This window comes from Enhydra lutris, unplaced genomic scaffold (assembly GCF_002288905.1).
Source record: "Enhydra lutris kenyoni isolate GAN:26980312 unplaced genomic scaffold, ASM228890v2 scaffoldscaffold8, whole genome shotgun sequence".
NCBI lineage: Eukaryota > Metazoa > Chordata > Mammalia > Carnivora > Mustelidae > Enhydra > Enhydra lutris.
In genome coordinates, this window is record NW_019154092.1 from 33,016,360 (window position 1) to 33,088,448 (window position 72,089).

The 72,089-nt window shown below is 37.2% G+C and overlaps 1 pseudogene; it reads right to left on the reverse strand.

Annotated features, from left to right (window-relative positions):
• Window positions 1-5,672: 5,672 nt before the first annotated feature.
• LOC111142730 lies at window positions 5,673-14,845 on the reverse strand (annotated as a pseudogene).
• Between the last annotated feature and the right edge of the window lie 57,244 nt (window positions 14,846-72,089).

Here is a 72,089-nt window from a genome sequence, read left to right on the forward strand (position 1 = left end):
CTTTTTAATGTAGTCCCAATAGTTTATTATTTTTTAAATTCTATTTCACTTGCCTCAGGAGACCTATCTGGAAAAATTTGCTACAGCCAATATGAAAGCAGTTAACTAACTGCCTGTGTTCTCTTTGTGAATTTTTTTTTAAAGATTTATTTATTTATTTGAGAGAGAGAAGCAGAGAGAGAGAGCACAAGTCGGAGGGGTAGAGGGAGAGAATCCCAAGCAGACTGTGCTGAGTGCAGAGCCCCATGTGGGGCTGGATCTCACCATCTTGAGGTCATGACCTGAGCTGAAACCAGGAGTCTGGCGCTTAACTGACGGTGCCACCCAGATGTCCCTCTTCTAGGCTTTTAATGGTTTCATGTCTAACATTTAGATTTTTAATCCATTTTGAATTTATTTTTATGTGTGGTGTAATAAAGTGGTTCAGTTTCATTCTATTGTCTGTTGCTGTCCAGTTTTCCCAACACCATTTGTTGAAGAGACATTCTTTTTTCCATTGGGTAGTCTTTCCTGCTTTGTCAAAGATTAATTCACCAAATAATTATGGGCTCATTTCTAGATTTTTCTTTTTTTTTTTTTTAGATTTTATTTATTTATTTGACAGAGAGAGATCACAAGTAGGAAGAGAGGCAGGCAGAGAGAGAGAGGAGGAAGCAGGCTCCCTGCCAAGCAGAGAGCTCGATGCGGGACTCGATCCCAGGACCCTGAGATCATGACCCGAGCCAAAGGCAGAGGCTTAACCCACTGAGCCACCCAGGTGCCCTCATTTCTGGATTTTCTATTCTGTTCTGCTGATCTGTGTGTCTATTTTTGTGACAGTACCATACCGTCTTGATCACTACAGCTTTGAAGTCTGGAATTGTGATACCTCCGCTTTATTTTTCTTTGTCAAGAATGCTTTGGCTATTTGGGGCCTTTAATGGTTGCATATAAATTTTAAGATTTTCTGTTCTAGCTCTGTGAAAAATGCTGTTAGTATTTTGATAGGGATTGCATTAAATGTGTGAATTGCTTTGAGTAGTATAGATATTTAAACAGTTATTCCTACAGTCTGTGAACATGGAATATCTTTCCATTTCTTTGCATTGTCTTCCATTTCTTTCATCAGTATCTTACAGTTTTCAAAGTACAGCTCTTTCATCTCTTTGGTTAGGCTTATTCCTAGGTAACTCATTGTTTTTAGTGCAATTGTATATGGAAGAGATTCCTTAATTTCTCTTTCTGCCGGTTCGTTATTGGTGTATAGAAATGCAAAACATTTCTGTATGTTAATTTTGTATCCTGTGACTACTGAATTCTAGCAATTCTAGCAGCTTTTTGCTGGAATCTTAGGTTCTCTGTGTATAGCATCATGTCATCTGCGAATAGCGAAAGTTTTATTTCTTTCTTATCAATTTGGATACCTTTTATTTCTTTTTGTTATCTGGTTTCTGTGGTTGGCACTTACAGTACTATGTTGAATAAAAGTGATGAAAATGGACATCCCTGTCTTCTTTTTACTGACCATAGAGGAAAAACTCTCAATGTTTCCTCATTTAGGATTATATTAGCTGTGGATTTTCATGTATGGCCTATATATGTGCCCTCTAAGCCTACTTTGTTGAGGGTTTTTATCATGAGTGGATATTGTACTTTGTCAAATGCTTTTTCTGCGTCTATTGATAATGATCATATGGTTCTTACCCTTTCTTTTATTAATGTAATGTGACACGCTGATTGATTTGCAAATATTGAACCACCCTTGCAACACAGGAATAGATCCCACTTCATCAAAACTTTAATCTTCAACTCAGTTTACATCCCGTGTCTTCCCCTCCCTCCAGTACAATCTTGAGCTGGGGATCTAGATTCAAAGAGTAGAGGAGATAAATGTATGGTATCGCTCTGATAGCCCTCAGCCTGTTCTGTTGCTGAGGTGGGGGTATGGCTCAATCCTGGATACCTTTTCAAGTATAACCTTGCCTTGGTGAAATTCTTCATGATGAAGAAGCCTGCTCACTCTCTTGGTTCTGCCATTTCTTTCCAACTGTCTTCTCTGTTCATTTAGGTGCAGGGACAGCTCTCAACTCTGTTGCCTAGGCATACATTCACAAAGTAAACAAAATGGCCCCCATTTTGTAGGGCAGGTGCTTTGGAGTCTCACTGGTATCTGGGAGGGAACATGGTGAACCAGGTGAATCTTTTACACTTTGAACATGTCATTCTTCTTTAAGAGCAACCATCTCAGACTGTCTGGATCATGAAGTTGGTTAAGCAGCTGACTCTTGATTTCAGCTCAGCTCATGATCCTGGGGTCAAGGGATCAGCCCACTGTGGGGCTCTACACTCAGTGTTGAATCTGCTTAAGAGATTCTCTCTTCTTCTCTCTCTCTCTGCCACTTCCCCCTGCACTTGCACATGTTCTCTCTTTCTCAAATAAATAAATCTCAAAAAAAAAAAAAAAAAGAACAACCATTTCCATGATTCTCATCCAAACTTGTCCTTTTTCTACTGTATCACTTTTCTCCAACTTTCAGGTCCAGTTTCATCTAGTCTTTGCATATAGGTGTAGGGAGGGAAAAAATATTGCCGTGTAAGTATGCATTCAAATATTTCTATCTTGTGCTTTACAGTTCGTTTTAGCTAGATTGCCCTTTGTCTGCTTGACAGTCTTTTCTTCCCAGCTTTGGGCATTAGTCCTCGATGCACCAGGAAATGCCCAAATCATCATGTTTACTTTTCTTTCTCCATCTTCCTTCCCTGTGAAGTTAGCAAAGTTTAAATTTCTTTTCACTGTTGCCATTGTATGGCTATCACTATGGTGACAGTGATCCAAGACAGAAAGATACCAGTATATGCAGACAAGAGATACAGAGTGATTCAAGACCATAACTGCATAAAATTAGCTAAAGGAGTCTCAGCCATACTTCCCACCATCCCCTTAGACACATGAAGGCATCACTCTGCAGATAGGCAGCCTAATTGGGAGTAAAAATCCTGCTGGGTCTTTGGAGAAACATTCTATTTTTGGACACTTACAACTTCAGCCTGCCCATGGTAGTTCCAAGTAACTGATAAAATCCTGAGTTACCACAATGAAGGTGAGTGTGTTGAAAATGCAATCCTAGCCAAATTGTCTGGCTTTCCATCCATACCACTGCTTCCTGGCTGCCTCTCCTATAGTCCTATGTACCTTTACCATTTGCTTGCGGTCAGACTCGTGATTGGTTTGGCAAATACATTGTTCTTGGCAGATGAAAAAAACAATAATGAACTTTTCAATAGTGACAATAGGCTGACGCTAAAGTGCAATTTTCAGAGCACAACTCTAACAGCTTCAGCCTGGGAAGGGATGACTTCTTTTGCTGTTTGTTAGAAGTAAAAACCAAACAAGGAGCAGGTTTATTTCTCCTAAACTTATTTCCTCGCTGGATCTTTTCACAAGATCATAATCTAATATACATGGCATCGTGTCTACCAAAAAAGGGAGTAAAATGAAGTGAGTTACATGTATATTAGTTACATGTCAGAATTATCCAAGGTAGAAAAACTGTTCTTCCTTAAGTGCATGATCAATTAAAGTAAAAGCATAGGTGTTTGCCTGACTTTCACTATAGTAACAATCTTATAGATGAGCACTGAATATTTTGCATTTTGGGAGACTACTAAGTAATTGAAGCAACTGCAGTGAAAATTGACATAGAACAGAGAAAACACAGTCAAATGTACAATTAATTTTCATGTACACTTGAAAAATATCTGAATGGATGAGCCCATCAAAGAAACATTTGCACAGGGGTTTCAATATCTAGTATACCTTGAAATTTTTATTTTATTAAAAAACATCTATATAAATTCTATGTAAGAGTCATACTTATTTTGAGGTGAGAATTTATAAATGTTAACTCATTTAATCTTTATATCAGCCAAATGATTTTGTTATTATCATTACTATCCCCATTTTACAAAATTGGTAACCAAGGCAATAAAAGGTAAATAATTCCCCACATTCATACAGTGAGAGGAACATGGAAGCTGGACTTGAACTGAGATAGTACAGCTCAGAAATGCAGGCTTTGACTTATACACAAAGCTACGAAGAGACCAGCCTCTCAGCACAGTCTGAGAGAGAAAGGCATTGCTGCCTACCACAGTGTATGGTGAGCTTGTGGGCTCTGAAGCCAGGCAGGCATGAGTTTAAAATCCTGGTTCAGACATACTGGCTGTGTGACCTTGGGCAAGTACCTGCAGTGCTCCTTATCTGTATGCCATTGTTTTTTTCCTGAAAACAAGCTTTATTTAAATAAGGGTTTAAATACATTATGTAATGTTAAAGCTGAAGGAAAAAAATAAGCAAAAACCAGCCTGTTACTCAGCCATCAGAAAGGATGAATACCCAACTTTTGTATCAGCATGGACAGGACTGGAAGAGATTATGCTAAGTGAAATAAGTCAAGCAGAGAAAGTCAATTATCATACGGTTTCACTTACTTGTTGAGCGTAAGGAATAACATGGAGGACATTAGGAGAAGGAAAGGAAAAGTGAATTGGGGGAAATCGGAGGGGAAGACGAACTATGAGGGACTGTGGACTCTGAGAAGCAAACTGAGGGTTTTGGAGGGGAGGGTGGTGGGAGGTTAGGTGAGCCTGGTGGTGGGTATTAGGAGGGCATGTATTGCATGGGGCACTGGGTGTGGTGCATAAACAATGAATCTTGGAACACTGAAAAAATAAAAAAAATAAAAATAAAAAAACAGTCTGTTGGGGTGCCTGGGTGGCTCAATGCGTTAAAGCCTTGCCTTTGGCTCAGGTCATGATCCCAGGGTCTTGGGATCAAGGCCCAAGGCCCGCATCAGGCTCTCTGATCAGCAGGGAGCCTGCCCCCCCGCCGCCCCCCGCCTGCCTTTCTGCCTACTTGTGATCTCTGTCAAATAAATAAATAAAAAATCTTTAAAAAAAAAAATCTGTTACTTCACATGGCATTGGACAGCCATAGCTAGTAAGTTGAAAGCTCTACAGATAGTTACATTCCTGATACAACAGTCTAAAGTTTGTTCCCTTGTCAAAGTTTAACTCTCATAGAAGGTTGGCCTTACATTCTGTTGTTTGGACATTGATTAGCTAGGATATGTCTGGCCAAAAAGACCTTGGTGGCAAGCCAGATGTCCTATCACACCTCCCTAGAAGGAAGATATTGCTCTAAGCTCTGCCTACCTGGTCAGATTGGAGACACCAGGGATCTTTCTTTGACCCTGTAGCAGAACAGCTGCTGTTGCTGTCTTACCCCATCCTGTCCTCTCAGCTTCCCTGTGGGTTGTTCAGGTGGTGACATTCTCTTAGGGCAGGGAACTCTCAAGAATGAGAGCCAAGGAGCTTCTAGCCATACATAGCTCTCTGTGATCTTGGGGCTCTGGGCTTGACCAAAAGAAACATCCCATTACTGCTTGGTTTCAGGCCAGACATTGCCAGGTGCCTACTGCTTAACCTCTGTTTAAGTGAGGGACTTTAAAACTAGACAGCATGAATCTTTTCAGTTTATTGCATGAAGGAGTTACACTAGTCCCAGTTAAAAGGAGACCCCAAATGGTTACATTGTAGAAGCTGTGAGATTTTTAAATTTGTTACAAAGACAGAAGGGAAATTTTACTCATTGCAAGGAAATCCTCACTTAAGCTTCAGTGAATCAAAAGCACTTAAAACCGATGAAACTTCAGCTGGTCATCCTTAGCCAGTCCAGTCTCTATGAGGAACTGGCATATGTTCTTGCACTGTTCACCCTGTATTGGAATTACTTCATATTCTGGATGCTCAATTATAGGACCACTGGCAGGCAAACTTCTTCTTTCTTTCTTTTTTTTTTTTATAAGATTTTATTTATTTATTTGAGCGAGAGTGAGCACGAGCAGGGGAAGGGGCAGAGGGAGAAGGAGAAGCAGAGTCCCTCCTGAGCAGACTCCCTTCTGAACAGAGATCCTGATGCTGGACTCCATCCCAGGACCCTGGGATCATGACCCGAGATGAAGGCAGATTTTTTTTTTAAGATTTTATTTATTTATTTGCTAGACAGAGATTACAAGTAGTCAGAGAGGCAGGCAGGGTGAGAGGAGGAAGCAGGCTCCCCTCTGAGCAGAGAGCCCAATGGAGGGCTCGATCCCAGGACCCTGAGACCATGACCTGAGCCGAAGGCAGAGGCTTTAACTCACTGAGCCACCCAGGCACCCCAGCAAATTTCTCTTAAACATCTTCACTAGTTTCTTTTTATCATAAACATCGATAGAGGTAACCATCGATGGAGAGTAGTAAGGGTCTTCTCGCTGTTTCACTGTTGAATTCTTACATGGCTGTAATCCTCGGTGCCAACGGGCAGCAGATCATCACCCTTACTTGCATTAGCCAAGGGCTGGAAAGAGAGGAGGTTCCGTATAGGAGGACATACTCTACCATTCCTTTTCCTTGGTAGAAACAGCCTGCAGAGGACCAGGGTAGGGGTTGGTGGGGGCCAGTGGGGAACAGGGTGTCGGGAAGTGAGGGGGCGCAAAAGAGAGGCTGCTGAGTCCTTGGTCATGGCTCAGTGACTGGGCTGTATGCCATTTAATTCAGAGGGTTGAGGAGAGGATATAAATACATAATATAGATAAGACAAAGCACTTAGAATGATATTTGGCACAGGAACAGCAATAAAATGGTTTATTAGTTACTATTTCTATTAGATAATAATAAGGAATATGGAATGTGGTGATCATCACCACTAATCCAGTCCAAACAATCATATCTGTTGTCTAGACTACTGCTCTTGACTTCTAGTCTGACTTCCCACCTTCAGCCCTACCTCTGGCCTAAAGCGTATCCTTTTTAAACTGCAAATTTGAATGTGTCTATGTAAGTTTAGATCATTCAGTGATTCTCAAGATTCCTATGTTAAAATACAGAAGCCTTGACAGGGCCTACATGATCTGGTACCTCCCTACATTTCAGCCCATTGCAATCATTCTCTTTCACAAACTTCGGGCTTATGGGTAAGCGAGACTAGTAACTGAACCCCCAAGTTCAACAATCTCAGTACTGTTCATCAATTCCACTGGCAATTGTTTAATGCCTCCTGAAGCTGCAGATGCAAAAGGAGTACAAAGGGGAAAGATCCAAGGATCCTTTCCCATATGTAACAACATGAATAGAAATTTACACAACATCCATTTGTATGACCCCATCTCTCCTTTGCTTCTCAAGCAAACTTCCTGCCCGTGTCTGCTTTATCATATCCTCCTCCTCCAACTGGCCCTCTTCTGGCTTAATTTTGACTTTTGTCTCAACTCCACCTCTAAAACTGTTCCCACTCAAATTATAAATGACATCTGTGGCAGATTCTGATAGTTGTCTTTTTAATACCTATTTCTGTTTTCTTTTTTTTACTAAGAAAGAGAGAATGTTTACAAAAATAATGAGCCAGTTTAATTTTAAAAAACTACATTACCCACCTTCCTTGGTAGATTTGAAGCTGTAATTGACAGTCTACAGAGGATTTCTGGGGGACGATGTGTTTTGCTAATTAAAAAAAAAAAAAAAAAAAAAAGTCCTACACTTTTCTCCTTGTTACTTGTTCCTTCCTCCTTTCTACTTGTAGTGTAGATGTGAGGCTGGAGATGGACCAGCCATGTTGTGATCATAATATGCCCATAAACATGAAAAGCTCTTTGTGTAGAAAAGAAAAAATGAAGACACCTGGGACATTGACGAGGTTGTGAAGTCCCTGAGGACTCCTGAAACTTTCTCTTTCTGGACTTTGTTACATGAACAATAGGTTTCTGCCATATGCAGCCAAACATAGTCTGGACTGATACACAATCCCAATAACCAAGTTCACTAGCCAATGTTTGCTTTTGTATTTCTGCAGCATTTTAAGGTATTTATTGCTGCTGATTTTTCCCCCACTTGAATCCATTTGTACATCTGATTTTTGTGTTACAACTCCTTCCTACTTCTTTCCTTCCACCTTCCTGTGGCTTCTTCTTTAAGTCTCCACTCTGGGTTCCTCTTCTTCTGACCATCTATTGGAGGTTGACACTTCCCATTTTTCTATAAGGTATCTCTTTACTTTTTATTCTCTGCAATTCTGAAATCTGAAAGATGTCACCTACATCAAGACTTTTACTACAAAATGCATGCCCCTAAACTTACAAATCTTTGTCTTTCTGGTTCAGTGCTCTTTTCTCACCTCTAGACTTAAATAGCAAATGACCTGCAGAACATTTATACCTGGGTATTCCATAGTAACTTCAAACTTAGGACTTCTGAGACTGATACTGAAATCTCAAGTTCTTGCCACAATTCTGGAAAGCATTACCTTCCTTTTTGTGCCCTCATGATACCATGTGATTTTTATGGCTGCATTCACCAGATTTACCGTAACATTTTATTATAGCATTTACCAGATTTACAGTTTATGGCACACATAAGAAAATGAAAGTCAGCATGGCTTAAACAAAAGGAAATGTATTATCCCTCATAATAAGTAGCTAAAGGTTGGGAGCTCCAGAGTTCGTTGATTCATCACGTCAGTAAAAGTATCAAGAACCCTGGTCATTTCAGTCTTTTCTTTTTCCCATCTTCATTGTGTCACCAGATGATTGACATGGGTTCAAACATCAAATACAAACATGTACAAGTCAAGAAGAGGACATCCTTTCCCTTTTTAGACCAAAGAGGATGTTTTCATAGAAGATGCCAAGCAGACTCGTCTTCATTATCCAAAATTATAAATTATGTCCTTATTTAAAGAAATCATTAGAAAGGAGGATGGGACCACTATGAGTGGCTCAATGAAACATATGGCTGAATAGAGCATGGTGGTGGTTAGCCAAACATAATTTGGTTTGAAGTTAGGCACTGCATTACTCAGGATTCTCCAGAGAAACAGAACAAATTAGATAGGTAGATAGATAGATAGATAGATATACAACGGGATACACATACACACACATATGTATACATGTGTACATGTACATATTATATATAATATATAAGTATACAGTACATATGATAGGATGCATATAGAAGGAATATATGAAGAGATTTATTGTAAAGAATTGATTCATGTGATTATAGAAGCTGAGAAGTCCCAAAATCTGTAGTTGCCGAAAGGCAGACCCAGGTGATCTAATGATGTAGTTCCAGTCTGAATCCAAAGGCTTGAGAACCAGGAGAGCCAATGGTGAAAGTTCCAGCCTGAAGGCCTGGCATGTTTAAGACCTAAGAAGAGCCTTGAGTCCAAAGGCAGGAAAAGACTGATGCCTCAGTTTAGTGCAGTCAGGCAGAAGGAGTTCCCTCTTACTCAGACTTTTTATTTGCTTCAGGTCTTCAGTGAATCTGGAGAGCCTACCCAAATTAATAAGGGCAATGTGCTTTACAGAGTCCCATGATTCCAATGGTGATCTCATCCAGACACACCCAGATTAACATTTGACCAAATATCTGGGTACTCCATTGCCTATCTAAATGATACATAAAGTTGACCATTAACGATGCTAATGGTATCTGTTCCCCATTCTCTGCTTCTATTGTGTATTTATGTATTTATATGTTCTCCCTGTTGAATTTTGAGTTTCTTATAGCTGATTTTTATTTTTGTCTCTATCACATCTTGCGGTATTCCCAGATATAGTAGATATTCAGCAAATATTGAATGAATTAATTTTGATCTGGAGATCTGAAGAATAATCTGACCTAAAGAAATTGACTTTGGAAACATATATACCTGTTATCTGAAATGGAACATTAACAAACTCAATTCACAAATAAAACAGTGACTTAGAACTCTAGAATTAGTCTTATCATAAAGAATCTTAGAAGTTGATCTTAACACTGTGTGATACTGCTGAAATGTCAGAATACGAAATCTTTCATGGAATAGGGTACATTCTGACTAGTTATTCTGCAATTCTGCTGATGGGAAAAATGTAAAATGAACTTAATTTCAGAGTATCAATCAATATGTATATAGCAAGGACCTATCATTTTCACTATTCTATGCAGAACACCATTTGTCCTTATTCAGTGGTCCCTTTCTTCATTAAACTTATTTGTTGGAGTGACAGGATTGAAACAAAGGTAAAAAGTTGGGTGATGACATCAGTTATTGATACATATTTATCAAAAACTTCTAGGTACAAAACATTGCACTAGGAATTATGGAAGTCCTGATGGGATAAGGAGGTTGGCTTTGGACTCAGGAAGCTTGCTTATCACTAGCCCTTTGCCCTTGGTCAAGTTTTTCAACAATTTCCAAACCTCAGTCTGTCATTTATAAAATAAGGGTAATATAGGTTTTATAATATTTTCAACAAGTGCCATTTATATCTACTTTCCATCTATGTGCCAGAACCTCTTAGATGTGCATTTCTAGCACCATGAAGATAGCTCAGAGGCATCTCAAACTAAATAAAAGTATAAAAATGAGCTTTTGAGCTGGCTCCACAGTTTTATCCTACCAGTGCCTCCTTACCTCCGTACATCTTGCTACTAGATGATAGCCTTGAACTATGTCTCTCTAACACTCTTCGTAGTCAGTCTATAATCAATACTGTATATTCTTGTGTTCAAATATATCTGGTGTCAGTTGACACTTCTCTATCTTCCCCACCAGAAAATCAGAAAGTAGCTTGGCTTTTTAGTCTACATAAGTATTCTGTCATTTTATTGATGGAAATGCCTTTGTTAGCTCCTACCTAGACTTCTGTAAAATATCCCTTGCCAGATAAGACAACCTCTCCCTCCGCACCACCACCTTCTATCTCCAGACTACATAAGTCTGTATTTAATACAATTTTCCTCTGCTTAATCCCTATGGATTTCTATTTCACCAAAGGCAAAATTCAAAGCCCTTGGTGTGTTTTCATTAAGGCAGCCTCTCCTTACCTTCCTGGGCTAGCCTTGAGCATTCTAAGCCCCTGTCTGCTCAGACCTTTCACACCTGCTGTTTCACCACTCTCATGTGACTGACTCCTACTATTGTTAAATTTCCTTTTTTCAGAAGAGCCTTTTCTCACCAATCCTCTCTCTCTCTTACTCTAAATTTATCATTCAGTTTTCCTTGTCTCACTGAACCTTTTATTCTTTCCTAGCGGTACTTACAATGATAAGAGTTTAAATATTTATTTGGTTATTTAACTCTTTCTCCACTAGATCCAGTGTATCAGGGAGACAGACTCTGTCTATTTGTTCACAGCTATATTAGCAATGTTAGGAGAGTGCCTGGCATGGAGTATTAACACATGATAAATATTCATTAAAGAAATACATTAACATAGAGAAATCAGTGGTTTTATTACAGATTGGAAAAACCGGACTCTCCATTCTGATAATTGTGACTTATAGAAGCCAAACAAGCTTTATCTTGATTGTGCATTGGTGAATCCAAGCATACCACATAACTGGGAAGGCACATAAACAAATAAAAAAAAATTATCTGTATTTACATAAAACAAAAGCTACTAGGAAATAGCCAAGGTAGTTTAGCAAAGATCATACTGCACCAGAAAAGTTTAATTTCTACAATTAAAGACCTGAAGTACTGCATTGGAGCCATGAACTCATATTTTAACATGTAACACTTCAAAGTAGAACAACTTATATCTTGGGCAAACTGCTTAAAGAAATGGCTCATCATTCCAGTGGAAAGTGATCATTTTACTATGCATTGATAATTACAATAATAAACACAATTCAGATAACAAGTATTAGCATATGTGTGATATGTTAGAGTTTACATAGCATTTTTATTCCCATTATCTCATTTCCAAGCAGGATATTTTTCTGATTAAATTTCTTTTTCAAAGAATAATGTGTTCTCATTCTGGCACTTCAAAATACACATTCTTGTATAAATGTAAACAAAATACACGCATTTATACACACACACACTCACAAATACATAAAGTATATACCATTTTTCAGTAGCCAGCAGAGTGCTAGGTTGGCATTTTAATCTATATAAATATTGTTTCCTTTTATTGGTAGTTCTTGTCCTCATTAAAAGTTCTTGGGCCCTCTCTTCCAATTTCTCTGATAAACACAAAAATACATTTTTGTTTAATCTCTGGGAAAATGTTAAACAATGCTTGCACTTACATTTTTATCAAACATTTTTATCAAACATTTTTATAATGGCAATATATATATTTTAATTAAATAAGTCAGTTGACTATTCTCACACAAATATTTAAGCACATAAACAGACCATTATTTATATAAAATATAATTAATTGGAAACCAGTAGCTCATATGCCCTACACCATGGGGATACTTATGGACATTAGCCACTTAATGCACATCAACCATAATTCATAACTGCAAACTGAAAGCACAAAATGACAATTTCCTCTAACATTAATCTGAAGAATTTCTTCTCCCAGTGCTTAAACATTACCATAGGCCAATTTGGGATGTTTAAAAGTTTCTATATTGAGTGTGGAGGGGGTGGTGGATCACTCTCCTTCCTTAGTAAAGGGGGTAGAGATATTCTCAGAGGGCATTCTCTGGCTTTTGGATAATGTGATGGTGATAACAGCTCTGAGTTATCCTCCTTTTGGGTGAACTGGAAACCCCAAGGCCAATGGACCGTTGTATTGCAGTCAATCATTTATTTCAAGATGCAAAGTCCTGGGAGAAGCTTGCTTCAAGTTTAATGATTGGGAGTCTGGTGCTTTTTCAGTGTTTGGGGAAAAAGTCGAAATTACAATTCTTCACTCTCTTCTCTCATTTACCATTATATGTAGGTGAGTGGGGGATAGTGAACAATAAATTGCACTACTTAGAGATATAGGCTAAGCTGTTTTTTGGGCAGCTGTGTCAATAAAGTACACATATAACATCAGTTTCCTATTACACACATCATTCAGAGTCATATATTACTCAGTATAATGGGGAAAAAAAGGGAGACCAAAATCTAAAATGAAAAGAGAAATTGAAGTACAACCAGAGCAAGTAGCAGCTGAGCCAACAGCAGCCAGCACAGAGAAGCATTTAGTCAGTTCTCCTAGAAAACAAGTGCTTCTGGCATTAATGACCCTCCATGTCATGTCTCAGAAAGCTGACGAGCAGCTGGGGTACAAGAATATTGGAAGCAAATTTTTCTTGCTATTTTCAGGTAATTGGAAATAAATAGATGACTGCCCCCACACATCGCCCTGCAGATTGTGATTTAGTTCAAGAGTTTTGAAGGTGAATGTTTCTGTCTGTTTGCATTGACTTTGATGTGGATTTTTCAAAGTGGGTGTGATAGGACAGTCATCATGAAGGTATGTCATGGGTGCAAAAATGAGTGTTTCTTGAGGCTCAGATTGGTGATGGTGAGAAGAGTCATTTGTTCATCCTTCCACTTCTCTCTACGCCCAGATCTAATCACACTTCTGCTCAGTTTTTGTCAGAGGCTAACACTGGTTCCAAGATGGCTGTTCAGTCAGCCCTAGAACAACACCCCAAGTATGGTGAACGTTCATTCTGCTTTACTTAATAGATGGATTTCCAAAGAGTTGCAATTCCTTATTTATTTTCTAACTATAAACAGAATCCAATTTTTATTGCCCTTATAAGGCCAGCTAAGAAAAGCATCTTTCTATAGAGAAATACTTATTCTTGATGCACACACAAAATATGCACAGAAGATAGAAATCATTTTGAGGGATTGTAAACTTTAAGCTTATAAAAGAGTGTGCAAAAGATGGTGCTAGTCAGGGTTTATTTTGCCAGATCTGTCACATAAATTTGGAAAGAGTTCACCATCCATTGTTTGTGAAAACTTTGATTTTTATAATTAGATTAAGAAGTGTCCTAATAAATTGAATTCTTATTTTCTAAAGGATTTTCTTATAAAATTTAATTTTTATTACACTTTCAGTTTACAGTGTTTCTTAACACATTGATGTCCCTATATAGTGTGCTTTCTCTTATTTTATATTTGTGTATTTTTAATGTTTCTTCTTATTTGTAACTTTAATATTTCTTTTAAGCAAGTAATATTTATTAACACCCAAACACTAATGACAAGGGATTATAATTTCCATTTCTTCCCACATTTTCCTGTCCACTCTCCAAAATTAGTATTGTCATAGAGTACATGAAGTTTAATGAGTTCATATGAAAATAATGTTAAGGATTTTACAATATGCCATTAGAAAATATTCTTATCTTTGTCTTGGATTTTTAACTTTATCAATAATAATTGAGACCCCATTCCATGAAAGAGAGGGAAAGAAACCATTCTTTTCATTCTCACAGCTCTTTTTTTTTCTTCCTCCATCTAAAACTTCAGTTAAATGTATATGTTTTTTATAAGTATTTGAGTCATTATACTTACAACTTTCAATAATATACCCATAGTACTTAATTATAAGATTTTTAAAAATGTCTATTGACTGTCACTTATAAAAAATTACAAAGGAGTCAACCTACTTACACAAAATCTGACCATTTCACACCTCTATTCCTTCATGAGTTATACTTTTATTTCTACATTGCCATTTATATTATGTAAGATGTATTTTTTCTCTAAGTCAGGGACAGATCTTGGTTTGATAGGTCCCAGAGCTTGAACAATTTGGCTCTCTTTAATTAAAATAATATGAAACTATAATTGGAAAAGTAGGTTAAAGAAAATTATTTCTTTCTATTTTTGTTCTTTCTATTTCTATTATTTCTTTTGACCGAGAATTCACAACAAATTAGAAATGTCAATAAAATAAATAAATAAATAAATAAAGGTTCTCCAAATCTAGGGACATTGCATATTTTACTAACAGTTGGATACACCTTTATAATACATTTGTTCCTTTAATTTTTGGCTGCATACTTTGATCACCTTTTCATGTGACATTTATTTTATAGTATTTACTATAGTATCAACAAAAATATAATTCGGTCTCTTTTCTAGAATGGTCAATTATTTTTTTTATAGCTAGAAAAGTTTCTGGCAGCTTCATAATTTGTTATTGGTAATGGTATGCAAATTTATATTATACTTATGAAATTTAGGAGAATCTTTATCAGGTTATCTTTCATAATAAGCTTACGATTTCAGAGCATTTATATTTTCTTGTACCATGATTAGGCACTCTTAATAAGGTCACTTATTAATCCATGTTTTGTTTGTGTTTTATTTGCTGCGCCCTGGCCATTTGCCACACAATTTCACCTGAAGCCCTTAGAGATCAGGGCAAGTTATGTCACTGTGAACGCTAAGACACAGTCCAGCATCTGAGTTCCCACACAAGCAGGTTTACTGATTTGGCATTGATACATGACAAGATTTCTTTTTTACACAATTCCCACCAAAAATGTTAGAAATTAATATAGAACATTTATAACAGTATATGCTTTCTGAAAAAACATGCATTTTTGAGTCAGTGATGGTGACAAAATGTTTGATGATTGAAAAGATTTTTCAGGAATTAGGCCTAGCTCCTTTTTCAAAGCTTGTTCTCTTTTGCTACTCACAGTCTTCTGGGTGCTTAGGCATTTACATTGATAAAAGACCTTTAACTTTATAACATTGTAACTTGACACTAGTAACACTGAGTGGTAGGAGTTAGACAATTCTACCATAGTCCATGGAAAGGACAGTGAATTACATACTAAACTGCAGCTAAAAAATATTCACAAATCAACTTTCCTTTAACTGGTTCCCAAAACATGCCAGTGGCTTTTCCAACTGAAGGGGAAAGATATTAGAAAGGGAAACTGAGGTAGAGACTAAAGTTCTACCCATTGTAGGCAAAATATCTTTTGTTTGCAAAATTTAAAACCTGTGACCACATGTGAATACAAGACTTGAAAGCCCTGACTCCAAATTGCATGCACCTGGCCTTGGAAAGTTCATGAACAAGTGAAGGGTTCTGCCTGAATCAGTTGCTCCTTTTGTTCAGGCCACTGTTCCCATGTTCATATTACTTTTAAATGGATTCTGTGTTCACCTTCTATCCTTTTACATGTTTTTCTATTTACTTCTCAGTTGGATAAACATTTATTTCTTAGTTATAAAACTTGACTAAATTAAAGATTGAAAATATCAGCTGACTGAACCTGTATGATAGTTCTGGCTGGAAAGAAAGCATAAACAATGTATTTTCTGGAAAGAAAAATAGATAACACTGCCTCTAACTTTGGATGTATCTGAGGAGAGGTTTACAGCCAGTCTACTGTCTTTTCAGATGAGTTGATTTTTAAAAAAATTTGTCTTATATGCCCTTAGATTTCTTTCTTTACCACTGAAGTCTGTATATATCCAGGGGGATACATACCACGTTTCCCTGGGATATGATTTTCCTTTTTAACTTGCATATTTTAGTCTTTACTTTTCTTAAGAAAATTTTCTTGAATTATATCTTTTTTTTTTCATTCATTGGTTGCCCTTCTACCAGGACACCAATTTATGGATTTAGTCCTTTACTTCTCCTGCGTTCATATCTAGTTTTATATTACAAATCCTTTCAACTCTGTTTTTTTTTTTATTTAACTTAATTTTAATCTACCTTTCCAGCTTATTTTCATGTTCTTGGCTGTGTTTTCAATAGTAGTCATTCTCCTGTTTTGTAGCTTCTAATATGTTCTTAATTTTATTTTCCCCATACCTTTCTAAGTTATTAAGTCTATTTATATTGTCTTAATATTTTGTCCTTAAAACCACTTATATCGTCTTCAAGAGTTTGTTTCATAGAGTGTTTGTTTTATTAAAAAATCTTCAATTTTTTTCAAAATTTCAAAATTTTTCACAAATTTATCTGCTCTGTGGAAATGTTTTAATTCTTGTTCTCATCTGTTTTCAATGGATTGAATACCTGTCCTTTGTACAAGTCATGTGAACATAAACAAATCTTGGTGTGAAGTCATTCTTCTTTGGCCAGATGTCTGGTGAGGGAACAGTGAGCCTCTGAGCCAGGTCTGTCTGTATACATGTGTTTAACTGCTTGTATAAGAAAAGATTGGAGACTGATAGAGACAGAGAGAGGCAGAAAGAGAGAGTTGGTTTACCACTTTCTTTCAATAACTAATTGTGGCAGCTGTGAGGGTCCTCATAAAACCCCACTGTAAAGATAGCAACAGTTTTCAAGAATATCATACTGATACACTGTGTCTTTCTTCCTCAGCTATGCCTTAGTGCCGAGTGAGGCCTCAAGAATCTTTGACAATCAGTCTGTGTACTTCCAAACCCCTTATTTCAAAAACAGAGCTGTTTTTCTCACCACTGCATTATACGATTTCTGGAAAGAATGCTGTCTTCTTCAGCTCTTTGGGATGCATGGTTATAGGTATCCTCTAATAGCATCTGCCCCACCCCAGTCCAGGCAGCGCAAGGCTTATGGTAGCCATTTCTCCTACACTGATTGGGATTTACAGGTCACCTTAGATTCGTTACACAGATGCTCATTTTTCCTGTGGTTTTCATTTGTTTTGAGGAGGTAGAAGGGGGAGAGAGCAGATATGTTCTTCTTCTGCCAAAATAAAGCCAGAATTCTAAATGGATTATTTTTGGAAACAGCCAGAAGGCTCTGCTCTGGATCAAAATTCATAGGGAAATCTATGTTTTCCTTCATTCATTTTTATCCAAGAGCATAGAGGTAATCACTTGATGTTTTCATTCATTTTGCAATAACTAATGAGAAAATATTACAGTGTTTTCAGGTTCTTTTCCTTTTAAAAATATTACTGTATGTCTAAAGTAACCTAGAATGTCTATTTCTCTCATACCCTTTTGTTTTTATCTACAGATTCTTATTTCCATCATTAAGATAGCTTCAAAGAAACCAAGAAACGACTTTATTTTGTACATGGAGAAAGGTAAGTTCCATTTTAGTCAAATGTGAAAAAGCATTTTAATAAGTTAAGAAAAGCTCAGAACTGTTATACTGGATTCAAATTCAGTGATGATGGGGTGTCTGGGTGGCTCAGTGGGTTAAACCTCTGCCTTCAGCTCAGGTCATGATCTCAGGGTCCTGGGATCGAGCCCCACATCGGGCTCTCTGCTCAGCGGGGAGCCTGCTTCCCTCTCTCTCTCTACCTGCCTCTCTGCCTTCTTGTGATCTCTCTCTCTCTCACTCTGTTAAATAAATAAATAAAATCTTTTAAAAAAAATCAGTGATGTTTTCTGGACATACATAGTGGAGACTTCATGAAGCATTTGTGAGCAAACTTGGGCACTCACTTTGGAAATAAGTGGTTAGATGTATGGTTTAAGGAATTTAGTTTATATTTATTAAGGAACTACATATGAAAAGTAGCTACAAGAGTGTCTAATTTAGAGTATTTGATCAAGACAGGTTAGTTCCTCTCCCTACTCAGTGAAGCTTGGGCTAGCCTTTGTTCTTGGTGGGGAAAAAAATGAAGAATGCCAGAATTGGGTGATACTGTCCTAGGATATATGATCAGACTTCAGTGTGATTAAAGAATTCTGCAATACTAGCAAGACCAGGGAGTGCAGAAGAACGTTTCTTATTTCTTCTTACTCAGGACTTCAGTAATCTGCTGTGAACCTCTGAGCTCTCACTCCTGTATACCAATTGCCAATTCACAGGCAATGTTAGGGTTGATGCTAAGAAGACCGGACAGCACAGAGCAGAAAGGCACCAAAATGATCCTGTGCCCCTGAGTGGCCCTGTGGACATAGACACTATAAGATGTAGAAATGAGGCCATAGAGCAAGAAGGCATCATTTTAGTGTCCCTGGGGCCTGTAGGAGTTGAAATAAATCAACTGTCAGAACAAAAGGTCTCTCTCTGTTGGCTTGCCTGTGATGCCACAGCAATTTTGATTGTAATTTTATGCCATTCCTAAGTCCGTATTGCAAAGAAAAAATTATCTAACTACCTTCTCCTAGTATATGTGATCTTTCTTTATCTGAGACCCTCCTTTTCTTCCACTACAACCTTGTACCCTTATAGAAGTTATATACGATGTTTAATTATTTTTGTGGATTTGTTTTAGTAAAGGTTGAGGCTGGGGGGAGCAGAACCAGTAGATGGGAGAAGAAAAAATACAAATCCCTCTAACACCAGATGAAACTAAGTGGGTTTAAGGCCAGTATCTGAAAATATCTTCCATGTAGGGGTGTCCATTAAGGAAATGTATGTGACAATGGGCAAATACCTGGACACATATTCTCTACCTATTAAGTATCTGTAATAGCACCAGGTTATGATAAAAAGACAAAAGTTTTAAAAATTTAAAAAAAATTTGAAGTTAAAACTCTTTTCTCCAATGAGTTTTCAAACTATCAGGAGGGTCTAGATTAAGTATACAAAATGATTACAGCAATATTGGGTAACTACTTTTCAGAATCATTTGATTCTCAACCATACAGATAAAAATGAAATCATGATTGATGTGAGCTTGACATGCATGATGCATTTGCCTATTTCTTTTTTTTACAGTTTTAATGACCATTGTCATACAATCACAGAACTAAAGGGTCCAGGAATGTGGACCCAATAACCACAGTAACCCAAGATTATGGAAACATTCTTTGAAGAACAATCAGTCATTTAGATTTCACGGATATCTACTTACATGAGTCTAATGACTTATTTGAAAAGTTTAAACAAATGACCTATTACATAAATAGGTTTTAGTCTTGTCAGTCCAGCCAGTCCAGTGCCTATTATTACCTAAATAATTTCTCAAAGTTCTCATGTGTTCTTCAGATAATTTAACATGTTACAGATATTCTTGCAGTTGATATATTAGGTAGCTGCTTATCAGCCCACAAATGGCATGGATTTAAACTTAAAGTGTGTGAAGAATAGGTCCTCAGTGACACCATTTTAATGTACCCCACCACTTGCTGGGTGGTCTGTGAAATGAGCAAGTGACTTTTTAGTTGAAAAATCTATTCATGACCTAATGAGATGCATACACCAGGTAAAAATGCCCTTTCAGATTACAGAGATTCTGATTCAGTGAGTTAAGTGGGTTAGAGACATAAGCAAAGCAATGCCATCTTGTGCTTTCTGCATTTCATGGGGGTGGAGGAAAGGAAAAGAGGGAGGAATAATGAAAATTGAGTTCTATTTCTAACTAATTATAATACAAACTGAGTTGTATCACCCTTGATTTTATAAATACTTTGAAATAAAGTGTAGTGATTGCATAATAGCCCATCAAATGGGTGGTTGATTAGTTCAGTCAGTTTTACATGCAGTTTAGCTATTATTTTCTACTAGAATGGAAGAAACTGAGCAAAACTGTCACCATCGTGGTGATGGTTGACAGAGGGAACCACGGATCAGTCCTATTTGCAATATGCAAAATCTGAAGAAAGTAATAATTAATTCTTTCATGTGATCCCTGATTCTCACATCAGTATCACATTAGAACCATATTTCCTCAATTCTTACAAGTCTGACCTATAGAGAACTTGATGATCCCACCTGTCCCTCCTCACTTGAGTCATTGTGTCATGTGGGTTCCTTTATCTTTTATCATATAGGCTATTTTGGATGTTACAACATTTTTGTTCTGGGAATTTTCTTTTAAATACAATTTATTATTTTCCTTGAACTTCAGTGTTTCAAGAAAATGGTTTCCTTTCATTCCAACACACACACACACACACACAGAATTCTCTTCCTCAGTCAAAGCCTTTAAGGTTCATGTCGTTAGTGTATGTTGCTTGCTTCTGGTGAACAAGGGACAGAGAAAGTAGTGACTAATATCAGAATCATGAGTGAAGATATGTTTTATTCATAAACTTTGTACCTCCAGTGAAATTAAAAGCAAAGTAAAGGGTCGAAGCTGTGAACCCTTTTTCCTAGAGCCTGTAAACCAATAAAGGCTTTATATTAGCTATCGATATCTATCTCTGAGTTGCCTTAATAACATCTTATTCCCTGTTTTCACCAGCCATCAATAATATTTCTGCCTGCCCGCTCAGGCCCCTATCTCTGCGTGCAATTGCATTATAAGGGTCTATAAGCCCAATTTGCTTCACATTCTTATTTTTGGAAAAGGCTGGCTGGCTTTTGTAATGAGAGCAGCTGCCAAGAAGGCTTGACAGAATTTGTGGCCCATCTGGCTTATAATCTTCACTCAATATCGCAGAGGCCTAAACTCTGAGACCTGCTGATAAGCCCAGGCGTCCAGGCAAGCAATGGCAGCCTTCTCTGTGATTTCTCATTAAGGGCAGGGACATCTCTCTGGGAATCTCTCATATCCTGGATATCACATAATTCCTTTTTTCATTTTCTAATAAGTACAAGAGAGTTTTATTTTTTTTACACTATAGTGTCTTCATGTACCCAGATACGAGTGAACAGTCATTTGGAAAATTTTGACATTTGAGTGTTTGAGTTTCCTAAAATACTTGTTATTCGAAAAAAGAAAAAAAAAAAAAAACCCAGGAAAGAAAATGCCACTAAATAGATCAGAATATATTAAGTAACCATGTATACATTTTAGTGTTTACAGGTGATTCGATTTTCCATTATATATTTATATACATATTCTATCACAGTGCTATGTCAGTGGCACCAGTAGTTTGTGGCAAATGGGAAGAAAATCAATAACACAGCCACTGACTTACCCAGCATTGATTGGCCTGTTTTCTTGGTGATTGAACAAAAGGAGAGAAAGATAAAGAGGAGGCTGTTGAGGGTGGGAGAGTGAATGGGAGTTGCAATGAAAGCATCCTCCTCTGCCTCCTCCCCTAACTTGCTTATTAAAGGTGAATTTTAGAAATAATGTATAATAACATATAATAATAATCCTGTCTATCCTGCATACTTATCCTGATCTCTCATATTGTGTTTATTATCCTTTGTGGTACATTGCTAAGTATGACAGAAGAAGGTGATATACCCTCTGTCCCTAGAAGTTTGCAACTAGTGGGTCTGAATTGGTCGACTTCTGTGCATGGTTGGGGAAATTGTAATGTCCTCCAGTAGGGCTGCAGAAAGGGATTCTGTCATGTTGAGGATCTGCATCTACCGTTGTGGTTTAGTTTGGAAGATTGGCAAGGCTTTATTTACTATGCTATTTATCTTCTCTCCCTTGCAGAAATTGCTTTTCTGTATTTCCTATATTTTACAAGTATTTTTGATAAACTGGAGATGCTAGTGACAATATTCTAAGCAAAAAAGCTCCCATGAGAAGAATCTGAATAATAACTCACCAAAACAAAATCTGGGCAAGGAGTAGGACTGGTTACTTATAGGCCAGAAGACTGGATCATTCCTAGAGTTGACATATCAGTCAATTTTTTCTTATCAATTATTAGCAAACATTGATTAAGCACAAACTCTGTGTCGGGTGTTATAAATGCCCTGAAGGAATGCAGATTTGCATGAGGTAGGAAAACAACCACCTGTTTTGCCAAAATGAAAGAAAAAGGCGAAGGCAAATGGAAGCTTAGAAGCTCTGGTGAAATGGGAAACTACCCTTAACAAAATGCTGATGGGAATACATCAAACAGAACAAAACAAAAACTCTGAAAAGTGTATGCAAGACATTCAAATTGAGAATGGCTATGTGTCCAGTCAACATATTGTGTCCTGAGACCACATGTGGTCCTATGTATGTCAAAGAGGACCTGAGGACACCAAATGCAGAAAGAATGACCTACATCTTAAGTCACAGCCAGAAACAACTTTAAGGAAGGACTAAGGATTCTGTCATCCTAGGACTGGAACCAACTCAACGTGTAGCAGCTCCTTATCTTACTACAAATGGAGCTGGAGAAAACCTGATTGCTGAATGGCAGAGCTCACAGGGGCTTCAATTAGGTATTAGTGGAACCTAAAGCCAGAAATCTTTGCCATTGAGAACCAGTTTCTACATTTCCTAGTTCTATTTTACTCTCCCTTTTAAATTACTTAGTAAAAGTAACTTCTAAAAAATTAATAACTTGTCTTAGCTGAACTAAAAAAGAATGTTACCCAGTGTTATGTTAGGGAGAATCAGTTGAAGCTATTATGGTTGCTGACATCACTCATAGGTTAATCTCTCACCTTTTACACCAGCATCCACATTCTCAAAAGCCTGGTTTAGATATCATTAACTCCTGGTGTTCCAAACCCTCAAGTGCTCCCATTTCTCTGAATAGTAACAGCTTATTTTGTTGGGATCTTTCATTTTCCTGTCCCTTGAAAATAAGCTATTATTTAAAATGGTCTGTCATTTGAAAAATACATTATTAGATTTTTCCCTCCGTGCATCCTCTTTATATTCTCAATTAAGCCATTATCTATAGTTAGTAACTCAGCATTTGTACTTAGTAGGTGTGCTGCAAGCAAATATCAAGCCATTGGTTATTTCACTGATCATATAACAAATCCAGGGTATTTTTAGAGCTTTAAACCCAGTATTTGAAGTGTCCAACCATAAAGAGTCCTGAATCCTCTATTGTGAAGAACAACTTTCTAATAATAACCACCTGCAAAGTTACTAAATGCAATTAGAATGACTCCAACATTTTACTAATTAGGCTATATATATAGTAGGTGTATGGAAACATCCTTGTGTATGTAGCACAATTTGTATCACACTCATATACATTCCACTCTGTTTTCTGATGTGGATGTGAATGATATGGAAACTTTTGAACAAAACAAAGCATGAAGATCCTGAATGAAGGAGTATGTGAGAGAATATCTCCTCCTCTGTGTGTGTATGAGTAAAATCCAGTAGCATTTCACTGCTCAACCTCATGCTCAAGCATTAATTTCACACTTTATTTTCCAGAAATTGAAGACAGTTAATTGACTTTTTACAACTGGTATTGCAACTTTTTTCTACTTCATGCCTCATGGGATGGGAAAACTGTGCTGTTAGTGAGTCTCAATAGCTTGTCCAAGAAGAGGTGACAACTCAGTAAATAGAAGACCCACATTAGATTTTATGCTTTATAATGCCTTGTTTTCCTTTCTGTAGAGATTTATTGCAGTTGAAAGGACTTCAATAAGGATCACAATTTAGCTCTTTTTCTTCAGTGATACAAATTTTCTTAAATTCATGAAAACGTTGGCATTAGAAGGGACCTTAGAAAGTGAAATTCAGAGAAATCATCTGTTCATGTAATAAAAATCTCAAATTGGAATTTAAAAATTCTCATATTTTTAACCTTTTTCAAGATAAAACATAGAAAAGAAAGAAGGAAAAGAAGAGTTGAAGTAAGGATCTAATCTGATACTCAACAGTTGCCTATTGTGTGTCAGTCCCCACATTAGTCACTTCCATGTTTTGAAGATGATTTTATTCTTATCTTTTAGCTACAAGTTAAGTCCTAGGATTGCCATTATTCAAATGAGGCAGTTGTTAGGGCTGTACATACTGCAGGTGGACCCAAGACGACTGATTAGAAACGCATAACCCAGCCTCCACTTATCCAATTAGTCTGAAAAGATTTCCTAAATAGAGTAAACTTTAGGAACTTATTGAATGAAATAAAAGAAGAATTTTTCAGGCAAGTATTGTTAAGAGTTTCAGAAACAAGTTGTATTTTGACAAAACACTTACTTAAAGCATGATGGGTATCATAAGGAATTTTTTAAACAAATATTCTACCTCTCCTTTCCCTCTAGGCATATGTCAATTTACAATCCCCCATGCCACTGAAGACAAGAGTGCCCATGGGACTTGCTTCTCCCAATTAAATACAGTAACATAAAACACATCTAGGTGGAAGCTCTCAGAGGTAGTATAGTTTGCCACCTCCCCTTTTCCCGCCTTGGCCATGAAAAAGTCATGTGCTATGAAGGACCTTCTGTCAGCTTAGGTCTTTGAGTGACTGTGGTAAGTAGACCTTAGCTTGTCCTAACTTATCCGGTGAGCATTCAAAAACTTGCCTTGATGGGCTTTCCTAGTTGAAATAATGTAAATATAAAGAGCATGGTTTGGGTTCTAGAGAGTTTTGGCTTTTAATACCTGTTTCTGCCATTTATTGGCTGGGTGACCATGGAAAATTGGTTTTCTATCAGTTTCCTCACCTACAGTGTGGTCACAATGACCTCTATTTCACAGGATTGTCCTAAATTAAATGTGGTGATGTTGATAAATTGTTCAGTTGCATGCCTGTCACATGCCGTTGAAAGTTTAGAAATATCAGCAGTAGCAACATCATCAGCATCATCCAGAGAGGAAAGAAATGTTCTTTCCCACCATATTTTCATAAGGGACTTTGAAACAAAGGAGAAAAACTTCTGTTTGAAGCAGAAACTAAGGGGGATCCACAATAATAGCCTCAGAATGAAAGGAAAGGAGCAACATGTGAAGGCCACAGACTCCACATAGAGGACAGACCCTTTGAGCACTCAGCAAATGAGAAATGAACCACAGGCTCAGCTGAGGCTGGGACAGGAGTTAGTGACCTTTTTCAGAAAAACATGTGAAGTTGAAAGTAAGTATTATTTAGTTAAAGTACTATCCTTTTGGGGGAAAAAAAGGAAGGAGGGAAGGAAGGAAGGAGGGAAGAAAGGAAGGAAAAGGAAAGAAGGGAAGGAAAAGAAGTTTCCCTTAAGAAGATGAACTATATGATACGTGCCCTCCTCATGTAAAAAATGAATCTTGGAACACTACATCAAAACTAATGACGTATTATATGGTGACTAACATAACATAACAGAAAATAATTTAAAAAGAAGAAGAAGATGAACTGTAAATAAAATGCCCATGCAGTCCTTTGTCTTTTCTCCAAAGCAGTTTCAGAGTCTTGGAATGACTTTAAGCTGCTTCAGTTAGATTGAGCTGAAGACATGGACATCTGGATATGAATCCTTGTTTGACTTTATGAAACACTAATGAAGGAAGATGTTACTAAAACAGAAAACAATAACAAAAATATCATCAAGGAACAAGTGCCCTGCAGTTGAATGCCAGAGATTTTTTTCAGAGTTCTCAGCAGGAAACCTCCCACCAACAAGCATAGCTTGAAATCACTTCCCAGGAGAGTGACTCTTAGCACCGCGACGTGCTCTGAACAGGTGTTCCAGCAAGTGCTGCCAACTGTATTCTTCAAGTCAGGAAAAAGCCTCTGCAATTATTCTGAAACCTTTAAAAGTAAGGCATTCGACTGGGAACTGGGAGAAGAACACCGTATACAGAGAAAGAGGAAAAAGTCCCAGCTTTCATAAACTAATAGAGTACATGTCTATGTATCCATGTTCTCCATGTAATTATGATTTATTACCATCATTGTATTCCCTATTGCTTTTTAAAATTTGTCCCATTCTTCAGGTTTTTACTAATGGACCTATAGCATAGAATAATTAAATGTCATGTTAAATTCTCAAAAGGAACATACCTCTACAACTGTAGAATTATTTAAACCAGTAAACAACTCAGCTGATTCCTAAAGCAAACTCCATATTTGATTATAAACCACCAAAGGTAACCTCTTCCTATAGATAGAATAATATGAGCCAGTCAGAAAGATTTGGTCACTTCCAATTGAGTTACAGAGAAGTGGTAGGAACAAACAGGATGTGATTTACCAAGAGGACTTTTATTCCGGTTCTAACTCCTCATTACTTACATGTCTCATAGAGACCACCAAACTATTCTGAGAATCAATGTCTTCATCTGTAAAAAACAAAAACAAAACAAAAAAAGGATATGTTGTACCTAAATTACACTTTGGTTAAAAGAATCAAGTAGAATGATGTGCAAGAAAGCTTTTAAAAGCTCTAAAACTCTATTATTATCACTACAGTCCATTTTGAAATAAATGAAACCACATTGAACCTGCATCACCCTTATACTGCATTTACTTCCCTACACCCTCGTACATGTATAGTCTGTAGTATACAATTATCAACTTCTTTCAGCATAATTCTGTAAAATTCCCTGCTGCATAAGGCAAGGGTGAATTGCACTGTGTTTTGTTTCCTAATATTATATATATCTATATATCTATAGATATATCTATAGATATATATATATGTGTGTGTGTATATATATTTATATTTATATTCAAATATATAGACTTTCCTACCTTGCCTAGTGTTCAGAGGATGTTCTCCATTAGTTATTTTAAACTAAAAATGAAGACAAATATTGAGAAGATAAGATAAAAATATGTAATAAATAAATAAATATAGTAGAAAAAGTAGCTCCCCGCTTGTCTGGATATAGTAGGGTGAAATAGAAGCTGCTCCCAAAACAATATCTAGTTTTGAGTTTCTAGCTATCCTCCAATATTGGGTAGCTTCATAATAAAGTTGCAAAACATGACAATTTATAATCAAGAATTTTACTGATTGTTCGTGGTTGTCAAAATTCATGGGGTCAGTTGGAGAGTAATACAATGTATGTGTCATATAGAAAGACTGTGATATCTTTCTTGGAAGACATAAGAGATGAGGCAAATATCTATTCACTATTCATGATTTGCTGTTATCTTCCTATCCAGAAACAGAAAATTAGAATAAATAAAAAAATCCTTCTCTATGGCTCTTTCTCTATCTCTCTCTCTCTCTCTCTCTCACACACACACACAGAAACTTCATTTCAGCTCTTTAATTTGATGACTAATTTCCAAATCAACCCCTTTCTTCCTGGATTCTCTCACAAACACTGATCTGTAGCCCTTTTAACACCAAGATGTAATATTTACAAGAATGAATGTTTCCTGTACAACTCTATCTGTTTCACATTCTCAAGTCTGTTACTGATCAGTATGTCAGTCATTATGCAGATGTGGAATAATAGGGACTTGGTGGCCTTGGGTCAAAGCTAAGGGTAGAACAAGCAGTGTGACCGAGAACTGTAACCTTAGCTGAGCTTAATGAGTGACTGGCCCGTACCTAATTGCCGCGTACCTCTCTGGAGCATAAACTTGGCTGGGCATGGTAGTAACTTCTCAGGGAGGGCTCCTAGGTCAGTTGGTACACAAAGACTTTTCAGGAACCATGTTATTCCTTATTTGCCTAAATCCTGTGGGAAGCAAGTTGCTAGATTTTCCAATTCTGTTCCTCTGCCATCAAAGGGGAGCCTGTACTAAAATGTATTTTGGAAAAGTGTTTTGAAACTTACTATGTCAGTTGGGTTCTGTTTTAAGGGTAGAGAGACACTTAAACCTGATTTGAAAGAGGAGTAATAAGAGCCATAATTTGAAAGCCACCAATTGCAAACAGACTCCATTAAAATTGCCACAAGACACATTATTAATACACTTAATGATAGTAATAGTCACAATTTATCTAAACCATTTATGTAAATGGAGCTGACATATACCATTTATGCAAATGTTAGCATATGATATCATTCAGGGCATATATGGATTTTTTTTATTCATCATATCATTATCTGTGATCATAAAATTTTACTGGGTTAAGATAAATTAAATTTGTAGGTTACCATATATCTTTGAGTTCCATGTGTTCATAAAATTCTGCTTAAAAAGAGTTTGGTGCAGTTGTAAGGCATGCACTTACTTGATTTACCCAGTGCTAGCACAAGAATAATGACATCAATGTGGGCATTTTTATGATGAGCAACTATGTTAGAGATATCCATGCATATAGACAGATACTGTACTATAATACAAAAGTATGAAGAAAGTGATTATATTAGAATTTTTTGTTACTCTAGTTTAAAGTGTCATTTTTAATGATAATATACTTAGTCACCTCAGGCTGCCATAACAGAATATCAAAACTGAAGGGCTTACACAACATAATTTCTAGAGGCTGGAAGTCCAAGAACAGGGTGCCAGCTTGGTCAGGTTCTGATAAGAGCCCTTTTCCTGACGTTTATAAGACCACCTTTTCTCTGTGTTCTCACGTGGTAGAGAGAGTACGCACAAGCATAAGCAGGGAGAGGGGCAGAAGGAGAAGAAAATTCCCCACTGAGAGGGGGCCCTACATGGGGCTCCATCCTAGGACCTTGAGATTATGACTTCAGCCAAAGGCAGACACTCAACCCATTGAGCCACCCAGGTGCCCGCAAAATAGAAATAGTTTCAAAGTACCACTGAAATCCACCCAATGAAGCCATTTCAGTTTTAAAATTATATTTGAGGGCACCTGGGTGTCTCATTCAGTTAAGCAGCTGCCTTTGGCTCAGGTCATGATCTCAGGGTCCTGGGATTGAGTCCCGCATTGGGCTCCCTGCTCAGTGGGGAGTCTGCTTCTCTCTCTCCCTCTCCCTGCTTGTTCTCTCTCTCTCTCTCTCTCTCTCTCTCTGTCAAATAAATAAAATCTTTTAAGAAAATAAAAAATAAATATATTTGAAATAATTTTCTTAAAATGAGTTTAAATTAAGTAAGAATAGCTAAGCTTAACTATGAAATGAATAAATATTTTACTATTAGTAATTAAAAAAATATTCAGCATATTTCAAACCATATACAGGTTTGTTCTTACAGTAAGATCTTGCCAGATGCTATCTACTAACACCTCTTCAGGGAATCCCTATAGCAAATAGGCATCATTATTCCAGTGCTGGTTGGTGTCTGTTTTTGTTTTTGTCATTCTTTTGCCATATGACTATGTCCCAGGACTACACTTCACATGATACTTCTTTCACATCCCACTAAGAAAGGTTGCTGGAGAGATATGTTGCAACTACAGAGTTGCAGTTCAAATCCAAAGGCAGTCTACTAGCAAAATTCCTTTGTGCTCTGGGGAGGTCAATTTTTGTTCTACTAAGGCCTTCAACTGATTGGATGAGGCCCATTCACATTATGGAGGGTAATCTATTTTACTTGGAGTCTACTCATTTAAATGTTAATCTCATCCAGGATCACTTTCATTGAAACCATCCAGAAGAATGCTTGACTAATTACCTCAGCAGGCCCAGGTAAATCAACACAGAAAATTAACCAGCACGGTTACTTTATATCAGGAACTGCCACTACTCTTACTTTTTTTTTTTTTTTAATCCAACTCCAAACAGGTTTGGATGAATAAAGATTTTTTGAACACTTACAATGTATTAAGCACTGGGGCAAGTCCTTTTATTCTCCTGATTTTATTGATGCACAAGCCAATCTTGTGGGAAAAACTTTAATATTATCTTTATTTTACAGATAAGAGAATTGAAACTCGGTTGGTTTAATTGATTATGTGCAAATCAATATCCAGGTTACAACTCCTGGGAGACTCTCTTTTTATGCATTTCTGTGAATGAAATTCTATGTCATGGCACAGAAATTATACACCTTCACATCACAGTCAGGAAAAATGAGATTGCATGTGTCTGGAACTACCATCCTTCTTCCCCTCACACATCTTCCCATCTTCCCTATCACCCACTGCTTCAAGCCAACCCTCTTATACTCTGGTCGTGTTTCTATTTTTATCAATTCTCACTACTAAAATGAAGTAACAGCTGCCAGATTCTAGGGTTCCAGTGGTGTGTTAGATGCCGTACTGTAAGTTTGAAATGCCTCATCTCATGTCATTCTCTGATACATGCATATACTGTCACACACATGTGAGTGAATGTACCTATGAAATTTACCTGCAAAGCAGGTATAACGTACAAAAAGAATTGAAGTTTGGGGGTTTAAGTAAATTTCTCCACATCTAACAAATAGTAAGTGATTAAAGTGAAGTCTAGCTACTGCCAAAATCCATCTATGAGACTGCTACTCTGTGCTACCATTCCACATGCTGTCATTACAGAAAACCAGGCTTCTTTAGCTTCACGTCAGCTCATTTTCATCCCTATAAAAATGCTTATCAGAATGGAACATTCATTTCCAGGAAGAGGTGGGCTATAGAATTAAAATGACTGTCGTAGGTCCACTTTGGGGCCTCAATAGCCATGTCACTGCTACATTCTCCCCACTTCCTCTACATACGTGCCCAGTAAGGTTAAGAATTACCCTGATTGCCTTTGAACTCCCCACAGTGAAGCTTGAACCCAGTCTTCTTTTCCAGGAGATTGGACTCTATTCCTAATGACCCCTAGTAAGAAAACCTTGAAGTCCTGTTGTCTGTTGATAAGAATCATTTTATGACATCACACCCATTTGTCCAAAAAACGAGTTCCATGGTCACCAAAGATTTCTCTCTCTTAATATCTACCTCTTTCTCTCTCTCTTTCTGCCTCTCTCTCTCTCTCAGTTTCTACATCCTCAGTGCCCATAACCATGCCTGGCAACATGGGAAATACTTAATAAATACTTTTGGAATGAACTAATTCATATATCACAGATTAAATGGGTTATTTACTGATTTCCCAGAATATTATAATTTAAATAGTTGGCCTTAGTCCCTTGTGGGTCAGCATCTTAGTCCATTTGGGCTGCCTTAATAAAAATACCATGGGCTGGGTGTCTTAACAGACATTTATTTCATACAGTTCTGGAGGCTGGAAACTTCAAGATCAAGTACCAGCAGATTCACTGTCTGGTGAAGGTCCACTTCCTAGTCCATAGAAAGCCATCTTTCTCACTATAAACTTATGTAGGAGAAGGGGCAAGGGAGCTCTCTGAAGCCTTTTATATGGGCAGTAATCCTATTCATGAAGCATCCATCCTTTCAACCTACTCTTCTCTCAAAGGTGCCAGTTCCACATACCATCACATTGGATGTTAAGATTTAACATAGAAGTCTGTCTAAAGGTTTATTAATGTTATTAATATTTTCAAAGAACCAGCTTCTGGTTTCATTGATCTGTTCTATTGTGTTTTTTTAGTCTCTATGTCATTTCTTTCTACTCTAATCTTTATTATTTCCTCCCTCCTGTTGGCTTTAGGCTTTGTTTTCTCTTTTCTTTCTAGTTCCTTTAGGTGTAAGATTAGGGTTTTGTTTTTGTTTTTGTTTGTTTTGTTTTTTGAGATTTTTCTTGCTTCTTGAGGTAAGCATATATTGCTATATACTTCCCTCTTAGAACTGCTTTTGCTGCATCCTAGAGGTTTTGGACCATTGTGTTTTCATTTTTATTTGAATTTTAGGGAAATAAACATCCAGTCTATGGTAGCCAATTGCATAATCAATCTAAACTTTCTGTTATCCACGTAATCCTAGCTAATATATGCCTCTATGCCAACCTGTATGTTCAAGTCATGATTCAACCTGCCCTTTTGATACAGAGTACATTCCAGGTTTTCATCTATAACAATGTAATTCTCACTAGCTAGATTGTTATAAGCCCTGTAGAATATTCTTACACATAAAAGAGTTGGGAATCCATGCTCTTCAATGCCATCTTGAATGGAAACTGTTTGTCTTCTTGAAGATGTTCAGTTTCAGCCTCCATTGGCTTCAAGGTGATGTTTTATGACAGTTTGTTTTGAAGTACAAGAAAGTGGAAAATATAAGAGAATAAAAATCAGTGCTCTTTGGCATAGCACTCAATATCCCATTCAGTTTGATCCAGAGCTATTTTTCTAACATGTTCACCCTGACCATTCTGCAAGTACTCTCTACTTTCAGTAATCTGGGTTTCTTCTCCTTCTGCAATGATTGTTTTCCTTTCCCCCCACTCACTTATCCAAATCCTGCCCCATCTTTTAATGTCACTCCAATACCTCCTCTACAATAATTTTCCTGACTAGTCATTTGACATGTTTTTTTCTATTATATAACTACATTATTTTATTTATTTACTAACATTCTTCTTTTTAAATGACTGAATGAATGAAAATTAGAAAACAGAAAGGTTGTTCAGGAGACTCTTGCAATAATCTGTTAACTGTCACATTTAAAACTAATAGCTTATTATTTATTAATTATGTAAATGGCATCTTGTGACTTTTTCTGTATTATCAATTTGCATTGGGAACTAACTCTTGTTATTTTGATCTGTGTATGTGCAAATCTAATATCTTCAGCTCTAGGAAAAGCATACCCAATATATTTTTCTTCCTGATAACTTTACACATGAGGCTTATACTCTTCTGGGCATAAGAAATATTTATTGAATAAATGATTAAAACTTGGATGCGGAGACAAATTTGGAGGATATGCAAGAATTAGTATACAAAAGAAGAGCAGAATCATCTACAGGGGACAAGGAAACAGTTGCTAGGATTAAATTATGTGATAAAAAGAAAAAAAATCTTTTGCAAGGAGTATATTTAGGTCAGAATTTTCTAGCTTCAGCACTATTGATACTAGCGACCAGATCATTCTTTGTTTTGGGTAGAGCTTATAGCCTTCTCTCTCATTTGTAGCCATCAAAGATGCTTCTAGATATTGTAAAATGTAATCCTGGGAGGCAAAAATCACTTCTAGTTGAAAACCACTGACTTGGGGAATAAGTTGGGAAAGGGAGTCTTATGAATGCAGTGTTTAGATCTCTGCTAGGCCACATAAGAAGACTTTGAGCCTGGAACCCTTCCTTTAACAAGAGATAGAGTCTGCACAGCTTGTGACAGGCTTTTCACCTTGTGTCAGGATCTTTCATTTTGTGTGGGAATATCTTCCCCTGTTTCAGACTCTGAGTGTTTCTTTGTTCTGATCAGTTGTGCCATCCAATGACCCTCAGGAATACCCCTAATTTTCAATATTTCAGATCTGTGGGAAAGGAGTCCTTGTGCTGCAGCACCAGAGTGGTGTATGTTGGCCAAGTGATATACATCAGCTCTTGGGGACATCTGTTAGTCATAAGGGACCAGTGCACACCACTGAAACTGATCTTGCTCTATCTCTTCTCTATGCGAGTAAAAGCATTGTTTCATCTGGTGTTAGACTCTAGTGTATTTTCACCAGTGACTCCAATACCAAATGCAGTGGGCAAAACAATTCCTGATGGCTGGTATTGTGATGATTTTTGCTATCCTCCATGTACTTGAAGTTCTCCTCTGGCATTGGTTATGGGTACATAGTGTTCTGTTTTATAATAAGCAGCAAATGGCATGCGACTTCTTGTTGCCTAGCACATGGTTGAGGGAGAATTTGTAAGACTTACTAACTGCATCTCACTGAAAACAAATATGACTTACTTTGGTCAATGAAATGAGACAGAAGTGATAGTGTGCCAGGTCCAAGCCCAGACTTTAAGACATTATTTCAGCTTGCTCCCTTCTACCTCCACCAATGCCATGAGAAATGCATGCCTGGGGTAGCCCATTGATCTTAGGAATGGATGAAAGTCTTATAGAGCACAGCTGCTTGCAGCCCATTAGCCTAGATCAGCTGATTTTCTAGTAAAATATATGTCTTTTCATACCCATGGCAAGGGACTCACTGAAAGACCCCATCTAAGATGGTCTACTGTCCCATAATCTCCTGTGAGCCCCCACATCTGCAATTACTCTGTCAACTAGACTCAGGCACAAGTGGCAGCAAGGAGCTCTTCACATCTATCTACTTGATACAAAATTGGATTTGGGGTAATTGTAGCATATCTAGCCATTTGACTTAGGCCATGTTTCTATTCTATTTCTTTTATAATATTATCTCTAGAATGCATCCCTTGATTCATGATCTCATTTGCAAGGCCAAGACTTGAGGCAGATAAAGCACACCTCCCCTGACCACAGAGACCCATTCTGGGTTCCACCATACAGTGAAATCCCTCCTTTCCGAATTCCTAACAGTTGTTACCAGTACCTATTACTTTATTTTCTCTATTTCTTCAACAGTTCTGCTGGTCTCCTCCCAATTAGATGGCCTATTCTTCAGGGATAGACACTCATTTTTAAATTTTGTTTCTCCTACGTCATTAGCTGTATACCCATTAATTAGTACAGAATAGGTGCCTATAATAATTTTTATTAGTTTTATGTAAATGACTATAATATTTATGCAAAATAACCCAATGGAATAGCTACTTGCCTGAGTCATAAAGTAAGGTAACTTCATTTCAAGGTCACAGTGGTAGCAAGGAAAGCTTATATACCTAAGGCTGAAGGTATGACTGAATTTGTGTCAAATTGAGATATTTGGGGTCCCGTCAAAATCTTAGCTATGTCATTATGGACATCTGCTAAGAATGCTAAAGGTAAACAATCACCTGAAAGATATATTTGCTTGCATGTAGTGGGAAACAGCAGCTCATTAGCTCTCTGCTTAGCTCGTTAACTCACCAGCTCGTTAGCCCTCTGCTCGTTAACTACTTAGCTCTGATTAGCTCTGCTCACTTCCTCCTCCTATCATTCACAGTGTGAATGAACTGTAAATCTGCCAGAGCAACAGATGGCCATTCCAGGTCCAGGGAGGGAGTTCAGGAGGTGGGGGACGAAGCATTCCCAGATTTTTCTGACCTTGAAAAGATTCCATTTTATTGAAGTTTGTGTGTTATTATTTAACTTCATTTTTAAAGAAACTGGCACAGTTTTATTTTAAGATGAAGAAGAGATCACTTAAATGGATTCCCTGGGATGATGCGAAAGTGCAGTTACAGGGCCATGTTAGGCTTATCAGTAGCGGTCTACAGAACACATAGGGACTTTAAGACACAAGAGAAGTCCGGGAGTGTTTATAATGAGTATGACTTGTCCCATGCTCAACCCTGTGCTGGACGAATTGGAGGAATTGGAGAGGAATTCAAAAGATGCTTTTTAAGAGAACATGTGGAATATTTACATGTACAAACTACTGGAGAACAGTAGTTAATCAGGAATTCAATTTATGACATAGGATATATGAACTCTGAGATTTCGGAGAAGAAAAAATTTTTAATTATCAATTAACCCCCCGCCCCGCAGAAAAGAAGAAGGAGGAGAACAAGAAGAAAAACAAGAAGAAAGAAAAGATTTCCCCATTATGCAAAAATCACAGATCTGGTTGCCCTTACCTTAGTAACCAAATTGCCACATTGTCAACATTGCTGTAGCCAGGCCAGCTCTTTAAGAACATTTGATTACCTGCACAGATGATACCCTGCGTCTACTTGCCCCCTGCTGTAAAAGAGATTGTTGGGGATTCCTTTGTTTTAATTTTTTTAGATTTATTTATTTATTTATTTATTTGGGAGAGAGAGAGAGAGAGAGAGAGAGCATGCACAAGCAGGAGGGGCAGAGAGAGAAGGAGAGAAAATCCCAAGCAGAGAGCACAGAGCCCAGTGAAGGGCTTGATCTCCTGATCCTGAGATCAACACCTTAACTGCCACCAAGAGTCAGATGCTCAACTGACTGTACCACAGAGGTGGTCCTGGTGATTCATTTACCATAGCCAAGTTATTGTGCCTCCAGGTAGCCAAAACTTGAAAGGCATATATTCCCTGGAAGTGACAACAAATAGAACAGTGTTTTGATGTCTTCCTTTTCATCCGTTTTCACATTCACTTGTCTATATCTCCAGTAATTCACAAAGCAGTTGAGATAGCATCTACTACTAACGGGTTATTCTAAATGGGTTAGTTACATTATCAGGTCAAGACTGTAGAGAGAGATTACAGTAGAGAGGAGGGTTATGTTTGATAAGGTAGAAGAAGACACAAGAAATACAGTGTTAGGTTTGGTATACTGGGAGGAAGAGCTGAGTGGGGCAGCCCTGCAAAATTCCTGAGCACTGCAGAACAATTGAGACTCTGGACACCTAAGTGAAAGTGTCACATCAGGGGTGGAAGACAGAAGAGTGGAGGGCTCTGATAGCTGATGTTATTTGCCTTGCAGTGTAGTGGATGACTGGTCCTATTTGCAGGGAGGGGCTGCTGCCAGCCAAGTTGCCTTTGCCTGCTAGGCAACCCCCCACTGATTTTAAGCCATGCAGATACAGTCTGTTTTGTTGCTACCTCATCATCTATTTTTTTTTTTAATTAAAAAGAGAATGTAGCAAAAATGCGAGACCTTTCATAGATGCCTGGGGCTCTCTTACTTCTGCTGCAAGAAGTTTTGAAAAAGAAAACATAAACAAAATATATTTCCTGTCTGCCCATAACAAACAGAGACTAAAAATACTGTTACAACTGTACAATAGTTTAAGGTCAATGTATTCCCTCTGCATGGCTATGAAAACCTGACCCGCATAAGGCATTAAAATTCATAACACATGAAAATTAGGGAGTCCTGGAAGCACTTTCTTCTATATAAGTACAAATTCTCTCTGCCTACATCTAGCATTTAAAGGAAACCATCCAGATAATTAAAATGCCTATAAATGAAATGTCAAAGTTAAATGTTTTTTTTAAGTCTTAATGCTTAGGCAAAGTGAAACCTTTATTCTAAAATAATACACTTTAAATACTAGCAGTATCTTGTGAGGGAGTAGAATAATTAAGGATTGCCACATAAAATGGGTCTACAGGTCTACGTGCCGCTCCACTCAGTAAGTAACCTTTATGAAGGAATGCGATAATCAGTGTGTATTTTTTGTCCTTAAATACTGCCATTATTTTAAACATGAATCTAGCTACTGTGGATAAAGCTAACCATACAATGCACTTGAAGTAAATTAATCACACAAATACAGAAAGCAGAGTTCTTGAGTTAGGCAGATTTTGATTTGGTTTTTGTGTATCTGACTTCAGTTTCCCCCTCCCCCTTATTAGTGTGATCATTATTGTTTGGTTTCTTTTTTTTATCTTCTTATGTGTGTCACTCTCGTCTAGGTACAGTCGCCATGTGAGAAATGCCCTTGTGAGCTCTGCCTAGGTTTGGGGCATCTAGGATACCTCTAAGCTGTGGTTTGAGTACAATTCAGTCTCTTAGTCATGATGTAGATCAAGCCAGGCTATGGAACAGGCAGTCCACTTTTCTAGATTCTGTAAGGTTTGGATCAAACATTTTACACACCACACTAACACATAAACTTACACTTAGACTTTATGGCTAACCCTTTTTAATGCTAGGATAATTGACCTTTCCACCCTTTGCTCCACTGGGTGAAGCTCACTAACCATCAAAGCCAACCTCATGCTCACCAAAGAAGCAGTGACATGGGCCCAGGGTAGGGTCTGAGCAGATGATAAAGAACCATGATGTTGTAATTACTTAGATGGTATGTTCCGGGATGATACACCTCATCTCAGCCACCACTGTTACAGATAAAGATGTGCCACTGCACCAGTGTCCACTCCTACCTCTCTGTGATGCCAAGAAGGCAAGACTGCACCATGCCCTACTGCTAGAAGCCAGAAGCAATAGTCTTTTGTTGGTGGATAGTGGACTTCCCAGCAGGAAGGAACAGATAGTTTGGAGGAGAGTCCTTAGTTTTTCAGAAGATAATCTTGACACAGACTGGTTCTTTCCTCATCAAGACCATTTTCCAGATTCCCTTTGATGGCAGCATCCTGGAGATCAGAGGTGAGACAAGCCTCTCCAGTCCTCAGTGAGGGGATCCTGTCTGGTTGATGATTTCTAACTATATCCCTGCAGTTATATTTTATCTGTTTGTTCAGAGGTACTTGCCCTCCCTCCTCCCTGAATGGCAATTGATAAAGACGGCCAATTTCTCTTCCAGGCAATGCATTAAAAAGCAATGTCAAGCCACATAGTCTTGGAAGGGAGGTAAAAGGTCAGCTGCAATGGGTAACTATTAACAATCTGATTGACATAAGTAGTAAGAGTTGATACTAATAAATACAGACTCCCTCCCTGGGCCCCAAAACACAAATATTTGGCTGACTCAGCTCGGGGGGGTGAGGAGTAAGTGGGACTGTGCATCACTGAAGTAAAATTGTTCATGTTTAAATGTGCAAGGGAACAGAGATAAAGTCTTGGCTTCTGGCCTTTTTCTATTGAAATCACTTTGATCTTGGCATAGAAGAGCCTAGAGCAGAGATTCTTAAGGGCAGAATGGTGGCCCCTGATTTGTGTGAAGCCCATAGAGTGTCTCCTCATTTTTCATGTCTATGCTCCACTTACTCTCCAATAGGGAGGCTGTAGGAACCAATCAATACACACCCATGTGCCACTTACTGGCTACTTCGAAAGACTCCCTAGTGAAACCTCAGATATGAGAGGGAAAGAGATTATAAATTTGCAAAGAGTCTGGAGGGATTAATTTCCTCGTTAGGACTTTTGAAGTGGCCCTAAACCCCTGGGTTCCATTCATTGTCTTTTCCCATTGGTAACATTCAGGAATGGCATCCTTTGATAATCTTCTAGAACAGATATAACAGTGTTATAACTTGATGGATTATGGAAAAATTAGTCTTTGTGGATTTTGTTCAGCTTTGAGAGGCATGGCTAGCATTTCAGAAAGGTTAGAATTCAAAACAATTCCAATGATTCTATTTATTTATTTATTTTATTTAGCGCATGCTGTGTGTGGAGGGGTGGGAGAAAGAATCTCAAGCAGACGCCCCACCAAGTGTGGAGCCCAACACGGGGCTCGAGCTCATGACCTGGATATCATGACTTGAGCCAAAATCAAGAGTCAGATGCTTAACCGTTTGATACAGATAGAAAGCTGGAGTTTTCTACCTTTTTTACTTGTTTTTTTTTTTTTTTTTTTTGCTTTGTTTTGATTGAGGAAAGAATAAGGAACACATTGTTACTCATAAGTTTTAAATTATGATTTAACTCACTATTTTAAACTTATTTGCCACTTTGAATTTTTATAAAAGCGATTCCTCTTGCTACTACTCTGTGACACCTGGTTAAATAAACACGAGCTCTTCTAGAAAGTGCCAGAAGCAGTGCAGTCACATTTGGATCATGACTTCTGCCAGTGGCTTATGAATAAGCACTTAGGTGAGTTGGCATGATAATTGAAGATTGGGTTTCACACTGAAACTGTCATCCTTCCTGACCTGCCCCCACTTCTTTTCCTTGGACCGGTAGCTATTACTCCTAATTCCTCAATTACTGATTTCATCCACCCAGTTTAAACCAGAAATCACCGTACTGTCTTTGACTTCTTAACGTCACGCAACTCACATCTCATCAGTTACCAAGTCCTATCAATCTTAACTGCTAAAAAAAGTCTCAGTTTTTTCCACTTTGTGTCATCCCACCATCCAATTCAGTCACAGTTCATCTCCAGTACCATCACCAATGACTAGAGTCTTCCAGGACCTTTACTTGATGGTTATACCTTCATGCTCTGCCCAGCTACAAGGAAACAAGGAAATCTTCCCAAAGTCTTTCTAAAATCTTTCCAACACTGTCAGTGGTTTCCTGAAGTCTAATAGTAACAACAAAACTAAATAGAGCTTTTGTAGGACCCAGCCTTTGGGTCCTACAGGATGTTATATTTTCATACGTCTCCAACCTCATTATTTGTCACAACTTACTTCATGCTACCTGGTGACATAACCAAAAGACTTCATATTTCTCCAGTGAACTATATTCTTTTGTTCTTCAGTCATTTATGCCTGTGGCTCCCTCTGCCTAGAACACATTTCACCTTTCCAGCATCTCTGTTTTGCCCACATCAGATTTCAAATTAAAGATCCTTTTCCCAGAAAAACTTTCCTGATTCTCCCAATATGCTTCATTTCTGGAATAGCTACCCCTTTTATGTGCTTACAGACCCCAGGTGTTTCTCTTTTCATATCCACATTATTCATTTTAGTGCACTTTGAGCAGAGTACATGTAAAGATCTTGTTATCTCATTTGCTCCTTATATCCCTAGTGCTTAACCCAGAATAGACATTCACCAAATATATGTGTATAAATAAATAATAACCCCAGTATAACCTCCGTATCCTCCAAACACTTTATTTTTACTGTTTTCTTGAGTCCTGAGAGAACAGACACTTTTCAAATCTAAATGATTCTTGTTTACCTAGATAACCCCATTAAAACAGGTTGGCATATAAAACACACACACACACACACACACACACACACACAGGAAGCTCATATAATAAAAAAAGAAAAATTACTGTAATCCTATGTCAAGGATTACACTAGATGCTTTTCATTGTTCTGTCTAGTGCTTGGTAGAATTAATGTACTCCCTCCCCATTACATCTCCAAGTACTCACAGCAGTTCTGCTTTGGAGCAAACCCAAACTGATTTGACTAACTCCAAAGCTTAGGCTTTTAATATTCTCCTTGCTGGGGATCAGCCTAAGTCCCCCTTCTTTTAGTACTGCTGACAAAATGAACAAAAGGAAACACTGAAGAGCTACAAAAGCACAGGGCTTCATGGTTAGACAACCAGTCCTCTAATCCTACTTACGAGCTGAGGCAAATGATCCCATCTCTTTGAATATGAGAAAGAAACATAATAATTTTTAAAACATGTCCCTCAAAAATTTTTCTATATTAAGTAGCCCAAATTAGACCATTGAAAATCTTAATTGTCCCAAACTCACCAGGTTTCTTTGCTATGAGTTTCCAGTTTGGGAGACAGGCAGTGTGTACTGATCCTGGGTGTACGCCCAGAGCATGCCTTCCCTGGACCAATTTCTGGACATTTTGCTTATTGCTTTTGTTTTAAACAGTATTATTTACACCTTGTTGATCCACACAATTCTAGCAGACAAATATGCTTATGCTTATGTATTCTTCTAACATCCTGCTAAGAGCTTTGCATGGAAGTGTTTATAAATATTTATTGAGATACTGCTTATTAGCAACAATTCTTTGAGTGCTAATATGGGCTGAGAAAAAAAAAAAGACCATCAAAATACTCTTTGAGCTCTCATTCTCATAGAAAATCAGTAGTAAGAAAGCAAAGCTGAAATAATTTTTGAGTTTAATGTATTAAAATGCCCTCAGCAATGATCAGATTTCTTGGTTTCCTGAAAGCTCCTTAGACTCTGTCATTTGGCATATGGAGGCATTTTGCTAGGCAGGATTTGCCTTGTTCTATTGCGATAAGCCATAAAAGAGAAACTATTTTGCTAGCATAATAAAACCCTTAGCATAAACATCCTTTAAAAAATCTTCCATTTGATTGTAGAGGAATTATTTCAATATTAAAATGGATTTTTTTCCCAGTAAAAATGCTACAAAACCTCAGAAGTTCTTTGCTTCCTCTAAAAGTTACTTCCTTTAGAAGTTCAATTTTGGCGGATTGTAAGATAATTTCATTCTTTGTTTGGAACGTTGTTGCAGTAAACAGAGGCACTTAACTACCACACTGTACCCAAATCCTTGGCTGCCTTTTGCCAGGGCCCCATCATGCATCATCACTCACAAGCCTTCTAAATGAAGGGGAAAAAGAGAAGCAGATAACGCCTTTTGATGGGACGGTCTTTGCCCCAAATCTGCTCCTGATGAAAAGGAAGAATTGGTTAAACAGTTACAGGTTTTAAACAGATACATAATTTTCTAAGTCACAGGAAAGGATTTGAAACAATTCAAGAAATTCAGGGAAAAGAAGAGTGGAGTATGACAGCAGAAGGGAAAAGAGTGCGAGTAAGGAGGGCAGAGTCTTTGTAGGAATCTTTTACGGTTTTAACCTATGCTTTTATGCTGTGTGGAATAGAAATCCACTGAGTTTATGTCATTGAAAATGAATATTGTGACTCAGTGTAGAGGGCATCACTTTGGAAGTGACCAGAAAAAAAAAAAATATGAAAGAGGTTCTTCTGCCTTTTATCCATATTGGTTTCTTTTTCTTTCCCCTTCAGCTTCTCCTCCTCCTCCTTCTTTTTTTGCTTATGCTATTGCTGAATTCCAGAAACTGACCTACACCCACCCCACAGAATAGAAAGAACTTTTCACTTTTCATAAAATGTTTGGAGAAAGAGAATACTCTCATTTCTTTTCTACAGAGCACTTTTATACCAAGGAAACTTAGAGTTAGGAAAAATGCTTGCATTTTGGATTTAGTTAGATGTTTTGAATCCCGAGTATATTGGGTTATGTTACTTGGGGCAGGTCATTTTACTATTTTGAAGCTTATTTTTCCTGTTTGTAAAATACAATTAATAAATTCTAATACCATGCAGATGTGTATGTACTAGTGCTTAATAAATGGGAGCTAATGCAAAAGAGAAGAAGTCTACCTCTGCATTGACTGAAGGGGCCCTGCGGCCTTTTATGGCACTGTAAACAACAAATGAAGGATGAACATGCTACTGCAAGGGTGTGAAACTGAAAGGCAGAGTACTTTGGATTGTGAAGCGACCTTGGGTAGAGAAACAAAGGACAGGAGATGGGTTCTAGAAAACCGTGTCTACTTTCTAATTTCACTACCTTTATTTCTTCATATGGGGCCAAACCTTGATCTCATTCCTACTTTCTGCCCTGCCCATACTCCATGCAGCGCCTACATAAAGACTCCTTGATCGGTGCATGAATCACTCCAGAGCGGAGTGAACCGTGTCACTTTGACACTGCTCTGTACTGTAGCAGTCAGCTTTGATGTGTTAAGTTCCTCCTTAACCAAATTATGAATGCTCTATTTCTCTCCGTTGCCACTGTAATGAACTTTAACAATAATTATGCACAGTGCTCCCTGGACTAGATTTGTTGTCTCCTTTGGTGCCCATGCTCTCCTGAGTATTGCAAATTCTGGAGACAGTGTGGAGGTATAGTTGGGTGCAAAGACAAAAGAAAGTTTCACCCAACTGGGAAACGCTATGAAGGATAGAAAAGATCAGAAACCAGTTAATGAGGATAGAAGAAGAGTATATTCTAATGTATATAATATTTGAAAAGACTGAAAAATAACCTAAGTCATAGTTGCATTTTCTCAAGTCTTTGTAATGTCAGGTTCAGGAAGCAGACTTACGCAACTGTGATTGGATGCCATCAGGATAGCAGATTCCCCAGCAGTCCCTGTGAAATCTGTTTTTCTGTGTCTTTCATCTATATGGTTTCAATGCACTTTCATGTGGTACAGATCCCTCAGTGCCTCAGTGACAAAAAGCACAAGTATCCCAATTGCTTATCCAAATGTTTTCCTACTACATCCCACTAGAAGTAAGGGAGGTAAGGCATAAGCAGTACAAAGAAATGATTGTCAATTTTTATTTGATTTATTAATTTTTGAGAGTTAAAGTCTATTTCTTAAAATAAAATATAATTATTAAGAATTCATCTTCCATTGTCCTCTTCAAATTTTGTCATTTACTAGGTGCATAATCCTTGATGAACTAGTCTCAGTTTCTCATCTTTTTAAAGGACATAATCCACTTCAAAGAACAGTAATGAGGCTTAGAAGCATTGAACACAGAGTCTGGCCTAGATGAATAACTAAAAAATGTTTCCTACATTTCAATGTGCCTTAACTTACTAGATTTACCACTCACTCCCTCCTTAGTATTGTTTTCTTCCTTTTCCTTCTAATTTCTCTACTTTTCTTTATTCTTTTCAATGAAAATCAAATAAATGGTACCTAGTATCAGATACTTTGTCAAATGATTTTTATGTGTCATCTAATATAGCAATCTTATAAGTTAGTGTTATTGATATTAAATAGTGTTAGTGTTATTAAATTTTATAAATGGGGAAATTGAGGTACAGAAAAGTTTGCTTAACCTGGATGAACACTGATTTGCATTCAGGAAGAGCTACATAGTTCTGCTCATTAGTGTTATGCCATATTGCTTCTCACCTTAATATTTTTAACATCAGAGCAAGGTTTTATCTTATGTTATAATGCAACATTTAAATCTCAGTGGAAATGAGATTTAGAGCTTTAATTTTTTTTAATAGATTGTGACAGAAAGGAGAAATCATGCATGTCTGAATTTCATGGATGAGGTGAAGATAATTAAGAGAAGATACTGGAGGCTGTAATAAGTGTCCCTGAGCCTGTTGTAGGGAACCAGGGCCTTCCTTGGATGTAAAGACAATGCATTCTCCCTCCCCAGACAGACTCTCTTCACCCAAGGTGATAAAGATAAAATAGAACTCCATACACAAGAACTGCTCTAAATGTCCTTCCTTCACCCAGTCAACCACTACCAGCCTTGCAAGTGAGAGTACCATTTTAGCACCTGCTTCAGGCTAAGGAAACTGTGTCCCCAGCTCTGTCTTTCTGCAATTGTCCTGTCTTCCTGGAAGTCCATAGGACTGCCAGAGGTTTACCTAAGTCTCTTTCTGTAGGATATAGTTATACTTTTGTCAATTCAGTGGTTCATAAAGTTTGCTCACTCTGCAGGAAGTTGCCTAAAACAAAGCTTCAGATGTTGGGGAGAACTGAGATGCTGATGTCACAGATGACAAATTAGATGCCTAACAATGCAAGAATCCTTGCGGTATAGATTTTAACATAATTATCAGTACATTCCTTTCAGCTATTTTCCCATTTTAATTGCACACAGTTTATGTCTTTGTTTTATGTAGCTATTTCTATGAGAGGAGAATGGAAGTAGCAAGATGAAAATGAAAGAATTATGCAAAGGAATCGAAGTCTTGCCAAATACAGAATTTGTGGTTTCTACTTTGTGCATGATTTATTCATGATTACATTTTTCAGTGTATTATCCTGAACGCTACTTCATTGTATAGTCCCAGTTTGTCTTTCTGGTGTCTGTATTTGGATTAAGACAAATATGCTTCTTTTATTTTCATTCTTGAAGCCAAAAACTTTCTTGGAGAGATATGGAATTTCCTTATTTTAGATTAAGCACTATCCTTGATTTTTTCGTATTATTCTTATTTGACTTGACCTTAATCTGTCTCACCATCCTGGTTGGTCTCTTTCTAACCTATGCAAAAAGTAAAAGTGGATCCCCTTCAAAAACTGATTCCTCTTTTCTTCTCAGGATGAAATCCAGAATTTACCTGATTTCTGACTTAGCTGGGTCAGCAAAGAGACAGGGGCCAAGATTAGAAAATAGGTTGTACCCCTGGGTACTGTGGGAAGCATGGATGGAAAGAAAAATTGATGACATTTTAAGATACAAACAAGGAAGATCATAACAGCACATTTCACCATATAGATTTAGTAACTACTGGGCAGAGGAAGGCAGGTACAGCAAAAGTTGTATATTGAGAAGAGAGATATTACTCATAATTGGGGAAATAAATAAATATAAGCAGGCAGACACTCAGGATTATCAGGGATATTTGTCAACAGAAAATAGGATCCTACCATCAGGATGGGTTTTAGGGATTCTAAAAGGGCTTGACTACCTCCTGCTTCATGTCAGTATTAGTCTTGGCATTGGGAATAGGGTAGGTATAAAAGTTAGGCTCTAATATGGTCCAATTGGAATTCTCTAAAACTCTTCTACATTCTGAAGATAAAATCATGTGAAAAATATCAGCAGTTTTCTGACCTTCAATTATTAACTGAAAGAGGAAGCCAAGAACTATTATTCTGTAATCATACTTTGTATCACTAGTTTGAAATTGTTATGAAAAATGCAATATTCATCTCCTCTATCTCCTTGGACAGCCAATGGCACACTCTCACAATAGTATGTCTGTTCCTTTTTTTCATTACCTACGTTCTTGTGTTTCAGTTATCTTTACTTTCCAGTTCATGACTGTTCGTGCTTGTCTGTATCTTCTTGACCTTATTAGTAACACTCTTTTCTAAATAATCATATTTTTATTGAAAGTAATGTATCTATCTTTTGGTGCCTGTTGAAGATCTGTGACATCAAGTCTTTCTTCTCAAGTATATTTCCCATTAAAATTACTGGAAAAGTACCATTTTGTATTTTCTTTCCCATGTCCTATATGTCTGTTTTGTTGTTATCATTGTTTTAGAGCTCTACAACATCCAGTAAACCTTTGTGAAAACCAATTCTTTCGCATATTCAGCATAGTTCAGGGCCTTAACTTAGAAAGGAGAGACTGAGAGCCACCCAAAATTAGCAACAGGACCAAAAGGAAAGGAGAAACAGTTCATAATCTGAATGGCCTATGCTCATCATGCTTAAGTCTCATATTCAGATGTGAGATCCAGGCAAAGCTAGTTTTTCAAAGTCCCCACATGAATCTAATGTTAATTAACCTGCATCAAGGTTAACCCCATTCTTAAATTTCTTTGAATATATTTAGGCTGAAAAGAAGATCTTGTTAACTACCTAAAAAGATCAATTGACCAAATCCAAAGAAAGAATGGACCTTCATATTTACTGTTTTACATTGGAAAATGCCATGTGACATATATGTATGTGTGTGCACACCCTGTGTGTGGATGTGAATGTTAAGTGTTTCAAAGTAGCTTTACAAACTACTACAAGCAACAAAAAATGGGGGAAGAAAATAAGTTGATTTTGACTAGACAAATGCTACACTTAGAGATATGCAACCAAAATCTCTAAGCATCAAGGCGTTGCCAGTATGTCAAGCTCACCCATTTCACACCGTAGTAATTAAACTGATTATTCACAACACCTGCTCTAATTGTTGTCCTTAATGCTTCTGTCTGTTGGGGTAAATAACTAGTATCTTGATATCAAGGAGCTGACACACAGCAACTCCAGAAGAGAGATGGAACATCTGCTTTTGTTTGGGTCATGACTAACAGGGGTGTAGCAAGTTGATGAAAAAATTGAACTCTGTGTGCCCTATCTCCCTCTCACTTTGTTTCTCAAAGATTTTTTCCAGCGTTTTGTCTAGTGTGGAGCACATATTTTCCTTTAAGTGTCATGAATGAAATAGACCAATAAGACCTCATGTAGACTGTATAATAAGATCCCATAAACTGAAATAGTGCTCAGGAAATGGGTTGATGTCTCTGACTGCAAGATATACATGATGAGTTCTGGCCACCTCCAGGCAAGATCTCTGGTGTCAAAACAGGAACATGTGTTGTAATATTATTAGTAAAATTTCAATTTGATTAAATATTATTGGATTCATCTATACTTTTGTTAAGTGCACTCTTGTGTGAGAGCAAACAAAATAGTAAGAGAAAAATATAGACAAAAATAAATGCACAGTGAAAAGAGCAATAAGAGCAAACACACAATTCAAAGGCATAAAAAAAATGTAGAGGACACTGGATTAGGGAATTTAAAATAAAAAAAAACTTAGTTAAGGATAACAATCATGTCTTCCTTTAAAAGTAAATAGTCATTTTGCAATTTTTATTCAAGAATGGAAAAAAGGAAAAATACAGAAATTCTGGTTATTTAGAGAAAACCACCACTAATATTCTACTACATATCAGTATCAGTTAAGGATCAACCACAGAAATAGAACCGGTAGAATATAAAAAGAGATTTATTGAAAGGAATTGTGTTATGTAGTTGTGAGGGCTCGCTAGGTAAGTCCAAAATCCTAAATGGCAAGCCATCAGGAATGGTAGACTTGAACTCCAGGGCATTACTAGAAGCTGCATTTCACAGGTAGAATTTCTTCTTTTTCAGGGAAAGATTTTGCTCATAAGGCCCACTCAGATTATATAGGATAAACTCCTTTAAAGTCAATTGATTTTAAATACTAATCATACTTATAAGGATACCTTCACACCAATACCAAGTTTAGTGTCTGATTGAATGAACTGGAAACTATAGCTAAGTTGATAAATAAAACTATCGTAGTCCACTTCTTGTCAACTTGGTTCTCATGCACTTCTTCTTAAACTCTAAATTTAAACTCTAAATAAAGACAATAACAAAATCATATTTGAGCCTAACATGATCCTATTCCTCTGCATACCATGAAAACACACCTAACATGATCCTATTCCTCTACATACATGAAAACACACCAACCACTTTTCCTAGAAGACAGAATGTTCTTGAGTGATGTTTCCTGTTCTCTTCAATATGCTATAATTTCAGTACTAAGATGTAGAGTTAACTATTTATACATCTTATATTAGTTGATAAGAGAGAAACTTTTGCTTAATATATATACACTCATATTTATAACAAAGTAAGGAAGAAATACAACCATTACAGTTTTCACTTCTGCAAAAGGTCACTATGGCTGTTTGTTTGCCAGTAGAGTTAGTAGAACCTTCATTCTTGAAGAGGCTGGGCCATTAGAAGCCCTGCCTTAATTAAGTTAATGCAGTTTTCTAATGCTTGCACCCTGCAGAAGCTCCTGTATTCCAGACATAATATTCCTTACTTCTCTTTTGTAGTGGCAACCCAATTTCTCCCTGATACTAGGATGTATTACTCCTGCAATACAATACAGTAACTTCCTTCTTTGCCTAGAGATTCACAGGCACGAGAAGCCCAAAGTGACCAGGTCATGGTCTCAGCTTTCAGCTCAACAAAACCATTATTTTGTACTCTGATAGAAGCATTCTTCTCTTCGGTACTGTGACCTCTAGATAAGCACAGTATAATTTCAAAAGAAAAGGAAGCAAACATTTTAATAAAATAAACTTGCATTTAAATTATTACAAAATATTTATGAAATATGATATAGAATATCAATATTGCCGGTCTAGATTCTTTACAGTTACTCTTATCGTGACAATCTATTTCTAACCTTTTGAGTTATTTCAGTTCTTATATTGAAAGTGTCTTTCTTCTAGGTAGCCTGGAGTTCAGTCTACCTTTTTTATTCAATACTACAATCTCATCCATTTAATTTCGATGTTTAGCTATTTATAGTTTTTTTGTGATCTGGTTTCATTTAAACTAGTCCTTTTGATATATGCTTTTGTTGTGGTCTATTTTTTCTTTGATTCCTTTTTTTTCTCTTTTCCTACCTCCCATTGATTTCCATTTCATGGATTCCTTTTTGTTTTTTCCATCAGCTCATTAACTATAATTTTGTGGGGGCTATTTTTGTGGTTCCTTTATCTTTTTCTAGCCTTATTGTTATACATTTTATTTCTACATATGTAATAGATTACAGAATGCATTTTGTTATTTTTATTTTAAAAAGTAAATTATTTTTTATATTTATTCATATAGTTAACATTTTTAGTGCTCTTCATTATTTTGGGCATATGTAGATTTCTTTCTAGTACTATTCCCTGTCTGAAGGAATTTCTTTAATGTTTTTTGAAGTGTAGGCCTGCTGGTGAATTCTCTCAATGTCTGCATTTCTGAAATAGACTATCCTATCATTTTTGAGAGGTATTTTTACTGGGTATGGAATTCTAGGCTAGCAATTTTTCATTTGGTACCGTGAAATGTTGCTTTGCTGTTTTTTTGGCTTGGCTTGCATACAGACAGAAGTTTTCTGATTTCATTTTCTTTATTCTTTTGTGTATAATGTGTCATTTTCTTCTGACTGCTTTTAAGATTTTTTTATCACTGGTTTTAAGCAACTTAATTAAAATATTTGAGACTTGCTTTTCAGCTTTGATGGTGGAACAAGAGCAATATTTATTCTAGACCTTTATTGAGCCAAATCCTTTCTCATCATACTACATTGTCCCATGAATTAGGAGATTTTCTAACTTGGCTTGTTATAGTAGGAATAGTTTCCTGTCCTACAAAAGTTTTGAGTACTGTTTGCTAAAATCCTTTTGAGTATCTCTGTTCTCAGTCTCTGTTAGTTTCCTCATGTGTAGCTTCACTTCTCAGCTGAAAACATGATAATAATCCTCTGCAGAACTTCAAAGTTTTCTTTGTGCATCTTCCTTCTCTCCAGTATACTGTCCTATGAAATCGACCTGTCCTGGCCTCTTTACATTCCCAGCTTTGTATCATCCACTTAGAAAAACTCCAGAAGTCCTACAGGGTTCATTTTTCCTGTGCCCAAACCTGGAAAATTTTTTCAGGCAGTGAGGTGAGACAGTTAATAGGGCTCACTTCATTTGTTCCCTTTTCCTCATGGATGACTGTCCTTTGTCATATTCTTTGTTTGAATTTGTAACTGTTTCAGGTAAGAGGGCAAATCTTATCCCTGTTTACTCCATCTTGACCAGACCTGAATGTTCCATAATTAGATTTTTAAATTAAAGATATATTTTGAATATTACTTGTGTAAAAAAAAAACCCACATGGATTTATTTAAAAAAATAAAAATCTAAAAAAAAATAAAAATAAAAATAAAAATCTTAGTTATTTGTATTGTATCCCATTATATAGAACTGGCATACATAATTTAGCAGTCTTGATTTGGGATTAATTTTTGATACTTTTAACAATATTTTGGTGGGCACTTTTCTATGTACATAATTGTTAACATGTCCAATTATTCCTAATGGGATTTTTCTAAATGCATATTTGCTAAAACAAATTTTAATGCTTTTAACACATATTGCTAAATTGCCCAATTTGGTCAACCTTCAGATGATTTGCGAAGAATGAATAAATTGCTTATATTTGTGTTTGAGAAAGAGGAAGCTCACAGTTATGTGAAGAGCTATTGATGATTGAGAAGGGGGGAGCCTAGAGAAAAGAATTTGAGTTAGAAAACCAAATTCATGCTATGAGAGATGATAAGAATTTGAATTAGGTATTACTATACGAATGAAGAAAGGAGGGAAGGATATTAGAAATATTTCTGAGACAGAATCCATGGGTTCTGAAATTAACTGGATGTTGGAAATCTCTATATGATTTGACCATGGACTAAAACAGGAAGTTCCTAAGGCAGGGAAGTTTTGTACGTGGAGAGGGTCAGTTTGTTACTCAATTAATTTGTGTTGGAGTTAAATTGCACAGAAACTACCTATGGGACAGTTGAGTAGTGATAGCTAATATAAAGTCAGTTTAGGTATGAGATCTGAGCTTGAGATATTAATTTGAGTATCTGCATAATTTGAGCAAATACATAGAAGTGGGAATCAATCATGGGTATACCCCATATAAATGTCATTTCCTAGATAAAATGTCTGGAATGAGAAGAGAAAAAAGGCCAAGGAAGGAATTAAAGTCCTGCATACATTTTGAGTATGAGTAGAGTAAGAGAATGCTGAGAGAAGGCATGAGGGAATGGTTAGAAGGGTAAAAACAGGAGACTGGTAAGCAAAATCCAAGGGGGTGGAGGAACAAAAAAACTGAAAAAGGAGAAACTGTCCATAATATCAAGTACTGATCCAGAGCAATAAATACTAAGGAATATCTTGTGATTGGGCAATTAATTCAGCAAAAGTAGCATTAGATCATCTGGGCTGCCATCTGGTTGTAGGAACGGGTGACAAGGATTGTAATATCTAAAACTTAGTAGGTGTATGCAACAAATGTCAGAGAGATGTCATTGTTTTATGTCTGTCAGGCCCTAGTGCCCAGCCTGCCACTCCTGGTCATGGTGAATAGGATGAGCTGGGTCCTGGTCTGATAGGCTGGTAACATTAGGGCTGGTACTGAGAGATTTAGGGTAGAATGTTCAATATAAGATTTAATTTGATTTCAAAAAACTATGATGACAGGTTTTTGTTGATTTGTATTGGGTAGAGGCTGCAGTGTACGTAGATGTATGTGAGTCATCTTAAAGCTGTAGAATCTGGAATACCTAACACTAGATTTGATTGAAATAAGATATCCTGAATATTCAATTTAAAAGATGACTAAAATAAAAAGACAAGGATGAGAAGGCAGGGAGTGAAAAAGGGACAAAAATGCTCCCAGTAGTTCTGAACACTCATTTCCTACAATCCATGTAATGAAGGAAAGTTACTTATGAAAAATGAATTCTTATGATCAGGGGTTTTTTTGTTTGTTTGTTTTTCTTTTTTGGAATAATGGAAACTGTGTACCAAAAAAAAAAAAAAAATGGGTGGGTAGAAGATAAACAAGTATCAAAGAGGTTTTCATTAATTAGAGAGGCTTTCAGCAAAGGACAGCCAGTTGTCAGATTCTCCTTATCAATCCGGCAGATAATGTTCTAAAATATACAGTTAATTTTTAGTCACCATTTTATTTTTTTTAAAGATTTTATTTATTTATTTGATAGACAGAGATCACAAGTAGGCAGAGAGGCAGGCAGAGAGAGAGAGGAGGAAGCAGGCTCCCTGCTGAGCAGAGAGCCCGATGTGGAGCTCAACCCCGGACCCTGGGATCATGACCTGAGCTGAAAGCAGAGGCCTTAACCCACTGAGCCACCCAGGCACCCCTAGTCACCATTTTAGACATATCACTACAAAATGTGGATTCCTGTGCAATTACATGTCACACCCCAACCACCTTCGTATCCCAGGGGTTCCCTAATGATTAATGAAATTCCCAAGATTGCTAAAGGAATTAATAATAATTAGCTACCTATAGCCAGAAATGCAGATAAACCACCTGCTTTTCCCTTTCCCAGTTCATTTCCTTCTTTTGTATAATCACACAATGAGACAATTATCTTCCATTTATGACATCACAGTCACTCCCATAGCAACAAGCATCTTCTATCCCTTCAGTTTGGGAATAATCAGAAAGCAGATACGAATTTTTGAAGGAGAAAGAATGTGTTTATATATAAATACGTTAACAACCAGCAATTTCTAGGAGACAGAAATAGAGAAGAATAGGAATATCTCCTAGATAAGGGTTTCCTTTTAAATGTTAATTTTTGTCTGACTGTAAACTTCATCTTTTAAACCCTTTCTCCCATTATTATCATCATACCTTGAGTGCTTACAGCTGAACACCAGTTCACTGTGACCTTTCTGAAATCGCAAGCCATCCTTTCTCTTTGTCACTGTGATAATGGAATGGATCAGATTCTTCCTGCAGACATTATAATGGAGTTCAACTGTCTATGGCATACACTAATGAAAAATGTTAAACCTTTCTCGTCTCCACCATGTGCTGCCACAGCACACAGCAGATGCCCTGCCTGGAGAAACCCATATGGCAGGCCAGTATTGGTGATATTTCCTGTAATGTCAAGGGAGCCTGTTGTATGGAAAGGATGTTGTGGGTGCCATTTGGAGGCTTAGGTACAAGTGCCTTGAGTGAGAGCCACTTTATTTGTTTGCCTGTCCCCCCTCCACAGTGCCAGCTAGTCCCTCATTGGCAGGCAAGTGGGCCTTTCTGCTGTGTGATTCAGAGACACTGGAAGCCCTATCACTACCCCTCTCCATAAACACACAGAGTACCTATCTCCTTACAGATGTCTGATGTTCCTTTAACAGTCTATAACATTTTTTCACTGAAACTGAAAAATAATGTTTAAAATGCAAACATTGCAGGCATGGACACATGCTGACTTAAATCCTCATTATACAGATATCAGTATAAATCATGGGTATTACTTCTGTTTCTCAAAGAAAAATGCATTATGGGCTATGTGCTGTTAAGGGAATCGGACAACTAAAGTGGGGTGAGGTGAGGAGAGACAAAAATACTCTTTTAAAATTCATACCTACAGCCACTATGTAACAATTATGTTGTTTCACTATCAGGTGCTATTACTCATTGTCCACATTATTAAGCGAGGCATTTAAGGCTTGTGAGATGATGGACCCCATGAATGATGAGGACCAAAAGAAGTGAACAGATTCCATTAAACATGGAATTATAGTAAATGGACACTCAGGACCCACAGAAATTGTATTAGTTAGATTCACTTAATTGAGCCATGGGGATACATGTTTAGTGAAGGAAAATAAATTATATAAAGCAAGATGATGATGATGGTGATGATGATGATAATGTTAACTCAGTGAGCATGCTTTCCTGGTCTTTTCTAACTCCTCACTAGAAATCCCGGATACAGCGTTTCTCTAGAGCCTCATCCAGACTCCTGGTACCATAGCCCTGTTACCCAGAAACATGATGACCTTATAGGGTTTCCAGACTTCTCTAGATAAAAAGCATATATCCAGAATCATGCTAGTCTGGGTTAATTTTATCATTACTGTTCCTCTAGCTCCACATTGTTGGTATATTATTACAGGTTTAACAATAAGGGAGTACATCTTGTCCAGTCCCATCATGATGTGGCGACTAGCATGCTGCCTTTTTCTTTCAAACCACAATAGTCCAGGAGGAATTAACCTGGCATGCTTGGGCACAACTTATCAACTACACTATAGTTTAGTTTTCTTCTTCAGAGACAGACTCAAATTGCATGTATGTTTGCCAAGTCAAAAGGCCAAGTAAGGGAACTATGTGAGTAATTCCACCTAAGGTTCTGCTATTGGCAAAATAACATGGATACCTAAGGTGTTTGCATTTGTTTTACTTGTGTTTATGGAAATTGACTTACACAAACATTTAAGACTCAAATGTTTAGGCTCCTTTTCTTTGATCATGTAATTGAATTAATGCACCAAGACACTGCTGCTTTAAGATTATATCCCCAAGTGTTCAACTAAATATATGGTAGAGTTTATATTTGCAGTTGGCAAAGAGGTTGGAAGTTAAACCCTGCAGTGATTAAGACACCAGCTTTGCAATAACACAGCCTGTGTTCAATCCCCATCTGGGACAAGTTTTGTAACTTCCTATGCCACAGTTTCCTAATCTTCTCAAAAGAGATAGTAATAGAAATCCATAACATGATTTTGTTATGAAGGTTAAACTAAGTAAGGTACACAAAATACGTATAACAATGTGTGGTGCACAGTAAACCCTTTGTAAATTTACTAGTCAACTTCAAGTTGCAAAAGGATGAGAGACTGTTGAATGTGAAACTAAAATAAACTCTTTGAAGAAAAGATTTTTAATGTTCCTTACACACATGTGTACACACACACACACACACACACCCCTCAGAAGATAGTTCAGTGTCTAACACAAAACTGGGATTTATGAGAGTTCAGAGGTGTCTGTGTTTTGGAATCCCTAATTTATGTATGATTTATCTGTCTCAGGACTGATGGTAGTCTTTTGTTTGGAGCACCTCTGGAACAACCTTTCTAGGACAATAGGCAGATGAAGTATCACCTTCTAAAGTTGATAACAACTGGGACACTTCAAAACTACATACAAATTGGCTCTGGTTTTCTGCCAGTGGTTTTTTTTGGTACATCGGATGAAGATTTGATTGCTGCTTGGCAAGTGCATTGACTTGATGTGTGATGCCTGAGGTTTTAATCGTTTGTATCACATTCTTGTCTCACTGAAAAGTGCAATTGTTGGCAATCACTCTTTCTCTCATTACTGCCAACTGGCTCTTGCCTTCTGTATTTCTTTCTTGTATTGCCTCCTTACTCTAAGTTTTCATATACAAACAAAAAAACAGTCCAAGGCCCTTGACTACATACCAGCCCTAGCCATCAGGAAGATCCTCACTGGCCTAATACATTTCATTGAAGTTCACCAAAAAGAAACTCAAAAATTAACTCCCTTTCTTACTATCATCATACCTATTGGTATTGGGTCAACTCTTTGTCATATTTCTGCTATGCAGAATAAGATATGATAGTTATATTCATGTGGGCTATCATGTACCTTTTGATTCATTGATTGTCACATTTCTCCATTTAACAGGTCTTCACTGAGTGCTTAATATTACCAAGTACATTCCAAAATACTGGAAATACAATGATGAATGAAAGCAAATGGAGCCCTTGATCTCAGAGAACCCTTAGACTAATAAAAGAGACAAATATTTTCAACCACACAAACCAATGTAAAACTAACAATGAGAATGCTCTAAAGTTGATGTACATGGTTTCATGAGTGGCAGGATTATTTGACCCAATCAGGGAGGTTAGGGACCTCTTCCTGAAGAAATGACTCCTGAGTGACAAGGATAATAAGTGATGATAGGGAAAAATATTTCATGTTAGAGACAGAATAAGTGCCATGTTACTGAAATGCAAGGGAGGTTTGACCATGGAACAAAGAGAACAAAGGAACAAAGAGAAGATTGGAGTGACTGGAACCAAAAGAGTATTATAAAATATAGGATAAAGCTGAAGAGGTAGGAAGGGATCAGATCAGATCAGATCTTGAAGGCCAAGTTAAGAAATAGCAAATAAAGTTTAAGAACAAAGAGATTTGGATGATTTTAAGGCCTAAAGGGATATGATTCTGTTTTGGATTTTGAAAATAACACAGAGTAGAATATGGAAAAGAGATATTGTAAGTAGAGAAATGGAAAGATAAGGATAGATCAATAAAGTGGCTAATATAAAAATCCTAGAAAGAAAAGGTGGCAGTAGGACAAATGTTGTAGAAGAGATTATGAAGAGAAATAGATGGGATGAAATGACATTTAGAGAGTGATATGACTAAGGCTTGGAATCAAACATGCACCCTTAGTTCCAAGTGATCCCTAGTTTCCAGATTGTATAAATTGAATGAATATATGGTGGAGCTATTTGCAAAGATAGATAAGAAACATATGCAAGGATTATATTAAGTTTAGTTTTAACCATATTGAGATTAAAGTATCTTTGAAATCTTTAGGAGATGTCAGATGAGCAGAAGGCTAAATTCATGTGAAAGTCAGAAATATCTCACCTGAATGTGTTTATTTGTGAGTTTTCTTCTCATTGGTAATTTCAGTAGTAACAATGGATGAACTTGCTAAGATATGGAGTATGAGTAATAAGAGAGGTATAGAGAGGAGTCAGGTTGTAGAGTCTGAAAAACTTTGTGAACACTGAGTGCCAGACTTTCCCATTACATTGATGAATCAGTATCTAGATAACCTATATCAAATTAGGGGTAGAACATAGAGAACTGGATAAAAAATACATAGGAATTTGAAAGATTATAATAGATTTTCTGGTATCTGCAGTCATTTATTCTGACTACAGATTTATCTGAATAGATTTATGCTTTGACAATTACCTCTTGACCTTTAGCTAACCAATCATATATGTTAATTTTCTACCTACTTTTGCCTATAAATGGAGTTGTTAAAGATATCTTTCATAATGTTGCTCAACGTCTCTTATACATAGATTTCAGTGACAAATTTTCCTCATAGATTTTGTTTGTGCCTAGTTCAGAATGCTTCTGACAAGGTAACTCTCCCTGCTCTCCAATAATCAGGTCATTGTTTCCCTCAAGCTAAATCCCTAGTACCCCTTTTTTAAAATGTAAACTTCTTTTCTTTGGCTTCAAGGCTCTTTCCCCTGTGCTCATGTGTGTATTTGTTATGCTCAGATGTCTAGACTCCCCACCATACTATCTTTGCTGCCTTCAAATTACCTTAATTATAAAGGTCATTCCTTCCTCTTTCACCAGCGTCTTTCACTTCCTTGAATCCTCTCACATCTTCTCCACTGGGCATTCCTACAACTCAGATCTCTCCATTTTCATTACTCTTTTTCAAAGGTAGGGTCCTGCACTACGGCATGTGAGATACACCCACGGCTCTGAATATAAATTTGTGAGCCATATGCAAACTGAACTGATTAATCATCCCAGTGCATTGTGGGAATGTATAAAAATAGGTAAACACGAAGTGTTCCTACACTCTAGTTTTCTTATGATTTACCCTGAATGTAAGGTATATGTCAGCCTTTTTTCCTTTCCAGATAAAAACCAAGTGTTTCTTTTTAATGGAAGGCAGTGTGATTAAGACAATTAAGGAGATAGAAGAAATGAAGGTGCTGTCTAATGGGAGTCCATCCTCTCCTTCCCATCCCATTTCTAAATTTTCTAGTCAACCACTTCTAATCTTCCTTACCTTTCCTGAAAATCAAGGCTATAATAATGACAACATATTTTTATAGATTTTATGTGAATAGTCATAATGTCAATGATGTTGATAGATTTTTATAACACTGATTGCTTGCTTTGAACATTTGTACATATTTGAAACTCATCATATCACTTGTGTGGGTCTCCCATCCCTTTCAAAGATTTGAACAGTGCCTTCTTTCAAATCTCCCTTGATACTCAGTGCTAGGAAAAGCAGATATGTTAATCCTTCAAACCATTCTTAATTAATTATATGTGGGTAAAAATGATTTCCACTCTAAAATTTCAGTATGATAGAAATACATATCTGTTTGTAGTTGAGATATGATATGGTTTGATGTCTATCAATTAAAACAATATAAAAGGTTAACCCAACATTCATGCATTTCACAATATAAAAGGAAGAGGAGTCATGGATATAGGTAGCTGTAATACAAGCTAGAACAGAGTTTGTCTTGGGAAAGTGCTATGAAGATTCATGGAAGAGGGTAATACCTTTCACTGGAGGACTTAAAAAGTTTCCTGATGGGAATGGTAGCATTGCAGAGGTGAGCAAATACATAGGCATAGAGAGTAGAAAAAATGCACTATGTCCAATTAAAAAAAAAAAAGGAAAGAATGCACTATGTCCAATATTCAATGGGTAGCAGGAAAATGAGAACGTGCTGCTAAGTAAAGGGAAATGAGATTTTGAAGCTAGCTTAGTACCTAGCATGTCTATAACGCCACATTGGTAGGAGTGACACTCTACATTGGTAGAGTGACATTTATCCTGGGATGTCTGGAACAGTTAGTGCCTATTATTATTAACATCAGCCTTTTGTCTCTCAGAGTACCTTTTTTTATGACTATATGACTGTCCTGTACAGATTATATAACTATCCTCTACTTATGGATCTATGGCACTGTTGTGTAGACTGATGCTTTCCACAGTGCATCAAACAGAATACAAGTTTATAGGGATTCTGAAATGGTTCTGTAGACTTTTGTGAGAATATTGTTTATGACTTATGTCCATTTTAAAGATTTTCAATGTATGTTTACAAGTTCAGGACACAAAGTAACATATCATGAAAGTGGGAATGATTGTCCATTGGAAGAGTATTATAGGGTAAGTGTTATGCTTACCCTACAATAAGAATAATCTATAGTAGGCTGGCTTAGTTTGTTATAGTGACAAACACTACTAGTGGCAAGAAAATTATGTTTTTAATATTTTTACTTATATCTTAACATGAAAAATAAAAGATTATATTTTCCAAAAATGAATACAGTAACATCTTGCATTGTACACAGTCTTCTGCAGCCTTGCCACTCTCCCACCAAGAGGTGGAATCTACATTTCTTCCCCTTGAAACTGAGTCAATTTTTTGTGGTGATCTCAACTAATATGAATAAGTTGTGATCTGTGGCTTCCAGTTTAGGTCATAAAAGGTACTAAAGATTTTATATGACTCTTAGGATATGCACTTTTGGATCCCTGAGCCACTCTTAAGAGGTCCAGTTACTCTGAATCTGCCAGGCTGGTGAGCATAGCAACATAGCAATAAGGAGAGATACCTGAGGATCTCCATATGTTCTTCTGCCCACCATCTGAGTCTTCCCAGCTCAGATGCCAAATATACAAGTGAGGAAGACTTGGAGTGGATTCTGGCCCCAGCCAGTGTCTGGTGACAACTGCATGAGACAGTAAGAACTGCCTAATTGATCCCAGTGAGTCAGTCCCCAAAATTGTTAGAGATAGTATTAAATGACTTTTTTTTGGTTCATGCCACAATATTTGGCATGGTCCATTACAAGGTATTAGATGACTGGAACATCTGGATTTCCAACAACTTAAATGTGATTAAATAAAAAGTGATTAAATAAAAGAGGGAATGGAGAAAATTTAAACAATAAAGGCAGGAAAGATAAAATTGAGCTAAATGTGAGGTCAGCCCATAATTCCTGATATAGTTTCCTTAAATTGGTTAGAGGTATACCCAAATTAGGCTCTACACTTTGTAACAGTGTAGTCTCTTGGATCTGTTGCATCATCTGCACTGACCAAGTGGATGGATAGAGTCTCAGGTTAGAGAATTGTCCCTTTCAAGAACAATGGGGGTAGTAGGCAATGAACACAACGTAAGGGAGATTAGTCAAAGTTGATGGCAGACAGGAATACTCAGAGTTTGCAACAATAGTACACCAAGGGAATCAAATAATACTGGATATGAACAAAAAACATTAAAAAAGAAGAGGATTTTTATATGGCATTGATTTAACTTGACAAAAGAAGAAAAAATCAAATATGATTCTGAGATTATGAACTCAGGTAACTAAGAGAATGGTGCTTCTATTAAGAAATAACTACAAAACAGGAAGGAAAATGCCTGCAAGAACAATTTTATTTGAAGTTTGTAGATTGTTGGACAGTAATATTCAACTCAGCAGGCAGATTGAAAGGGAGAATAAGATGCAGAAAATTAATCAAAGTGTAACAAGTTCTAAGAGTTGTTAATTGTCTCCTTGGAGGTGAAAGTTGAAACTGTGGCCATTAATGAAATTGTTCAGGGAAAGTGTTTGGGGACAGAAGGAGAAAATGGAAAACACAAGATCTTAAGTCAGTGTGTGTAAGCAAAGAACCTAGAAAAGAAGATGCAAAGAAAAGAAAATGGAATTAAAAGTCACACTGTTAATTTATCATTATTCCAGAGTGCTGACTTCTTTATGAAGGAAGATGAAAGGGAGGGATAAAAAGGCAGTATAGAGAAGGGAAAGAAAAGAATGAAAAGAGAAGCAGCAGTAGGAAGAGACCATTGCCTTAGTTAGACTACCAAATATTGACCTCTCCAAATCCTCCAGCAGACTCAGGAAGTTGGAAAAATTTGATTAGGGTTTTGGAAAGTGGGGTAAGGGCCCGCCCCTTCTAATGCTCACTGGAGCCAAGCAGAGACGGTCTCACTGTGTAGCTCTGGGCTGAGTTAATCAAGCTGGCTCTGTAACCAAGATGCCGGCTGTGCCACTCTGCTCCCTTAATGTGCAGCACAAACCCATTTACTTGTTTGATTTTGCTCCTTTTTGGTAAATAATTTACATAGTTTTGCATTAGCTCAATTTGCAAAAATTGAGCAAACAGTGCAATTTTCTGTAATTATGCCAGTGCAAGACAGAAGTAAAGTCTGGCTGAGAGAGGCTTTATCTGAACTGAAAAGACATTTGGTGGAAATGGAGCATGAGAAGAAAATGAAGATCTGCTTAAATTGGCTCTGGCCAAAGTGAGAAAGAATAGAACACAATTCAGCTAACACTCTAACTGAACTAAAAGTCTTTGTTTTCTCTCTTCTCCTCTAAAAGTTGTCAGGTGGGCATATGTACACCATACATATGGTGTTACACTTGCCCTCCCAAAGAGGAAACAGTTACCATTGTAATGGTTGCCAATATGTTTTCCTCACTCATGAACACATGTACTATTTCTTTGATCTTCATTGTTCTTCACTCTGACCCTATTATTTTGCACATCTTTCATTAATCTACTATCCCAAAATAACCTACAGCAATAAAATCAGGAATTTAAAGATTGAAGTTAACTTTGTTCAAGGCCAACCAAATGTTTGGCTTTGGCTAGATACTTATGATGGAATTTGGAGAGCCTGAGAGATATGTAATTGTTTACAACTCTGGGCATGGGGTAATAGGGTATGCATTTCAACATTCCTGCCAATCTCTGTATTGTGGAAAACTGGTATAACTAGATCTTCCAGTCTTCTCTCATTGGAATATGGTCTAGAAAGGGATGGTTTGCTTCTATAAATTAAGGAACGAAGAGGAAACTTCCAGTTCCACTGTTAATTTGATTTAGGCAATGGGTCTGGTTGAACCTAATCCCAGATTAGTCTTTTTGTTTGTTTATTTTAACTTACATAGTCTGGTCCGGCTGGGGCCTGTCAATATCTATGTATGGCTTTGACAAAATCACTTTTTATCTGGATGCCTCCCTCTCCTTATCTTTAAATGAATGTACTATGTTCTATGATGCCCACGCTCTCTGGCAATTCAAGAATTTTATCAGAATCTCATTACAAACGTTTTAACTAAGATATAGATATTATTCCTATAAATATCTAAGGGTAAAGTAAAAATAATTGCTCTTTACATTGAATCTTTTTTTTAAGATTTTATTTTTTTATTCATGAGAGACAGAGACAGAGAGAGAGAGATAGGGAGAGGGAGAGAGGGAGACGTAGGCTCCCCATGGATTAGGGAGTCTGATGCAGGGCTCAATCCCAGAACCCTGAGAACGTTACCTGAGCTCAAGGCAGACACTTAACCCACCGAGTCACCCAGGTGCCCCTTTTACATTGAATCTTAAATGAAAAGATACCTTTCCACTCTGGAACTCAAGGAATGGTCTCCCTTTCTGAAAACTTATATAAAGGGTCAATCTGAATTTTTTCAAATGGGTAAACTTCATTAAATTCCATTCCACATCTATTTATTCTTGTGGAATCATGTAGTTACTAGTTTATGTAATATATATGCATATTCATTATGCTGTATTATTGTAGCGGACATCTCTTGTTTGAGCCAGCTCATCATTAAATTGCTTTTTTTGCTTATAACAACCACTCATTTGCCTTCGTGGTACCATCTTGCCCCAATTCCACATGATTCGACTGAAATTGTCGAGTCTCCTGCCCCACTTTCTCAACACATGGTTTCTTCTAGGATTATCACTCATATACACTATTCCCCTGATCTTAATGATTGATATGGGGCTGGGCATATTAAACTAATCAGTCAAAATAACATTAAATTAATCAGTTAAACAGAATCTTCTCTGAAGTTTGATGTATGGATTCACAGAAAGGAAAATTCTCTTTTCCTTTGGGTGATAACACATTAGAGTATAAGCTTCAAACTACCAGAGGCTGTATTTTTAGTCACGTTGGGAAATCTGCCTGAGAATAAAACCAACATACTGAGAGATCAAAGCTGGGAGATGGAGAGAGAGCAAAAGAGAAAGAGAGGTTTTGCTCTGATCTGGATCTGTCTATGCACACAGTCTAATTTACTGCCCTTGGACTTCCTAAGTACATAAACCAATATAATGTCCATTATGGAAGTTTAGATTATTGTTCAAAAGTACTCCTTATTTTTCTGCCACCTCCATGGGAGGGGTATACTTCCCTCTGTTTTGTTGTTGAGTTCTTCCCCATGACTTCCTTTGCCAGTGGGAAATTAACAATTGTGATATAAAGAGATTTAAAATGTATTTGCACCATTGGGCTTATTCTCTGGTGCCTCTTTCATCACCATGAAAAGTGCTACTTGCCTTTTCAGCCTGTACTTCATAATTTATATTCATGGAATAGATACTTGCCCAACCCATCCTAAGAAGCCAGAGCCAGCTATATTTGCAGCTTTAAGCTAAGCTGTTCAACTGAGACCAGCTGACCCAACGATTCTTGAAATAAAATAAATGATTGTTACTTTAAGCCACTGAATTTTGGGAGTGGCTTGTTACAGACCAATAGCTGATATATAGGTTTTTAAAAATATAACCTAGTTTAAGTCAGGAATGAGTTGCTTGCTACTGAAAAAATTTTGACTATTATGGACACTTCTATTTCTTTGAAATAAACTTGTAAAATCATAGTTAATGTGAGCTTTTATGAATGACAAAATTCCAATATCTGTTTCACTTTGGAATTTCAGATGCAGTAGATAAGAAGGAGGTAAAAAGAGCTGAAAAATAAACCCTGAAATCTAAGAAGTATTGAGATAACAGAGGACAATTAAAAGTGATATAAAAAGGTGAAGGGGGATAACAACAAGTAATTCTAGCTACTGACTCCAGGTTCATAAAACTCACACCATAACCTTGAATATGGTTAGAAATTACTTAATTTTCCATCCACCCTACCTATGCAAAAAATAAAAGTGAAATGTTAAACCTATTGAAAAAAAAACAAAAACAAAAACTACTCAGAAGAAAAACTGAAATAATGCACATATGTTGTCTGTAAAGCCATTTTAGTGAAAAGAGAGTGCTTTTGCTTTCTTTATTTTGTTTAATGCATCTTCCCAATGGTCATGATAGCTAATTGTCACATAACCAAGTAGACTGCAGATTGGCCCATGGAATTCAATTGTTAATTAAGATCAGAGAAATAACCAACGTGACAGCAGAATTGTTTTAACAAGAGAAAGTGACAACCTCATTGATTTTTTTTTTTTTTTTTTGGTTGCCTCTGAACAGTCAATATGATGTCCATGCAAAGTGACTTGGATTTTTTTGTTTGTTTTTTTCTTTCTAATCCATAGGTATCTGGATCAAGTGCAGGCATTCCCAAACCTTATAGAGACCACCCCGCATCTCTTAGAGATCCTGGACATTAAACCACAGCCAAGGGGACTTCAAAATGATTTTCCTAAAAATAATAATAGCAAAATAAAATAATCTCTCCTGTGAAAGAAGAACCATAGGAAAGAACTGTAAATGAATAGTTAGTGTTCATTAAATATTAGAGAGATGATTCATGGGAGCCACATATGCTATTTAACCAACATGTCTGGTACCCCTCCTGCAGGAACATGACAAGTCTGTACTCTCCTGCACCCCTGAAGCCAGGCCAGGCCAGGTGTCTTCACTGGCTAATAAAATTTTAGCAGAAGTGACATGTTACTTTCAGACAAAACTCTTTAAAATCTATGTGCGACTTGCTATCTCCCTCTCCCCTTGCAGGTGACTAGCAATGTTCAAAGTGGTGAAGTCCTCATTTGTGCCTGATTGAGGATGACATGAACAAAACACCATGCTGACCATAGGTGGAGACATAGCATGAGCAAGAAATACTGGTTTTTTTGAGCGACTGAAATTGGGGGATTGTTCATTCCTATAGTATAATCAGGCCCTGAAGGATACAAAGGGGTCCTTCTCTCTCAGCAGAAAAGCAGTAATATGGACTAGAATCTGTTGGTCATATTCTGCACAGAACTTTATCTCCTTTTCAGCTGTTGTTTTTTTCATTGGACTATAGACTTTGAGAAGTTAACTAATCTTAACCCTTTTACATGTAGTCAGAGTAAGCTTATTCCTTTTTTGTGCTTCTCTCTTAAAATAAATTTTAACCTTGAAATACCTTTTATGTGTGTGTGTGAATGAGAAGAGGTGACAGAAGATGAGGCTTTATTAATTTTACTTATTCCTTCTGCTTTCCCTTATTACTGATGTTTCTCCTTTGCCTCCTCCTTGGACAGCAGAGAAAGAACACTACAAAAAGCAATCTTTCACACTTAAAAGAAAACCGATGCCCTGTCCTGGTGTGTTGTCAAGAAAAAAATAAGCTGTGTCTCTCCAATAACTGTGAAATTCCTTTGCCCCTAGAGAGGGCTGCTTCCTGTATCTTGGCCAAGTCATGACTTTCTTTCTTTATAAATGCAGCCAGTGTGATCTCCAAAGAGATAAATGATGAATAAGGTAGAGGCTATTTATAGTCTGGCTAGGAAAAACAATTTCACTTAACAAGGATGTCGGTTAAAATAATTAATGTAGATCAAGTGGACATGTGAATAGAGGAGCCTGTTGAAAAGTGATTAAATAGACAGTCTGATCCAGGAAGAAATATACCACTCAGATACTGGGGAATCATTTCTCTCCGTGACCTGGGCAGTTATTGGTTAGATGCTTGACCACAGACTTGAAAGACCAGGGCAGTGCTTTTCTAGATTTCGTCAGATGTCGCATACATTAAACAAAATGAGTCAGTTTGTGTTTAGAAACTCTGGTTTATTCCAATTTGTCTTCCCATTTTCGATCTTTCCTTAGTTTTCACTGAAAGATAACAGGCAAGGGCAATGTGCTTTTATTTGGCAACAAGGTATTAAGTTCCTTTTATATGTTTACCATGGTGATAATATTTACCATGCTATTAAGCACTCATGCCACATAGATAGATGCTGTCCTTGAATATCATATGTTAAAAGGAAAGCAAGAAAGCAGAGAACCAAAGCAATGAAATTAAATGTTCATGTAAGTCCAGGTAGGATTTCAAACATAAGATACAGCAGTCTGTGTAGGTATGGTCAGAAAGGAATATATGAAGAAACTTGGCCTTGAAGAATCAACAGGATTGATAGACAGAAGGAAAAGGTAGAAATCCTAGGCCTGTGAACTAGGCTGAGAAACAAGGGAATGTCATTGTGAGCATACTAAGATGAACTTCCACTGGAGGTAGGGTTGGGAGATTCTCATCTGACTCCTGAAATGGCCATCCAAACCTAGGTGCAACTAGAACACCCAAAGCTGGACAGTGTGAAGAGCTTGGAGGATTAGGTTTAGACTACCAAAAATGCAGTGTGTTTGGGTCTCCTAGCTTCGCTCCAGTTTAATTTAATGCTAATGAAGTCATAATGCTATGGCTACCTGATTATAGAACAGTGGAAATCACAACACTCAAACTTTCTTTTTCCAACTTGTCCTTATTCATACCCATGTATTTCTAGAGTGAAATGGAAACACTAATCTCAGAACTGTTTCTTTTTTAGCACTTGTTATTTTTTTTATCTCTAATGATCTCTATTTTTAGAAAGAAAAAACAATTCTGAAGCATTTTGCAAAAGGTTCTACCTTAGTTTCAGAGAGCATGATAGCAGCATGTGCTTTTTCACATTGGCCAGGTAGCTTGATGAACATCCCTTATTAAGGACAAGAATGACTATAAAAATCATGGGGATCTTATAAGGAAGCTGAACCAAATGGCTCTGAAAGGGCTTTACAACCCTGGAGCTCTGTGATTCTCTAACTTGTGACTGACACAGTCAAATAAGTACCAACACAAACAAGGGCAGAATTCCTTATAGATTCCATTATTTGCGTGGTGGGGAAAGGGGGGTAGGAAAAGGGGGTAGGGGTAGTTTCTAGAACTGATACGGCATATCTGAGTGGAGAAGGATATCAGACTTATACACTGGAATTCAAAGGTTTCATCCACACTTCTGTAATCTCATGGGCAAGTCATTTAAAATCTCTGCCTCAGCTTCACTTTCTGTAAATGATATCTATTGTGACAGATAATGGTGAGATAAAGTGAAATAACATACACAAATAACCTAACAATAATAGAGGCTTCATAAGTATTAGCCACTTTCCTACTTAGCCTGGAAATCTGTCAATGATGGAATTGACTAAGAGTCTTTAAAGTCAAGAACATCAAAATCATCAAATTTCCGGGGCGCCTGGGTGGCTCAGTGGGTTAAATCCTCTGCCTTCAGCTCGGGTCATGATCTCAGGGTCCTGGGATCAAGCCCCACATCGGGCTTTCTGCTCAGCGGGGAGCCTGCTTCCTCCTCTCTCTCTGCCTGCCTCTCTGCCAACTTGTGATCTCTGTCTGTCAAATAAATGAATAAAATCTTAAAAAAAAAATCATCAAATTTCCCTTTTTCTCAATATTAGTTATAGGGCATGTGTTTTATTATTTTTTAATTTTTATTGAGGTATAACTGACATGCAATATGCTATTGGTTTCAGGTGTACATCATAGTGATTTGTATTTTTATATATATTTTATATATTATCATCTGTCATCATACAAAGTTATTACAATATTACTGACTATATTCTCTGTACAGAGAATTCTATCCTTGTGACCTATTTATTTTATAACTGGAAGTTGTTTCCTCTTAATCCTCATCAAGTTTTAAAACAATCAAGTTTCTGAGTGTTCATAAAAGTTTTCATCTGGACAATAATCCGTCTTGGATATGGCTCCTAAATTCCTACATGGAAGGAGTATTTTTATCAAATAACTACCAATAATTTCAAAATTTAAAGTCTCTGATTCTGATACAATTTCTTCATTTAAAGAAGTTGGTTCACTGGGGCACCTGGGTGGCTCAGTCTGTTGAGTGTCAGACTCTTGGTTTCAGCTCAAGTCATGATCTCATGGCTGGTGAGATCAAGTCCCACATTAGGCTCCACTCAGCAAGAAGTCTGCTTGGGGATTCTTTCCCTTTGCTCCTCCTCTGCTCCCAAATAGATGAATAAATCTTTGAAAAAAATTATTGGATCATTTATCCAAAGACACAAAAAATAAGTAAAATTTTCAGATTAGAAAGCAGATCTCTTGGGACTCCTGGGTGGTTGGGGAGGTTAAGTGTCTGCCTTGGGCTCAGATCAGGATCTCAGGGTCCTGGGATTGGGTCCTGGATCGGTCTCCTTGCTCTCTGGGGAGCCTACGTCTCCCACTGCCTGCTGCTCCCTCTGCTTGTGTGTGCTCGCTCTCTTTCTTTCTCTCTGAGGAAGAAAGGAAGAAAGGAAGGAAGAGGAAGGGAGGAAGAGGGTGGGAGAGAGAGAGGAAGGGAGGGAGGGAGGGAGGAAGGAAGGAAGGAGATCTCTTGACTTTTAATCCAAAACTTGTCTTCCAAATATGGTAAGCATGGGAGAGTTAAAGGCAATTCTGTGTCTGAATCTAGTCCTCAGTCCTTCCTCTGCTGCATCCCTCCACTCTATGGAAGGCTGTAATAGGTAGCCTGTCCATAGCACTGCCCAGGTGACTAAAGTTGATTACAGGGTTCTACAACAAGAATCGGTTTTCTTAATGTGAGCCTAGTTGCAAGAGTCAACCCCACCCATCCTCAGCATGTGGAAGCCCAAGACTCAAAGCCAAGTACATGGAACCACAAGTCTAAACTGCTTGGAGCAGAATTGCAATTCTGGATTACACCAGGATTTCAGTTTAGTAAGGATTAAGTTAGAAATAGCAAAGGCTTCAAAGTTTAGGGGAAATTGGGTTAGAAACAGAACAGATTTGGAGCAAATGAGGGAGTGGCAGTGAAATTGCAGTACACTTCCCAAAGTTTATGCAGGGGTGTATTGGGTTAAAGGAACTCAGGACAGACAATATGAGATATTCATGTTAGTGGAAAGTATTTTAAGCAAGCTGTTGTCTCTTAAAATATAGTAGATTATTTATTAATGAGAAAATTGAGATTTTTAAAATAGGGAAAGGATATGGATAAAATATCCTTTTTAAAAAATGAGTTGTTCAGGGGCATGAGGTACTATGGAGGGCAAGGAAGTATAGCTTAGAATGAGGGGGTCATAGTGTGAAACTCTTGATGATCAAAGGTTTCATAATTATTGTGGGAATGGGGAATAAAAGGAAGTGGAAAGGGAGCTAAGGGAGATCTTTATCTAAAACAATCATTTCAAATGATTTCCCAGATCCTTATACATATATCCAAGCCAAGCATTCTATGATCAATATTCTTTGGCATAGTACAAGTTATTTTCATGGGTGGCAAAATAGTATCCCCTTTTTAAAATCAAGAAATAGAAAAATAGTATTTAAACAAATTTCTGTAAACTGACATGGATAAGTTTTTTTTTTTTTCCAATGACTGATTTAAATTAGAGTCTTCCTGCTAAAGCAAAAAATAAAAATAAAGAATCATGAAAATGAGGGTTTCCAATTTCACAACTTCCAACCCACGCTTTGCCTCACCACCCTGGTTTCCTTTTGAGAATTTGTCTCAGACAGATGGTAGTGAGTTAACAAGTCTAGACTGTGGGAGTATATATCTGCATTTGCATCTATATGATTATATAGAATAATTTTTCACTGAAATGGCATGCATCATTGGGATGAGCTCCAGGACTTTACGACTTCTCTCTACTCAATTGAGTATGGCATGTGTACAATTCACTCTGGCCACTACAAAATTTCCACCACAGCTGGAATAGAGAGCAACAGCTGCTTGCCAGCACACAGCAACATGGCACAACAGTTTAGAATCATAAATGAAGAAGACAGCCTTCAATAGACACTGCAGGGGGAATTTAAAGCAAGAGGAAGCAATTAGCTGAACTGGAACAGTGCCAGGAAAGCAAGACAAAATTCTCCCCAACTTTGAGAAGGAGAAGACTATGTGTGATGCAGGAGCACGTTCCCAATCTAGGCTCACTAACAAAGGCACGAGGAGCAAGGATGAGCTAGTCATAAAGTGATCCCATTTGGATTGGGAAGGTGGAATAGGTTCCTGAGCTAACCAGAATACCTTAATTTTTCCTCGGTAGGCCTCCTATCCAAGTACACACCCAGCCCCAACCTTGTTTGGTTTATGAGATCTGACAAGATCACAGTTTGAGGGAGGAGGTCTGTAACACTCTCTGACAGTGGTTGACTTGGCTTTTAATAGAAATAGGCAGACATGTAGAGACCTGGAGCATTTGAACACACGAGATCGGCCAGCTTTCATCGCAGAAGCTTCAGAGCCTCTCTGTGGCAGCTGGAGTGGAGACCTAGGAGCTGATCTGGAAAATGCGTCCTTTCTTTCTAACGGGAGCCACCACATTGCATTCCTTTAATTACATCATGTCATGTCATGTTCCCGTGTGAAATGACACAGAGGAACACGTGGTGACCTGGGATAACTGTGATGAATTGCATCCCGAACAGAGGCCAGCTTTGAAAGGCATCTGATGTGGAGAAGCAGGTAGTTCCTCTGTCTGTGGGAGTCATGGATGATTTTTCCCATTGCATATCTCAAATATTTAATGACAAGATTATATGTGAGTGATGGAGGCTTTTTGCCAACTTTTATTTTTATTAGTGAAATATAATTTTACACTGAAAATAATGAAAATTATAATTATTAAGTAAATAAAAGCAGCTACTTTCAAAGGGATTAATCTCCCGTAATCGGGTTAGATGATGGAACTAACATCAGAGAGGAGTTCATTCTAATAGTTGTTTGTTTCCTGAATTTGAAATTAAAGAAGAGCATGAGAGAAAGTAACAATTGTCTCATCAGCCATTAGGTAGGATTTTTTTACAATAAGTTTCTTTGAAGTTCTAATAGAGCTAAAAACAAATATCTAGATCTACCCTGTACAGTACAGTAGCCACTGGTCACATGAGGATATTTAAATGTAAATCAATAATAAAATTAAAGGTTCAGTTCCTCAGTTGCAGTAGCCACATTTCAGGTGCTCACTAGTGAAATATGACAAGTGTACGCTTTATTAGATAGCACAGATATAGAATATTTTCATCATGACAGAAAGTTCTGGAAAACAGCCCTGAATGAAAAGAAGGAAAGAAAAAAAAAAAGCTATCTCTGTATTTCCCATTTCCTCATATATATTGACATGTAGACTAAATACCTGGATGATTAAATTCATTTTTTTTACTGTATGCAGTCTGTTCATGACAGAAAAAGTTTCATTTTGCTACTGTGGAATTATATGCTTATTTTCTCATAGCTTACTATTATTTGTAAATGCTGTTTTTCCCACTAAACTGTCAAAAATGCAGATTCCCATGGAATGTAAATGAGCACCATTGTTAGGTAAAACCATTTGGGAATTAGTTTTCTTGTTCTCAACAGAGTGGAAACCTCCAGATGGAAAATCCCCTTTCATCCCAAGGGAAAAACCCCTTGTCCCCTGTAGAAGGGTCAGGGTACTCACCAACTTTTTAATTAGGAAGAACCCATTCACATCTTACCATTTCTGAGTTATGTCATTCATACTTAACGTTTAGGTCAAATTATGACCTACCAAAAATGTAAACACATCGGTCCATTTTTCTAAAATTTATATGTAAAATATCCCTCTATGCAATAAAAATGAATTTTTGGAAATCATGTCCAAGACAAATGAAAAAATACCAAATCCCACATTCTTTAAAAGTGTTCATATTTGCTCCCCATAAAAGCTTTGGAGATGGTTAGAGAAAGTATTTCTTCCCAAGTAGAGAGTAAAAAGGGTCCCCCCCTACAGCTCCACCTGAAGTTAGGTTAATAGTAACTGCACTACTTGGTGACAAGACTCAGGACTAGAAAACAGATATTCTGACAGGGATACAGGACTCTTTCTAGGAAGACTGCATTTGCCACTTTGAATCCAGCTTTGGGAATCTCAGGAGCACAGAATCTGTGCAGGAAGAAAAAAAAAAAAAAGCATTTTAATGAATCGAATGGTGAGTAACCCAGCTGTTGTCTTCAGACTGCCTTCTTATCTGTGGAAAGGTATTAAATGGCTTGCCCATTT